Source organism: Phragmites australis, chromosome 3 (assembly GCF_958298935.1).
Source record: "Phragmites australis chromosome 3, lpPhrAust1.1, whole genome shotgun sequence".
NCBI classification, from domain to species: Eukaryota; Viridiplantae; Streptophyta; class Magnoliopsida; order Poales; family Poaceae; genus Phragmites; species Phragmites australis.
Genome location: NC_084923.1, coordinates 510,251 through 576,395, shown reverse-complemented (window position 1 = coordinate 576,395; position 66,145 = coordinate 510,251). Strand labels below are relative to the sequence as shown.

At 44.6% G+C, this 66,145-nt stretch overlaps 6 protein-coding genes across 8 annotated transcripts; 3 read left to right on the top strand and 3 right to left on the bottom strand.

Annotated features, from left to right (window-relative positions):
- The first annotated feature begins 19,611 nt into the window (after positions 1-19,611).
- Positions 19,612-24,692, top strand: LOC133911356 (SKP1-like protein 21). Of its 3 annotated transcripts, none has more exons than XM_062353565.1 (10): positions 19,612-19,866; positions 20,693-20,860; positions 20,971-21,195; positions 21,290-21,481; positions 21,553-21,663; positions 21,762-21,837; positions 22,423-22,538; positions 22,624-22,781; positions 23,190-23,308; positions 24,223-24,692. In XM_062353565.1, the coding sequence occupies exons 2-10, from the start codon at positions 20,825-20,827 to the stop codon at positions 24,237-24,239; spliced, it is 1,050 nt and encodes a 349-aa protein (XP_062209549.1). In that variant the 5' UTR covers positions 19,612-19,866; positions 20,693-20,824; the 3' UTR covers positions 24,240-24,692. The 3 variants fall into 3 exon arrangements, with proteins under 3 accessions (XP_062209549.1, XP_062209550.1, XP_062209551.1); XM_062353566.1 differs by having other exon boundaries at positions 20,651-20,860; XM_062353567.1 differs by having other exon boundaries at positions 19,613-19,866; positions 22,438-22,538.
- A 2,407-nt stretch (positions 24,693-27,099) lies between these two features.
- Positions 27,100-28,029, top strand: LOC133911357 (major pollen allergen Cyn d 1-like). Its single transcript, XM_062353568.1, has one exon. It carries the CDS (start codon positions 27,100-27,102, stop codon positions 27,925-27,927), a length of 828 nt encoding a protein of 275 aa, XP_062209552.1. The 3' UTR covers positions 27,928-28,029.
- A 2,633-nt stretch (positions 28,030-30,662) lies between these two features.
- Positions 30,663-31,046, top strand: LOC133911771 (major pollen allergen Cyn d 1-like). The gene has a single exon (XM_062354172.1). The coding sequence runs from the start codon at positions 30,663-30,665 to the stop codon at positions 31,044-31,046; it is 384 nt and encodes a 127-aa protein (XP_062210156.1).
- Positions 31,047-35,715: 4,669 nt separating this feature from the next.
- On the bottom strand, positions 35,716-36,731 carry LOC133911355 (major pollen allergen Cyn d 1-like). Its single transcript, XM_062353564.1, has one exon. The coding sequence runs from the start codon at positions 36,729-36,731 to the stop codon at positions 35,904-35,906; it is 828 nt and encodes a 275-aa protein (XP_062209548.1). The 3' UTR covers positions 35,716-35,903.
- Positions 36,732-61,052: 24,321 nt separating this feature from the next.
- On the bottom strand, positions 61,053-61,456 carry LOC133911667 (major pollen allergen Cyn d 1-like). Its single transcript, XM_062354007.1, has one exon. The coding sequence runs from the start codon at positions 61,431-61,433 to the stop codon at positions 61,053-61,055; it is 381 nt and encodes a 126-aa protein (XP_062209991.1). The 5' UTR covers positions 61,434-61,456.
- Positions 61,457-63,551: 2,095 nt separating this feature from the next.
- Positions 63,552-64,415, bottom strand: LOC133910850 (major pollen allergen Cyn d 1-like). The gene has a single exon (XM_062353088.1). The coding sequence runs from the start codon at positions 64,413-64,415 to the stop codon at positions 63,588-63,590; it is 828 nt and encodes a 275-aa protein (XP_062209072.1). The 3' UTR covers positions 63,552-63,587.
- Between the last annotated feature and the right edge of the window lie 1,730 nt (positions 64,416-66,145).

The following is a 66,145-nucleotide window of genomic DNA, read 5'->3' as shown; positions in this document are numbered from 1 at the left end:
TCAGGACAACATATTAATAAAACGGGTATAACTCTCCAATACGAAGTCCGTTTTAGGTGAACTTGGATATTCTGGAAATTCTACGACGAGCCCTTTCCAATGGATATGAGCTCGACCAAATATTCCTTATAGTGTAATCAGAGTCGAAGGAATAAGGTGCTGCATCACCGTTTTGAACCTTGTTGGATCTTGTAATCGTGTCGGGGTTGGAGTACAGGTTGTGCACGCCTCTTTCCACGGCTGCAGAACCCTAGGTCGACCTCCTCACGTCCCCCTATAAATATACAGTAGTTGTCATAGTTTATGCTCGGGTTTAGCTTAGATTATTCTGTTTTAGATAGTTTCACCGTTTATCGGTTTGTTGAACACCAACTTGAGCACTTCTTTGGTAATTAGCAATATTCAGATTACATCTACCCATTCTTGCTTGTGTTCTCGATTCACTTGTAGGAAAATCCTTCTTGGCGAGGTCAACCGCGTCTTGACAGTTGATAACCACGGAGTAGTGGTGTAGTGGTTGTGAAGGTTTTTGATCTGTCCTGGTTAGAGCCTTTGGATCATCAACGTTAAAACTCTACCAATCGACTTATCATATTACCTTCGGAAGATCGAGCAAACACGCATCATCAAGTCTGGGTGGATGACAAAGAGGATCCAATGAAAATTGCAGAATATGTCACCATAGAAAATTAGTACTAGAATCGAGTTGCCTATAAAATGAGGACGCCTTGTCATGCAAACACGTACTCATAGTTGTAGGGTAAGAGTATGAATTTCTTGTATTGGTGGTGAAACAGACACTTCAATAAGTATTTCTCGGTGAAGTCTGAATTACTCGTTACAAGTTTCTAGTCCACAAGCCTAGGATCGATAAATCCTACTTTCTTATCTAAGTCTTGTTCATATGCTTGGATCTCCATTCTACGAAAGAGAGAAGTTAGCTATGCAATTTTAAGGTACAAGATCATATAACGTGAATTATATGCATAAGTCACTTACAGAGTCCATGCTCTGACTATAGCTACATCGAGTGTATCTTCCTTATACAGTTCATACAAGTGCAAGAATTCCAACTAGAAGAAGCCGTCTCCGTTGAGGAAATATTCATCCCTGTATCTTACGGGGAACACCTGAATATCCTGCCTGGACTGCTCCAAGTACCACTGATGTAATCGGAGTATTTGAGTTGTAAGGTTTCTTTTTATATCTGGTTTGACCAAAGGTTTGCTTAGCTCAAACGAACATGTAACATCCAACTTTGATATATTCACTCCCACAATAAGCCGTTCTAGTTCCTCTGCTGTTATTCTTGAATCAGCCAGGAAGTCTGTAATGCTTGGAGCATCCTTAATAATTGGGCCTAGTTTGCTCTTAGCCTGTTGCTTGCTGATGCGTTCATAGTCAGTCGGTGACTTACTTGAAGCCGCCTCCGTCTGTTTAACTTTTGCCATTTTCATGAAAAATTTCAAGGCATCTTCAGGCACAACATGCTTTGGTGGAGGTGGCGGAGGATGTAAATGAGACATGACACTAATGTCCACAATCTTTTTGGTTTCCTCATCAGTGAGTGAATAGACATCCTTGGGTTCTGCCAAATTCTTAGATGCCACCGACTTCTTAGATGATGTGGTCTGCTTGAGTATTGCAGAACCTAATCTTGTTTTTCGAGCTGATGGTTAGCTTCTTGATGATGCTGGCTTCTTGAGCGATGGACTTCTTCAAGGTGATGGCTGAGGAGGTAGACTTCTTTTGGGAGATGGGTGAGGAGAGGGAGATCTTCAAGGTGACGGTGGCCTGGGGTGTAGTGGAGAGTAGAGGTTCTAGGGAGTTGTCCCTGGTAGAAATACTATGTAGATATTCTTTCACGCGATGAATATATGCTCGTTTTCTCCTATAGTGTTCGCTCCCTCCTCTGCGGGGTAGTCCACATCAACATGGTGATTTTGGTCAACTGCCTCGTCTACTTCGACCACGGCGTAGCCCTCCAATATCAGATGTTTGTGTAAATGTTTATGGGAGCCGCGGGGATAAGCCACGCCGGAAGCCACCTTGATGGTAATGTGTAGTTCACACCGTATTTGTGCTGTGATGAGGTCCACAACATAAGTGATGGAGTCAGCTCTTGGAACTCCTGTGGACACACAGCTACTCTGACGACCACTGGAGCTGGAGCGTGCAATATTAGAAGACGTTTTCGGCCGTTCCTGTTTGCTCACAATGGCACCCCGTTCACGCATGAGGGCTTGTCGTACTACTTGTGCTATTTTTTCTTTTGTATGTTCCCTCTCCTTTTTTAGTGCTTATTCAAGCATTTACATCATCCTAGCTTGTTCTGCCTCTCGTTCGACGTTTCCCTCTACTTGGGATCTCTTTAGACTCTTGTAACTATCAGTGTCGCCTGGGAATCCATATTTCCAACCCATCACCCCAACATCTCGTGTGTGACCACTATGCTCCTTATTTTTCAGGGCCAAGGTGAGCTCGTCCCTATCCCTATCTGGCTTGAAAGAGCCTTGTGCAGACTTCTCATGGGCTATTGTAAGCTTTTTTGCAAGATCTTGCGTCACTTTCGGGTCTTTGGAGGTCGTAAAGAATAAGCTTCCATCAGACAAGGAAGAAGCACCTCTCCCAAGAAGGAAGTGTGTAGATCATTCGCTCCAGCCCTCCATCTCAGACGTGACACCTCTCTCTCGTAGTTCATCTAGCTATTGTTGCCACTGCCTTTCTTTCCTCATGTACCCACGACTACCGACTTTGTGGGGGTACAGGTTCTTCTTCGAGTGTGCTTTGTTCACCTCACTCAACCTCTGTGCTTCTTCCAACAACTTGTACTCGCAAAGGCTTACCAATGATCTTTTAGTTGTGGTCATTTGTGAAAATCTAGTATTGTACCTTTCTGCACATACATTCTATTCAGTGTCCCTTTCTAGTTCTTAAATGAAAGACCCATGATCATTAGCATCTTACTCTTAACTACTTCCATATCTGTCCCTTTAGGAAAGTCGAACTTCTCTAATATCTTGGGCCTTAAGATATCATTCTTGATCGAATTAGGAACCACGTACACATGATCTTTAATAGCAATCCCACAGACTGACTTGTATGGCCCCAGAACTCTCTCTAGTGCAGTTGGCTCCCCTGCTGGTGAGACCTTCGTGATCACAAATCGTCCCGTAGGCATCTTTGAGGGATCTCGGACACGATGTCGCTCATGGGATTGCTCATTGTTGTGACCCTCCGGAGCATCAAGCATCTACGCACAAGTGAAAAAACTATTGGGAACCTATACAATAATATGTAGAATAAATGCATTCATCTACTTATGAATTACCTCATCGCCTCCACAAGCGTTTGTTTGGTCTAGGTTGAGGTAGTGGCTCAGGCTACCTTCTTTAATGTTTGATGGCAGCACTACATCTCCTTCTAGCACTTGGGCTAAATCGACGGTTGGTGATTCCATCCCTTCTTGGGAGTTCTGCATACGATGATGATGAACAGTTGAGTATTCTACATATAAAGAGCAGATGAAGGAGTGAGATAGAAATAAAGTCAACGAGGGAGGGAGATAGAGATCAACTTTGGTTTTTAAGGTAACATTTTGAGTTAAAATGCTAAATATAGGATTTAACTTGGGGATTTCAACTTACTTGAGCTCAAGAGGCTCCTAGAAGCTTGCTTACTGTTTGGAAAAAAATCCAAGGTTCATTTGCCCAAAAAATGAAGAAAAGGCAAATGAGCAAATGGAGAGGAAAAAAAGAGATTTTGTTTGGATAGCTAGAGAGAGCTCATCTAGACCTTCTTCTTGACCAAAAATAAGCTTTAGTGGTGGGGGGGGGGGGTCAAAGGGGGAGAAGGAATAAAGTGGGTGGTACCATGTGAGAGTTTGTGAGGGAGAGAGAAAGTTCTGATCGAGCTGTCTGTTAGCTCGAGCTTGGAGAAGGTGGGGAAGGGGAGCATCACTGTCAACTCATTTAACCATCCGTCAGTGATGTTATGCTATCACTGTCGGTTGGTGGATTAAACCGACATTGATAAGAGAGAAGGGCATCACCGTCGACTCAATCCATCGACCGATAGTGATGACACTTATCACCGCCGGTTCATAAGCCATGATGGCTGATTCTTCCCGCGTGGCTTATGAACTGGCAATGATACAACATCATTGGCGACCCATTAGAAACCGATAGTGATGGACCGACATATAAGCTTGGTTTTGTAGTAGTGATGGCTGCATGGAAAGGCCCCAAAAGACATAACCCCAGCGTTGTACTCGCACTCAACCAGGAAGAATCGAACAGTTGCAAATGCCTTACAGGAAAACAATTGGATTCACGATCTTAGACATGATCTGAACACACAATTAATCCATGAATTTATGCAGCTTTGGGATAGGGTCAGTGAAGTGTAGTTAAGTCAAGCGGAGGACACAATAACATGGACTCTCATGGCACATGGATCCTACACTGTGCGGTCGGCATACAAAGCCCAATTCATAGACTTGCCGAACAAGGGTTTCATGAAAATAATTTGGAAGGTTTGGGCACCACCAAAATGTAAAGTTTTTGCATGGCTTCTAATTAAAGACCGATTAAGGATAGCCCAACACTTGTAGCTTCATCACTGCAATAACTAATATTTTTGCACAATATGTGTTCGCAACCTGGAGACCGCGATACATCTCTTCATCGACTACCCGTCCGCTAAACACTTTTGGTCGCGCATAGCCAAGTGGCTACATCTACCATCCTTGCATCTAGATTCTTGGATGGAGGGTTGGTGGGCCGAGCACGCCCAACAACCAAGAAGCTTGTAGAAAGGAGTCAAAACATTGATCATCTTGACACTTTGGGATTGGTGGAAAGAAAGAAATGTTAGATCTTTCAAGGTGAGGAGCTCACGAAAGATGCATTGCTGCACAGGATACAAGAGGAGGAGATGACATAGAGTCTGGCGGGTGCTCATGCTCTGATAGCTATGAGAGATAGCCACAAAAATTCATAATTGTCTGCCAATTCTCAGGTGTATATCGCCTTTCTTTCTCATTTCGGCCTTGGGCCTGGCCAATTGTCTTGTAACCTAAAACTTAGGCATCTTTGATGCCTTTCTTTCACTCTTTTTAATATAATCGTCCATAGGGTGGCTCTTTTAAAAAAATGTTAGAACTTGACAAGATAGTTTCTTTAGGTTATTGGACCAATCTGTCTCAAGCATAATCTACTAATCCAGAAGCTAGCATGCTCGACTTTCATGGTAATGTATGTGTTACAGGCTTCCAACATAGGATGCTATACATTTATTCGTCACATATTCTCTTAATAGTTCTAGCATAGTGTGTGTATATATATATTTTTGGAAGGTTTGGGCACCGCCAAAATGCAAATTTTTTGCATGGCTTCTAATCCAGGACTCATTATGGATAGTCCAATGCTTGTAGCTTTGCCACTACAAGAACTAATATTTCTGCACAATATGTATTCGCAACCTGGAGACCATGGGGAAACTGGGGGTGTCCAAGCAGTACTCGGTTACCCAGCCTAGCTCTTCCATCTGCAGGGAGGGGAGAAGGGTCAGCATTGTTTTAAAGAGCTTTTTCAAAGGAAGGGAAGGGTAAAGAGAACTTTTGTAACTTAGTTTTTACAAAAATAATACGTCCATGCCTACGGTCTCATCCTACAGTCAAGTATGGATCTGATACCACCTGAAGCGCCCCGGGTCATCCCCGGTGCTTAAAGTCATTATTATACCAGTCCCTGGATCAGTCACTGGTAAATAAGAGTCTTACAACAGGTATTATCAATACCATACAACACGAGGGATGGTGAGCATAATCCACCATCCTAATAACACGTATAGCACTAAGCCCAAGTGCATTATAAAAAGGGTCCATGACAACAGAGTACACAGCAGAGGCAGCATGACGAACACGCCACTCCATAGGCAACTCGGGTGCGGACGCGACCAAGCCTACTCGTCAGCCTCACCATCTGCCTCGGTGAAGTCCGGGTAGTCCTCTGAAAGCACAAGCAAGGGTGAGTACAAGAGTACTCAACAAGTCTCAACCCTTGCCCTATGGCAAGGGTACGAATACATGCATAAGAGGATGACAAGGATAAGCTGTAAGGTTGAATTTTGCAGAAAGGTCAATTATACACATGCACGGTTCAATTTATGTAAAACAGTTTATGTAAATGAAATCGGTAATAAATATGGTTGTCCAAATTTTATTGTTGCTGGACACCCCGTCCACGGCAACCCATGGCACACGGCCGGACCTATAATTCCAAAACAAGGCATACCTAGCCCACTCACTCACAAGGAGAACTCACGCAATCCATGCTAGTTGCTGCGATCGAACCATAGTTCGTCCATGACCGTAGACACGGCTATTCGAATAGTTTTACATCTGTAGAGTTGTACACTTTACCCACAAGCTAAGCTCGACAACAAACCACCGCCGTGGAAGCGCAACTAAACAAAGCCATTACCCACTACAGCATTATCTCACTAACCGCCTACAGGAGCTAACCAGGGATTCATGACCTTTAGCTAGGCCTCCAACCAGGTCGCCAAGCCTGCACCGCCTGCACCTGCTCCATGGTTCCCTGCTGCACGATTGCCTCCAGACGGTAGTAGACTAGCTGGGGGATTTAGACTAAGTCCTACCCATACAGGGTTGAGTGGTTGTACTGTATAGACTAGGTAGGATGTCACATCAACTCGATCCTTAAACGAACCAAGACAAACACCTCCACATGTAGTCTGCCACACAGACAGCTCTCCTCCCGAAGCCTGTCATACTGACAGCACTCTGACTCCCTAGGTATTCCCGAAGGAACCCAGATTTGCCCTGGCTCTAACCCTAACTCAGGTTTTATCATTATCATCCAACAAGGCTCTTCCCAACCATAATCCACACACCACCAACACCAAGTTTTACACCTTTGAAAAGCTAGATGTGATTAAGCATGAAATAATGGTAAAGGTTATCGTTCCTAAGCATACTGTTACAAGTTGATCACGTAGGCATAAGTGAGGTAGTCATGGTGAGATCCTAGGTTTACCAAGATTAAGCACACATGATAAACACGAACGGCTGGCTAAGCTACATTAGGTCATAGCTAGATCAACAATTTAAAATATGCCAACTAGTAATACTGCATGCATTATATCAAAGTAAAATGGCTGTTACGGGTGGTGTTGATAAAACCGGGTTCAATATGGTCAAAGGGAAATGGATTGAGACTTGCCTTCATTGAAGTCCTCGAGGGGATCCTGCTCAAATTCCTGGGTCCCTGGCACCTGCTCTTCCTCCTCAACGAGCTCTCCGGCTTCTAAACGCGATAAAAAAATAAGCAAACACACAAATAAAATATAATTAAATTTGGAATAATTATAAAAATAGTATGTAAAGGTAGAGCTTGAATTTAGAAGAATTTTGGTGGAAGAATCATCAAAATCGGAGTTGAAACGGAGGATTTACGGGCTCCGGAAGTTTATCGGTGGATTAATTCAGGAAAATGGAAAAAGGGAGAATATTCCACCAGAAATTAGGTTTTCAGAAAAAAAAAAGAGAGAAGACACTGTGCACCGTGGGCCGTATATGGCATTGGGCTTGGCTAGCGGGCCAGCCTTCTGGACCGAAGCAGCCCACGGCAGACTGGCGGGGAAATGACGACCGTTTGACAGCGTTAGTCAGCCGGGTCCACTTGTCGGAATAAGAGAGGGCGACGAGTAACGGGGGAAAACAGCGTCGTGGTCGGTTCGGCTGGGCGAGGTGTAGGCGGTGGCGCGGGGAGCCCGCGGTGGCGGCTCGCTGGAGTTCTTGCCGGAATGGCCAACCGACCACCTCCTTCGACGGCGAGAGTACCGGAAGGAAGAGGGGCGCACGGGGATTCAGTTTTTGAGTATAGCTTGGGCTAGGGGGTAAAATAGTTGGCTAGTGGCTTGCCGCCAGAGCGGTGGCTCGTGGAGCTCGACGAGGAGCTCGGTGAGGGCATGAGAGAGGAAGGGAAGTGAGTGGAAGGGTGGAGGTGCTTGGTGTGGTGCTCGGTGGCCAACAATGGCGGTGTTTGGTAGCTCGGCCGAGGAGATCGCCGGGGAGGTGATCTCGGTGGAGAGAGAGTAACGAGAGTGGGAGAGGATGGGAGAGAGAGGGGGAAGCTTGCCTCGATAGCTTGTGTGGCCGCGGTGAAGAGAGGCAGAGCTCGGGCGAGGCTATATATAGGCGGGGAGGTTCAAGAGCCCGAGTGGCGAGGATGTCGACGAGGACATGCTCGCCGGGCTCGGTACACGCGACTTAAATGTGGCCGAAGGCGAGAGCATGGTGGCTGTGTGAGTCTCTACACGCGCAGGCCAGGTGTGTGAAGGAGAAAAGGGGGGCCGGGGCTCGCAGTCGATAACGCGATGTCCGGCGGCCGGCTTCCCCGGGTTCGATCGTCGTTCATGCAATGGGATGGGACAAGCTGGGGCAGAGAGGGGTAAGTGGACGGCACGACGGGGTGGGCGCGTACCGGCGACAGGGGAGGAGCCATGCGCGCGTACAACGTCCGTACATGCCTACGCGCGTGTACGGTGTTCGTGCGTGCCTACACGCACGTGTGTACGGCGGTGCACGGTGTTGACCCAGGGAAGCAGACGGAGGGGAGGGCGCGCGAGTCGGGCCAATGTGGCGCATGTGGGAGAAGGAAGGGTGAGGAGAGGTGGGCCGGGGAAGGGAAAAGCGGCCCGAGGGAGGAGAAGGGCGGGCTGACCAAGAGGAAGAAGCGGCCCAATCGGGTGAGGAAGAAAAGGAAAAAGGGGTGATGGGCCGGCTGAGGAAGGAAGACAGATTGAGCCTAGAGAGAGATGAAATGGTTTTGAGATTTTTGGAAGGACTTGAAATGGTTTTGAATTGATTTGAAAGGATTTGTTTGAATCAAAATTTGAAACTAATTTGGCCAAAAATTGGGATGTTACAACGTGTTACAGGCTTCCAACATATGACACTATATATTTATTCGTCACATATTCCATTAACTGTTCTAGCATAGTGTATATATATTTTTGGAATGTTTGGGCACTGCCAAAATGCAATTTTTTTTTTGCATGGCTTCTAATCCAAGACTCATTATGGATAGCCCAATGCTTGTAGCTTCGTCACTGGAAGAACAAATATTTCTACACAATATGTATTCGCAACCTGGAGATCGTGATGCTCTCTTTCTCGACTACCCGGCCACTAAATACTTTTGGTCGCGTACAGCCAAGTGGCTACATCTATCATCCTTGCATCCCAATTCTTGGATTAGCACAGACTTGATGGAGGGTTGGTGGGCCAAGCGCGCCCAACAACCGAGAAGCTTGCAGAAAGGAGTCAAAACACTTATCATCTTGGCACTATGGGATTGGTGGAAAGAAAGAAATCGTTAGATCTTTCAAGGTGAGGAGCTCACGGAAGACTCACTGCTATAGAGGATACAAGAGGAGGCTATGACTTGGGTTCTGGTGGGTGCTCATGCTCTGATAGCTATGAGAGATAGCCACAAAAATTCATAATTGTCTGCCAATTCTCAGGTGTATATCGCCTTTCTTTCTCATTTCGGCCTTGGGCCTGGCCAATTGTCTTGTAACCTAAAATTTAGGCATCTTTGATGCCTTTCTTTCACTCTTTTTAATATAATCGTTCATAGGGTGGCTCTTTTAAACAAATGTTAGAACTTGACAAGATAGTTTCTTTAGGTTATTGGACCAATCTGTCGCAAGCATAATCTACTAATCCAGAAGCTAGCATGCTCGACTTTCATGGTAATGTACGTGTTACAGGCTTCCAACATAGGGTGCTATACATTTATTCGTCACATATTCTCTTAATAGTTCTAGCATAGTGTGTGTATATATATATTTTTGGAAGGTTTGGGCACCGCCAAAATGCAAATTTTTTGCATGGCTTCTAATCCAGGACTCATTATGGATAGCCCAATGCTTGTAGCTTTGCCACTACAAGAACTAATATTTCTGCACAATATGTATTCACAACCTGGAGACCATGATCCTCTCTTCGTCGACTACCCAGCCGCTAAATACTTTTTGTCGTGTATAGCCAAGTGGCTACATCTACCATCCTTGCATCTAGATTCTTGCATCAACACAGACTTAATGGAGGGTTGGTGGGCCGAGCGTGCCCAACAACCGAGAAGCTTGTAGAAAGGAGTCAAAACACTGATCATCTTGACACTCTGGGATTGGTGCAAAGAAAGAAATTGTTAGATCTTTCAAGGTGAGGAGCTCATGGAAGATGCATTGTTGCAGAGGATACAAGAGGAGGCGATGACCCGGAGCCTGGCAGGTGCTCATGCTCTAATAGCTATGAGAGATAGCCATGAAAATTTATAATTGTCTGCCCAGTTCTCGGGTGTATGTTGCCTTTCTTTCTCATTTCGGCCTTGGGCCTGGCCAATTGGCTTGTAACCTAAAATGTAGGCATCTTTGATGCCTTTCTTTTACTCTATTAAATATAATCGTCCACATGGTGGATTTTTTTAAAAAAGTTAGAACCTGACAAGATAGTTTCTTTAGGTTATTGGACCAATCTGTCGCAAGCATAATCTAATGATCCAAAAGCTAGCATGCTCGACTTTTATGGTAATGTATGTGTTACAGGCTTCCAACATATGTCACTATATATTTATTCGTCACATATTCTCTTAACTGTTCTAGCATAGTGTATATATATTTTTGGAAGGTTTGGGCACTACCAAAATGCAAATTTTTTGCATGGCTTCTAATCCAGGACTCATTATGGATAGACTAATGCTTGTAGCTTCGTCATGCAAGAACTAATATTTCTGCACAATATGTATTTGCAACCTAGAGACTGTGATGCTCTCTTTCTTGACTACCCGGCCGCTTAACACTTTTGGTCGCGTATAGCCAAGTGGCTACATCTATCATCCTTGCATCCAGATTCTTGGAGCAGCACTGACTCGATGGAGGGTTGGTGGGCCGAGCGCGCCCAACAACAGAGAAGCTTGCAGAAAGGAGTCAAAACACTGGTCATCTTGGCACTCTTGGGATTGGTGGAAAGAAAGAAATCGTTAGATCTTTCAAGGTGAGGAGCTCACGGAAGACTCACTACTACAGAGGATACAAGAGGAGGCGATGACCTAGAGTCTGGCGGATGCTCATGCTCTGATAGCTATGAGAGATAGCCGTGAAAATTCATAATCGTTGCCCAATTCTCGGGTGTATGTCGCCTTTCTTTCTCATTTCAGCCTTGGGCCTGGACAATTGGCTTGTAACCTAAAATGTAGGCATCTTTGATGCCTTTCTTTAACTCTTTTTAATATAATCGTCCACATGGTGGCTTTTAAAAAATGTTAGAACCCGACAAGATAGTTTCTTCAGGTTATTGGACCAACCCTGTCGCAAGCATAATCTACTGATCCAAAAGATAGCATGCTCGACTTTCATGGTAATGTACGCGTTACAGGCTTCCAACATAGGACACTATATATTTATTCGTCACATGTTCTCTTAACTGTTCTAGCATTGTGTGTGTGTGTGTGTATGGAAGGTTTGGGCACTACCAAAATGCAAACTTTTTGATGGCTTCTAATCCAGGACTCATTATGGATAGCCCAATGCTTGTACCTTCATCAGTGCAAGAACTAATATTTCTGCACAATATGTATTCACAACCTGGAGACCGCGATGCTCTCTTCATCAACTACCTGCCCACTAAACACTTTTGCTCGCATATAGCCAAGTGGCTACATCCACCATCCTTGCATCCAAATTCTTGGATCAACATAGACTCGATGGAGGGTTGGTAGGCCGAGCACGCCCAACAACCGAGAAGCTTGCAGAAGGGAGTCAAACATTGATCATCTTGGCACTATGGGATTGGTGGAAAGGAAGAAATCGTTAGATCTTTCAAGGTGATGAGCTCACGGAAGACGCACTGCTGTAGAGGATATAAGAGGAGCCGATGACCTGGAGTCTGGTGGGTGCTCATGCTCTGATAGCTATGAGAGATAGCCATGAAAATTCATAATTGTCTGCCCAATTCTTGGGTGTATGTCACCTTTCTTTATCATTTCGGCCTTGGGCCTAACCAATGGGATTGTAACGTAAAATGTAGGCATCTTTGATGCCTTTCTTTCACTCTTTTAAATATAATCGTCCACATGGTGGCTTTTAAAAAAAATGTTAGAACCCGACAAGATAGTTTCTTCAGGTTATTGGACCAATCTTTCGCAAGCATAATCTAATGATCCAAAAGATAGCATGCTCGACTTTCATGGTAATGTACGTGTTACAGGCTTCCAACATAGGGCGCTATATATTTATTCGTCACATATTCTCTTAACTACTCTAGCATAGTGTGTGTGTGCGTGTGTGTGTGTGTGTGTGTGTGTGTGTGTCTATATATATATATATATATATATATATATATATATATATATATATATATATTTGGAAGGTTTGGACACTGCAAAAATGCAAATTTTTTCCATGGCTTCTAATCCAGGACTCATTATGGATAGCCCAATGCTTGTAGCTTCGTCACTGCAAGAACTAATATTTTTGCACAATATGTATTTGCAAGCTAGAGATCGCGATGCTCTCTTCGTCGATTATGGATAGGGTTGGTGGGCCGAGCGCACCCAATAACCAAGAAGCTTGCAGAAAGGAGTCAAAACACTTATCATCTTGGCACTCTAGGATTGGTGGATGGCATTGGATCACGCTGTAGAGGTCATGTTGGCGTAGGGAGTCGCACAGGTCAGAAGGTTGGCTGTCCTGATGTGGTGGGGTCTCTAAGCACTCCTTGTTGCATGAACTGTCATGCAAACTTCCTATTGTGTCTCGGAGCCCTCAGACTCCGATTTGGTGTCCCATTTCTAGAGCACACTGGGCTCATTTGAGCCGTATCCCATGACGAACACCTTATGGTGACCGGGGCCCTCGGAACTGGACTCAGTGGTTACCGTGAGTCTGGCCATGGGTAACCCAATCTAATCTTCAACACTTACCAAAGCACAGGAATACGTGCCAGGCCCAATCTAATCTTCAACACATATCGAAGCGCAGAAACACGCGTCCTCTACTTAGCGCCAACCACCGAGGGTTAGTTCCTGACAATGATTCCGGGGTGTAACGATCGATGGGCGCATGAACAACGCTTATGGTGTGCATGTATTTGTCATGAATTCAAGAACACAAGGATTATCCTGGTTTAGGCCTCCCTAAGGATAACAACCCTATGTCATGTGTATTTTGTTATCAGAGTTTATGAGCTGGTTGAAGGTGATATGCCCTAGAGGAAATCATAGAGATGATTATATCACACGTCTATGTTCATGTACTACCGAATAATGTGTTATTCCAAGAATGACTATCGTTGCATTGATTGGCAAATATGTGACTTGTTCATGAAACTCTTTGTTTATTTCATGATGTTATTCTTAGTCGATTCCTGTTCGTGTATCATTGTGATGATACATAAGACTAGCACATGTATTGATTGATGATCACGTTTCATGGATCATAGTGTAGAGATACTAGGTCAATAATGTGGATATTTATGTTAGAGAACATGATGTCAGATAGACCCCACCTTGAGATACTGCTGAGATTGTTATTTATGATGTGCCATCAGTTGTTATCTCAAATGATGTACCTGCAGAATTTTTAGACCTGAGATCGTCATTGATTCCTAGTATGTGTAGTGGCATACTTTGAGGCCGCCAAACGCTATTCCGTAACTAGATAGTTATAAAGGTAGTTTTCAGGTTTATCATGAAACATGTCATGGGGTATGAGCATTCAAGATAGAATTTGCCCCTCCTTGATAACGGGAGAGATATCTCTAGGCTCCTCGAGGTAGTTGGATTGAGAAAGTGCATGGCCATACCAATATGATTAAAGAGTTAATCATGATGAATCCACTACTTGATCGAGTGAATGGTCGAGCTATCACAAGGGTGGCATGTATCTCGCCTTGAGCTTGACTGGTATCGTGAGGTGAAGGGATCGGTGCATGTGTATATCAAGGTTCAGTCGATATGATCTTTTATGTATACTCGGGAGTCACTATATCCTGCTTGGGACCGCTATTGATTTCGATTTGGAAAGGGTTTTCGAGTCATAGCCGTTTGTACATGAACCTAACAGATCACACACTTAATGGGTTAGAACAAAATATGCGAATTGGATTCATATATGGGTTTTAATTGGATTGTGATCCATGAGAAGTTAGAGTCCTAAAGGGCTTCCAACGTGGGAGCCAATTGGCGAGCTCTATATAAGGATAGGAGTGGGTAGGGTGTGCTGAGGTTGAGCCACTCTGAAACTCTAGCTGCAACCTTCCACATGATCTTCCAAAACCCTAGCCGTGCGTGCGGTGCTAGCACATCGGCGTCCGGTATTTCTACCCAGTACGCATGGGTAACATAGAGGCGTTGCTACTATTGTGGCGCTGATCTTCTCGGTGAGTTGGTCGAGGAGCACGACCACCTGCTAGGAGTTGGTCAAGGAGCATGACCACCTGCTCAGAGTTGGTCGAGGAGTACGACCACCTGCTTGGAGTTGGTCAAGGAGCACAACCACCTGCTCGGAGTTGGTCGAGGAGCACGACCACCTACCCGGAGTTGGTCAAGGAGCAGGACCACCTGCTCAGAGTTGGTCGAGGAGCACGACCACCTGCTCGGAGTTGGCATAGAAGCACGACCCTATGCTCGGAGTTGGTCAAGGAGCACGACTACCTGCTCGGAGTTGGTCGAGGAGCACGACTACCTGCTCGGAGTTGGTCGAGGAGCACGATCACCTGCGCGGGGTTGGTCGCGGATCTGATCGAGAAGCTGCTCGAGGAGTTTGACGAGCACGACATTAGATCGGTCTACTCCAACTCTTCTTCTGCTGCACTGCGTGTCGAGCAGTAATGATCTATAATCTCCTACTAGCATGATTTCTTGTGTGAATGCAGAAGAATTTTTTTGTTTTAAGCTAGCGTAGCTTGCCCGTTCCCCAACACTGGTTACAGATGAATTTCACCCCCTCTTCAAATCGGGTCCTCCTCTCTTTATATACTAGAGAGAAGGAGAACTTACAAATGGACCTTTTCTACTGACCCATACTTTATCTAAACCTTCCACCTCTAGGCTATTTAAAATGGACGACGCACATGCCCCTTTTGTTCTGATGAAGTAGTCGAGCCCATCCCATCCGCTAGACACCTCCACGCATACGCCACCCTAGTTAGCCGGTATGCCCCATCCCATCACCGGTCTCGCACGCGCGCCTGTGAAGCAGTCTGACATGTCTGTGAGCCTGTCCCGTAATGTTTAATGCTACATGATAGGGCATGGCACCACTGCGCTGGCCACAACCTATCCACTGGGGAGGAGTGCCTAGGGAAGAAAAATACTTGAGTGGAAAGCATTTAATGATAATAGACTGGTCTGATGAGTACATGTCCCATGACCAGCGAAGGCTGGTGTCAGGAATCCCTTATGTGGTAAGAATCCTATCGCGAAGATATAGGCTAGTCACGTGGTGGGACCCTGGTCCGGGAAAGACTCTTCTGCCAATTGGATATTGGCTGGTATGTGCCCTCAGAACATGGGACCCTCATATTCTAGACACCGACAAGGTGTTGCCATTTCATGGTTAAAGATGAGCCATGTGGTCACCTCGTGTCTAAAGTGCGAGTCACGACAGAGATGCTGTGTTGCAGTAAGGTGTTGTCATTTTATGCTAAAAGCTGAGGCGTCTAGTCACTTCATGTCTAAAACACCATGTTCTTGTTTGGAGCCTTTAAAGGTGATGCTTTTTTCCTCAATGATAAATGATATTTACATAAAGTTGAGTATACATCTGATTGCATCTATTTTGCAAAACAATGTAAATAAAGAACTTGTGTTGCCGCATCTGTCCACTACCACCAGGACGTCTTGTATATAAACACAACCCAATCGATTCTCTACGCACATATCTCCTGACCTCGAATTGAATAGAGAAAATGGTGTATCCTCATCCTTTCGATGGCCCCATCGATCCACCACCTCCACACCCTCATTTAGACGTCTATGATAAAGATTTCTACGGGAACCATAATGCTCTTCCTTGCTCGTTTTGGCCACCATGTCGATATGGAGAAGATGTTGTAGTCCAAATTTATAAGCATTTCGGTGACGCAGGACATTGATTCTTCTATTGTCCACATTTCAGAGTAAAAATAATAATACTCACCTTCTTTCCTATTTTCGCAACACCATTTACTCATCTCATAATTTTTTCCAAACAGATGATTGTGGGTTCTAGCACTAGATTTACCCATGCATAAAACCACACATTCAAGAATATATCTGTCACCATCACATCGTAATTGAGGAACTACAGGAACAATTGTGCCAAGAGAGAGCTAGAAACGTAAGAAGAAGCTATATCTTGCCTCGCATGGTGGGTCAGAGGAACAACTGAGAGTAATATCGATGTGATCTTGCGGTAGGCAGAGGATTTAATTTCGTATTTGATGTGTAATGCTTTTCATACCCTAAGACATGTAAGGTGAAGCGCCGGTACACCACAAGGGATATCGTATATGCCATCGTACATTCGGTCGATATGTTTTTCATGCCATTGTTATGAAATGGTCGTTGTACGAGTAGTTTGAATAAAGATATTATGATAATAACAATAATATAGTAGTTTGAAGAAAGATAATTATATAACACCGTGAAAGTATCAATGACATAGCTGCCTATAAGTTACGTCTGCTCTTAGGGACGAGGCCCCTAGTCGCATCCGTCCTTGGGACCCTGCGACTCCTCTCTCTCACCAGGTTAGCTGAGTACATGAGGTGGTCTGGTGGAATGATCGGTCGCGCAGGATGTCCAACCGGCAGTAGAGTGGCATACTCATCATATGAGGGCTGTGTCCCTAGGAGTGGCGCGCTAAGTAGCTGCGATGCACTGAGCTCATCGCCCTGTCCGAAGATGAAGTTGTACTCAGGGACCTGAGTAACGTCCCTGCTAAGTAGCTCCTTGTAGCTACCATGCGCCTCTACGTCTCGGAGATCATCGATCACTGCACATGGAACAACGAAGAAACACATGTTAGCATCGATAAATCATGACATACATAACAATTTGTTATGCATGAAGCGAGGGTTGTACCTAAGCAGGGGATGCGATAACTCAAAGGACCTAGGTCCACAGAGTAAGGGTGCGTCGTCCCGTTGGTGGCGTAGAAGGGGTCACCGCAACTAGTGAAGGCTGGTCTAGATGTTGTGACGTCGTAATGGGGGTCAACAGCGTCGGAGAACAAAATTCGAGACAACATGACACTGTACTGGGGGTGACTTGCCCCGGTGAAGGACCGCCTCATAGTAGTAGGGGTCAAAGAGGAAGCTGAGGTCGAAGACGTTCTTGACGGCTCACCGGCGAAGTTCGGACGTACCGGTGGGTGCGGCGGTTTGGTGAAGGTAGCGTACGGGCGTGACGGGATATGAGCCGACACTCGTGGTTCCGTCGTAACGTTAGAGGAAAAACTGCAACTCATCGATTGAAAGACCTTGGCCATGCTCCGGATAATGAGGCCAAACACTGTGCTCATCTCTGCCCTTGGGACCTCACCGCCACTATCGAGTCACTGCTTCGACTCACATGCCTTGACATTAATCTGGCGCAGTATGTCCCTCTGCAAAGAAAACCTTCAGTTAATTAAACATTTTTTTACCATCTATTGTAGTAAATACGTACCTGCCTAGTGTTATTCGTACCTCAGGAGAACACGCATGATCCTTGTGCGTCGGGTACGTGTCGCACATGTCCGTCACGTGTCGTGGAAGCTCAACCGGTGTGTACGTGACTCGAATCCGCGTCTGAGGCATGAACATGAGAGGTACATTGCATACACCTCCTTAGAGTGTGAGTGATCCTCGCCAACGACGTGCTCAATAACTTGGTCCCATTCGTCAACCCATCGCTACACATCCAACGCAAAACACGTTCGTGGAATGAGCCCCCCTTTGTGTCAACCTGCAAAAACAAATATATGTGAAAATAGGTGTAGAAGAGGGTCATATGAAAATATAATTACAGCGTTACGCACCTGTGTATGTTGATAGGCACCGACCTAGCCAACTGTAGCGGGAACGCCTGTAATTTCCTGAACTGCTGCATCACGCGATGTGGTGAGTACTCTTCAACGTAGATGTCTAAGATGAGGGCGCAAGTTGTGAGCGAATCAAAGAGTGAAAGGAAGCGGGAGGGGGCCCATCGTGCTAAGACGTAGGGCCCTAAAGCCTTACGAAAGGGCAAATAATCTAGGTGCACACAGTAGAGAGCATCTATTGTAACCTGACATTTTTTCATCTCTAAGGCACGTTAGTATTTGTAGCGACACACTGTTAGGTTAATCTTTAGGCGTACCATATATACCAATGTTTGTTGTCGTCATCTATTTATGGTTAGGGTCCTTTCGCGTAGCGAGTGAACCTCATGTCCCTTTAATGTTTATCAGCGTATGTAACATTCGTGCTGAGTTCTATGCTAATAATGTTTTATAATTATAATTATTAAAAAAATAGATTTTTCACTAAAAATTACTTGTAAATTTTTTACATCAAATAAATAAACAAATCTCAATAAATTTACATCGAATCAAATTTTTTCCAAACAATAACCACTGTCGACAACTAATTGCATTACTAACATTTCTCGCTGAGTGAATATACATTATTTTTTGAATTGCCATATACAAAAAAGTTAAACTAAAATAAATTAAGATTCTATATATGCACATATTGCATGTTCAGTGGGAAGTACAACATGTCGCCCGCTGAACGAGCGACATGATGATCTCGCCCATTCGACGAGCGAGTTTAGCGGACGAGATCTTCCTCTCTTCGGTTATTTAATTTGCTAACTACCGAGATCCATAAGATCTCGCCTATTCAACGGGCGATGGTAGGTTAGATCTGCGATTTTTTGAAACAGTCGTGTATTCTTAAAAATATTTAAAAAAAAAAAAATCCATGATCCTATCCGAGAGCGATAAGACAAGAGACCAAACCATCTGGCCCAAAAAGCCAAGGCCCAACAGTCTATTCAGCCCAAAATCACATTGGCCCCAACGATGCCTCCTCGCCTCAGGCTAGCAGTAGCAGCCATGCCAGATTCTACTAACATTTCTCGCTGAGTGAATGTACACTATTTTTTAATTACTATATATAAAAAAGTTAAATTAAAATAAATTAAAATTTTATATATGCACATATTGCCTATACAACATGTCGTCCGCTGAACGAGCGATATAAAGATCTTGTCTATTCGATGAGCGAGTTTAGCGGACGAGATCTTCCTCTCTCCGATTATTTAATTTGCTGACTATCGAGACCCACAAGATCTCGCCTGTTCAACGGGCGACGGGCGACGGTATGTTAGATCTGCGATATTTTGAAAGAGCTGTGTATTCTTAAAAATATTTTAAAAATAAAATATATAAAAAAATTCCGTGATCCTATCGGAGAGCGATAAGACAAGAGACCAAACCATCTGGCCCAAAAAGCCAAGGCCCAACAGTCTATTCAGCCCAAAATCACATTGGGCCCAACGATGCCTCCTCTCCTCAGGCTAGCAGTAGCAGCCATGCCAGATTCTACTAGATAAGGAGGAGGCGGCGGCGGAGTCGCTTCGCCTCGCCGCAGCGGCCGTCTCCTCCAATTCGTTTCATTTCCCAACCAAAACCTGACAGAGAAACCGCAGGCGTGTACTCCCACCAACCAAAAAACCACACCTTTCCTCGCCGCCGGGGGCCTCCTCGACGCCGCCGCCGCCGTAGCTGGTCTCGTCCCCTGCTTCCTGCTCTTCGCGCCCGCCGGAGGTACGCCCCGCGGCCAATCCCTTCCAGCGTTCGTGTGCGGCGGTATCGTAGTTAGGGTTTTGGTCGGCCTCGCCGCGTCTTTGTGGGCTTATTGGATTGGTAGGAAGCGCAATCCGGCCAGGGTTTGCCCCCGCGGCGTCAATCTTTGGTTAGGGTTTATCCACATTTCGCCGCTCCGGGGTTGTGATTGCGTGCGGGTGTGTTTCTCCTCCGAGGGTGTTGTCCAGGGCTCGTCGCTTCTTGTCTTCTTGCTTGGGATGGATGCGGATAGGTACAACAAGCCGTGCCTGTAGGCTTTAAGGGTTCAGGCATCTTGGTTACTCAAACAAATGGGCCCCTTGCAGAGCAATTTGTGGCGATTAGGGGACGCGAATTTTCATATTTGGGATCATCTGTCATGATGCAAAAATTACTTCTTTCCCTTCGTTGGCACTTAACCCATAAGATTACTTCTTTGGATGACTTCAACAACGCCCTTCGCACACAGACAAGTTAGTGATGTTTCACATATTGGCCATTCAAAGTGTGCTGTTGAATGCACGCATTGGGTGCAAAAATTATTTCTTTTGTATCTATATTTTTATTGCCAGCATTGTGTTCGTCTACATCCATACTTGAAATTGGTTATTCTGCAAGTTTGCTTTCTTCTTACATTGCGGTCATGTCATATTTTGTTTCACTGAGATTACTCAGCCTATGTAGTTGGCAAGCAAAATCCCATGTAGGTTAACCAATAATGTGCTTATGTTGAACTGTGTTGATGAAGCAAAAGTTTTATTCACAGATTTTGAAGGCGAAATAAGGGATACCCTGATTTGTTCTGCAGGATAAAGTTTGCTCATTTACTTGCTGGGCAGTGGGGTGCCTGGGTGGTGGTATACCAAGAAAGGAATTTCTTGTACATTTTATGCTGTATTTAACTCTGTTATAATCATTTTTCCTCTGGCGTTTTGCAATAATGTCGGAAAGCGAGTTAGCAGTAATAAAACCAGAGGTACGCCCCCCTGTCCATTTCTTAGCTGCAACAGTTTTATTTTTTAAAAAAATTGAGGGAAAGAGTGGATTATTTGGGCCTAGCCTGAGATTATTGGTGAACCCTAACAGGCGTTGAAGACTTATATTTGGCTTCAGTGCTTTGATGGTTCCATACAGCAAGTGGAGGAGGAGGTTGCCATGTTCTGCCCTATGATATGTCAAGAAATAGTGAAAAACGGCACAGGGCCTTCCAAAAATCATGCTATTCCTCTCCCGGAAAGAGTTAATCCGGCAAGTTTGAGTTTGATTCTTGACTACTGTCGGTTTCATCAGGTCCCTGGACGTTCAAACAAGGTCTGCTGCAATTTATGATTTGCTTGTAGATCTGATTTATTGAGTCTATATTTATTCTCGCATATCTTAGTAGTGTTTTCCTTTTATTTTGCAGGAGAGGAAGTCATTTGATGAAAAATTTGTTAGGATAGACACAGAAAGGCTGTGCGAACTGACTTCTGCAGCAGACAGTCTACAGTTAAAGCCACTGGTTGATCTGACTAGTCGAGCGCTTGCTCGAATCATTGAAGGAAAGACACCTGAGGAAATTCGGGATATTTTTCATTTACCAGATGACTTAACAGAGGTAACAGTACCATTTATAGTTTTAGATATTGACACATTCAATACTTACTATTAAAATTTGCATGCAATCAGGAAGAGAAATTGGAGCCCCTAAAAAATATAAACGATGATCCTAGGATTCGCTTATTGAATCGATTGTATGCAAAGAAACGGAAAGAGCTCCAGGAGCGCCAGAAGCTAAAGGTGACTTTGATTGATTCTACATGTTGTGTTCAATGATATTTTACCACTTCAGCCAGTTCATGTTTTATGTTAGATTCTTAAGTTCACTTTATTTTCAGGATGTTCAAGTACAAGAAGAGCAAAAGGATGAGAGATCTTTGGATGAGATACTTTGTTTTATAAATGGGGATGGAGGTATAATTACAGTGAGTTATATTGACTATATAACTTATGTTATTCTGTTCACCATTTTGACCGTGAAATTCTGCAGTGTTGATGAATACTGACTGGTCATAAATTTATCTACTATGTATGACCTCGATAAGTAGCTACAAATTGGTGCTCAATACAGTAATACAGTGAGGGCATATGATTATGGTTGGGTCCAGAAGAACTGAACAATAATCTCTCATCTCGAGCTTTTGTAGCATCAGGGTTTATCGTGTCCTGCATTTATCTTTTCCATCAAGTTTTGTACCGTTTAATTGGAATACTGTTGGACTTAGATTAGATACTGTCACGAGAAAAGAAGCATTCTGAACTAATACTGCAGGAGCATCTAATTATTTTATGACGTTGCATGATTGCATCTTCCCCCTTTGGTCATGTACAATAGTTCTTTTTTCATTTTTTCACTTCCTAAGATTCCCTTCTGTTGTACTATTCACAAGTTGTTACCTTGGTCAAATTTGGTAACTGTTTCAAGTCAGTTAAACCAATATCCACACAAGAATTTGCTCCATGAGCTCATTATTTTTTATATTAAAAAAATATCCTTAGATGACTTTTTGACAGGTTCCGGAGGTGGAAAAACTGCCAAGAGTAAGAAAAAGAACAAAAGAAGGAAGGATAGTGCTAAGAATCCCCCAAAAGCTTACCCTGAACCTGTAAATAAGGTTGGACTTCCTAACTTTTTTTCCACTGCAGTGTAATTCTTAATAGATTATTGTATTTCTTACATGATCTATCTGGAGGGTCTAGGAGGGAGCTGGCTGTGTGGTTCCATGCAAAGCGGATAATGGTAATATTTCTATACTTCCTTGCCAAAGTTCAGATGTGCCAGATGATGTTGAGTATGCCTTTGAAGATGCTGACCTTGATGATGGACTTGATCCTGCAATGAAAGAAGAGCTTGATAGGTGAGGATATAAGATATGTCATGGGTACACTCATGTAGGCTCTTAGTTTAGTTTTGATTTTTGCTGCGTTGGCACATTCCTTTCTTCCAAAGTGTTACCTGTTGTGTGGCTCTATTTGCGCATACTAGCTTGTTTCTCATTTGTTTTAAAAGCCTGTATTTGTCCCTGAATCTTTAAAGTTTTGAGATGTCTAGAATTTAAGTTTGAGTTTTCGATTGAAAATGAAGACTTGTGCCAGATACTATAATCCATGAAGCTCAACTTCTGCTAGCACTTGGAGTTGCTGCTTGTGCTCATCATTTGCTCCAGGCTGTATTCAGAAGGCTATTAAATCATTTACTGTTGACATGAATGGAATAGTGCCCTGTATTCAGAAGGCTAACGACAAGCTTCATTTTTAACATGCAGAGAAGTGGAGGACTTTGCCAGGAGGTTGAATTCGGTTTGGCCTGAAAGAATGCATTTTGGGCAGGACAACAGAATTGAATCACATATTGGTGGTAATTGTTCGCTGCAGAGATTTTCTGGTAAGTTTTTTCCGAACAGAATCTTTTTGGTGAAGTTTTTTTTCCTGTTAGATTAGTGGAAAACCTTAGGAAGGTAGGAATTTTGTTCGAGGGGATATGGGGCAAGTGTCAAACATTGTATGCAGAAATAGTTATGTTCTGAGATTTGAATGTACCCTGCTCTTTAAAGATTAAAATCGCACCAGTTTTAACTTTTATGAGACTTAGCAGTTAGCTCTGCTAGTTCCTAGTTCAGACTTTTGGGCATGGTTTGGCTTCAGCAGTGCATCCTCTGTATTAAGGATCGTGTTTCACTTGACTAGTCTGTTGGCAGAGGTATCATGTATTCAATAGTCTGTTTCTCATCTAGCTTTTGTTTCGGTACAAAAAAGTTCTCTTACGAAGCAACTTATATTTATTTAATGTTCACTAATAGATTAACAAAATAAAATATTTTGGAGATCTCCATTAAATGTACTTGTAGCATTTTTTGTGTATTTTTGGGGTGCTCTTTACCCTGGGATCACCACGCTCTAGGGTTGTGCTTCGTTAGTGGAGCATGAATGACCATGCTCTAGGATAAACTCATTCCATTAGAGGGTGAAATATGTAGCGCGATGGTGGTTATTTCACAAATCACTAGAGGATCCCATTCAGTCCACAGCATTTGATACATGGCCCATGGAAGAGCCTGTCCTGCAACACAGTATTGTTTACCTTTGATGTCCTAAGACTTCATCTGTGCTATGTCAGCGACATCACTGTTTAAATGATTAGAAGGATAGACTGGTACATCCTTTTCATCCATTCTCCAGTTCACCTGGAAAATAATGAACATTGATTTGGCTGCATAGTTTTCCCTGGGTGCCTATGCTCTTTTTGGGTAAGCCAACTGATTCGTATTTAATGATTTGATCTTGTTTGCATTTGTGCAGGGTTCAATCACAGGTGACTGTTAAGCTGGCAGGATCAACCAGCAAAAGCAGAGGAAATTTGTGCACATACAGCTGCGAAGAGAGCGAAGACAAAACTGGCCACCTGACACTTGAGTGACTGCTTGTCGAAAAGCCTTGATAACTCGGAACCAAGCATCCGTTTCCCTTGACCATTTTCTGGGCAGGGGGTCGCCTCGTTGAGATGAAGTATAGCGAGGTGAAAAAAGGTGAAATCTTCGCTTGCGTTGTTTCTTTGGGAGCTATAGGGATCTGTTGACTCGTTTTTCCTTTTGCTGTGTTGCCAATTTTCCTGAATAGAGTGGTGAGGATGGCAGTTGGAATTCAGATGTGTCTCATATTGGAACAAATTCTGTCGATTAATTGTATCTTGTCTTGCACATAAAGACGTGGTTTCTGTTTGGTTCCTGGAAAATCTGAGTCTGGAATATACCTCTATGCATCAGACTACATCTGCCCATCGATGGAGCCCACATGATTGCATACAACTACGAGAACGTGTCTACGTGTGCCTACATGATCAAACTTGTTTGCTCTGGAAACCGACAGAATTGTAGCCCAACAACTGCACCGAAGAGACAAGGCCCATCGCCAACCCATCTTACAAGTATAAGATTGTTCTAGCTGCGACAAAATTGGCATGCCTAGATTTATTCGGAAGTAGAACTATTGCCTACTATTCAATTTTTGCTTGTGATGAATTTTGACGTATGTGTACTGTGTTATTGCCTACTATTGAATTTGGGTAGCAATTTTTTGCTTGGTAATTCTCGAACCTTCTCCAAATAGAGTCAACATACCTTTCCTTTAATATTGTCCCTTTATAAAAATCAATATTATTTTATTTGTTAATGAACTATAAATAGTGCATGTGAAAATTTTATAAAGGTGGATAGATCAACAAGATCAGCCCTGTGATCCTTGCATTTTCTCTCCTTCAATTCCTTTTCCACACACAAAGGTTATAGTACCTGTAAAGAGACTGCCTTCAATTCTGCAATCTATAAATATGTATTATTCCAAATATTAAAGATTATATATACATATACATGTAGTAGTCTAACATCATTTTTGTGATACACAGAAGTTATATGAAATATGATAGAACTTGTGGTTTAGTGGACTTCTGTGATATAATTTCAGTGATCCATCCACTATGTTGTTTTCTAGGCAAACAATAATCTAATGGTCAATTAAATACCATGGGGTAGAAGAGGACTATCACCCCTAAGAAACTATAAGCATAAATGATGCTAACACTAGAGGGCGCTCATGTACAAGATAGGGTGGATGCAAGCAAGAGGTCGGATCGGAGCCCAAGCTTGCACCCGTCATCCTCCTCCAACAGCAGCGAAAGCGAGCACTCGTGGCACAACCCGAGCCCTGTTCCGTGTAATCGGGAGAGCTGACGTCGGGCAAGTAGCCCCGACTACGATCCCTCCAAAGAGGTATTGAGATGAGTCAATACATTTTATACTTTTTAAATAGAGGAATATTTTTTGTTTATGTTAACTCTTCTTGTTTTCTATGTAGAGGGTGAAAAGATCTCCGCGTCGATCATCTACGCCACAACCTTATGCTCCCAACACATCTTTGACAGCATCCTCTGACACGTCACATGGTTGTGAGGAAGTGCATTCTCCAAGTCAGACAGCTGGTAGTGGTGTACGAGCTCGAAAGCCAAGGACACAAACACAATGGTTGACAGACAAGGTTATCGTCATGGGAATCGATGCAGACGGGATACCTACGAAAAAAAAGGCCTTGAATAGATTCTGGATGGTCGTAAGGCTCATTGCTCGGGAGTGGGTAAAAAAAACGACTAAGTTCGATGACCTCAGTGACAAAGCGAAGATGGACTTGTTCGATAATGACATCAAGGAGTATTTGGAGTACCCTGAAAATATGAGTGAGCGTCAAATGAATGTTGTGGTCAAGGCAGCAACGAAAGCGATCACGAAACTTCATCAAAACTTTAAGAGCAAGCTTGCTAATTGGTACTTGGCTAAAGGGGTGGTGCCCTTCGAGAGCTACAAACACTTGAAAGCCGAAGATTGTGAATCTTTTGTGCAGATGAAGAACTTATAGCAGTTCAAATAGGAGAGTGAGGAGAAGCAGCTTCAGGCTGTGAACAAACACAATTACAGAAACATGGGGGAAAGGGCAAAATGGCAAACAGATGATGAAAAGTTAGTCAAGGAAGGCCGCAAGAATCCTTGGTTGCAATTCTCGGGACAATCACGATCATATTTGCGTGTAAGAGGTGAGCTGTCTGAAAGCAGACAAATCACATTTAGAAATAATGAAACCCAGTCAATTGCAAAATAAGTAAAAGAAAAGGTAGTCAAAACTAGCCGAGATTCTTTCACTAAAGTTAGGAAACATGATATTCTCTCGGTAGCGCTAAACAATCCGAAGCACCCAGGTCCGAGCGCAAAAGTTCCACATATTACAAAAGAAAGTTCCCGTAGTTGGTTGAATGGGTTCCAAATGTTATTGTACAAAAGTTCCAATAGTTGACCGAATAAGTTCCAAAGGTTACATTACAAAAGAAAGTTCCCTTAGCTGGTTAATAACGTAATTGGAGGAGAACTTCCAGTAGTTGGCTGCTACGTCGTGCATGCGGCATCCCTCATCGATGTCCTCTCTTCTCGTCTGCCGCTCGTCCACGAGCAGGAGAGGGTTAGTTACCTCGGATGGCGGTCAGCCGCAGATGCCTGTCCTGAACAAGCTCGTTCGATTGACCGTGCATGCAGGGACGAGCCCTGCGTTGGTCGCTGGGCTGTGTGTATAAATACCAGCCCCGGCGATCGATCATCACCACGAATCCCAGCCTAGCTAGGAAGGAATTGAGTGAAAATGGCCTCCTCCTCCTCCTCCTCCTCCTCCTCCTCGCAGCTGGCGGCGGTGGTGGCACTGGCGCTGCTGGTCGGCGGCGCGTGGTGCGCGCCCAACGTTCCCCCAGGCCCCAACATCACGACCACCATCGACAGCAAGTGGCTGGAAGCCAAGGGGACGTGGTACGGCTCCAATCCCGCGGGCTTTGCCCCTGACGACAAAGGTGGTGCGTGCGGCTACAAGGACGTGGACAAGCCTCCCTTCAGCGGCATGACATCGTGCGGCAACGAGCCCATCTTCAAGGACGGCCTCGGCTGCGGCTCCTGCTTCGAGATCAAGTGTGACAAGCCCGCCGAGTGCTCCGGCGAGCCGGTCGTCGTCTACATCACCGACATGAACTACGAGCACATCGCCAGATACCACTTCGACCTGGCCGGCAAGGCCTTCGGCGCCATGGCCAAGAAGGGCCAGGAGGAGAAGCTGCGCAAGGCGGGAGAGATCGACATGCAGTTCCGCCGCGTCAAGTGCGAGTACCCGGCGGGCACCAAGATCGCCTTCCACGTCGAGAAAGGCTCCAACCCCAACTACCTGGCGCTGCTCGTCAAGAACGTCGCCGGCGATGGCAACATCGTTGAGGTGGACGTCAAGGAGAAGGGCTCCAATGAGTTCCTGCCCATGAAGCACTCGTGGGGCACCATCTGGAGGCTCGACACCCCCAAGCCGCTCAAGGGCCCCTTGTCCATCCGCCTCACCGCCGAGGGAGGCGGCAAGCTCGTTGAGGACGACGTCATCCCCGCCGACTGGAAGGCAGATACCGCCTACAACTCCAAACTCCAGTTCGGGGGCTAAACTGGACGGGCATCGGCCCTATTCTTCCATCCCTTCCGCTCCATACAGATATATAGGCATCTTGCCTACCATTGATTGATTTTGCCTAGCTACTACATCTCCATCTCCGTCTCCAGACAGATATATAGAGAGAGAATAAGTGTCCGAGAGATTTGTAAGGTGTGCATAAATTAAAGGGGAGGACAAATAGTAGCAGAAATATAATGCTGTCGTTTTTGCTCTCCCGCACCCACTGTCCACCGGCTTTTTGATTATGTGTAACCGCTCGAATTGACAAGGTTACATTATAAAAGATCGACTGAAATGAATCTTTTTTCCCCTCTTGAAGTTATATTCTTTCTTCAGCTGCACGTGTATCCTTGATCTTTTGTTAGATCACAAGACCGGTGAAAGTAGCTAATAAAATTCTCTCGATTCTTTGGCATCTTCACAAGAAAATACCAAAGGCAAGCGAGTTATCCGTTTGATGGAATAAAGCGACAGAAATCAAATCGGGGATGAATCGTCCATTCATCAGGCCAGGGAGCTCAACCATGATGAGGTTATCCACAAGAGGCATTAAAATTTCATCGAAATTCCACGAAAAGAATTATAAACCGAAGTTGAAATCCCTGATCCAGAAGGTTCAGTCTATGCAATTTCAATATCCGTATTGCCATGCTACATTTTTTATATAGAAAAAGTGGCATCCAAGTAGGCGAGTTATTGGCTTACTGCACCAACCCCTTCTGCATTCAAGGCATGAATAAAATGGTGAAAACATGAGCGATAAACTTAAGTGACACTAACTTCATAATGGCATTACAATACTGTAATATTTCTTATCAATCCCACGAGCTGTTGTCATTTAGCCTAATCCTTCTCAGACTCTCATACTGTCATACAACATTGGCGATGAACAGCAATCTGGGAGACCAAAATCCTCTTTTCCAGCTTCTCACAACATCTCAATCACTTTAGGTGAAGGCGTGGCAAATCAGATGCAAAACACGCAATGATTTTCATTATGGCCGGGATCGGCATATATAGGATTACACGGTTACAACCGAAGCAAGATATCAGGGATACATGCAAGTCAGTTTTGCTATAGATGGAAAACATCCGATAAGCTTGGACGGGTGATTCCCTGGCATGATTGCATGGCGTTGCAGTGCCTGGGCATGCAAGGCATGCAAGCCGTGATGGATGGCTGCCGTATACGTATAGGACATGCAAGCCGTGACGGATGTGGAGGCAGCACGTAGATGTGTCGTCTAACACCCCCCCCCCCCCCCGCAGTCGGAGCGGAAGCGTCACGGACGCTCAGGCTGGAGCGAAACTCGCCGAAGGTCGCCGCCGGTAACCCCTTTGTGAAGATGTTCGCGAACTGTTGAGTGGTCGGGACATGGAGCACCTTGACGTCGCCTAGTCCGACACGTTCATGCACAAAGTGAAGATCGATCTCGATGTGCTTCGTGCGTTGGTGCTGGACCGAGTTGTTGGAGAGGTACATGGCGGAGACGTTGTCGCAGTAGACGATGGTGGCGCGACGTAGAGGGCGGTGTAACTCATGCAAGAGTTGGCGAAGCCAGCATGGTTCCGCAACAGCATTGGCAACATCTCGGTATTCTGCCTCAGCACTGGAGCGCGACATCGTGTGCTGCCGTTTGGAGGACCAGGAGACGAGGCTGTCGCCGAGGAACACTGCATAGCCAGAAGTAGACTTGTGAGTGTCCGGGCAGCCAGCCCAGTCTGCATCCGAGTAGGACCTGACCGAATTACCGGGCCTTATCCTGGATAACTACTTTTTACCCTACATAGAAGATAAATATCTATTGTGATAACTATTGTGGTGCCTGCCCACTGAGGGGTGAGCTAGTTGCCAATTGCGACCCGACGCTACTCTGTCGGGGGTGTCAGGATAAGCACCACTTGCACCGGTATTAATCGCTCGTCACCTCGCGTCAGGTCAGCTACAGAGGGTATCCTTTCTTCCCTGATATGGCCGGCTACATCTTTAGGCTTCAGAAGGCTGCATGGGCACCGGAGGGGTGGCCTGAAGGGGTCTGCAACCTCCGGAGGCCCGGCCTCCTGCTGGAAGTCCAGAGGCCGAAGGTTCTGGCGGGACTTGCTGTAGCTTCAAATCTTCGGAAGGCCACACGTGCCGAAGGGGTGGTCCGAAGGGGTCCGTAGCCTCCGGGGGCCAGGCTTCCTGTTGGGAGTTCGGAGGCCAAAGGCTCCGGAGAATCCTTTCATAGCGATTGTCAACCAATATCCTCAGACTGATCTATTTTTTTCTTAGAGTACCCCTCATCCGCTAGCTCTGAGATTCTGCATGTATGGTACATATGATGCTTCAACTTGACTTGAGTATAAATTATAGTAACATATACTTAGTTGTCTAATGAGACGTAATTGTAGTTGTCAAGCATCTTCTTAGCACTCGAATAATACATCTATGAATATGTACGACTACTAATTAATTAAAGCATGCATGCATGCAAGTCGATGGACGACTCTAAATTAACTAATTGCAGACATGTCTCCACCATAATAGCAGGACAGGATTAGCTACCTCGGATGGTGGTCAGCCGTAGAGGGGTTGCAATCCTGTCCTGAACAAGCTCGCTCCCTCGACCGTACATGCAGCGATGATGTCGGTGTGCCCTGCTTTGGTCGCTAGGCTGTGTGTATAAATACCAGCTCCGTCGATCGATCACCACCACAATTCCAGACTAGGAAGGAATTGATTGAAAATGGCATCCTCCTCCTCCTTGCAGCTAGCTGTGGCGGTGGCACTGGCACTGCTGGTCGGCGGCGCGTGGTGCGCGACCCCGGGCACCAAGATCGCCTTCCATGTCGAGAACGGCTCCAGCCCCAACAACTTGAAGCTGCTGGTCAAGAACGCCGCCGTCGACATCGTCGAGGTGGATGTCAAGGAGAAGGGCTCCAACGAGTTTCTGCCCATGAAGCAATCGTCGGGCACCATCTGGAGGCTCAACACCCCCAAGCCGCTCAAGGGCCCCTTGTCTATCCGCCTCACAGCGAAGGGAGGCGGCATGCGCGTTCAGGACGACGTCATCCCCGCCAACTGGAAGGCAGGCACCGCCTACAACTCCAAACTCCAGTTCGGAGGCTAAACTGGACGGGACCGGCCCCATTCTTCCATCCCTTCCGCTCCTGCATGCATCCTTCATTCTTGCCTACCATTGTTTGATTTTGCCTAGCTACTGCATATCCACCTCCGTCTCCCTACAGAGAGAGAATAAGTGCCGAGAGATTTGTGAGGCGCGCTTATAAATTAAGAAGGGCAAACAGCAGCAGAAATACAATGCTATCGTTGTTGCTCTCCCGCGCCCATTGTCCACTGGCCATTTTGATTATGTGTAACCGATCGAATTGATCAAGGTTACAATATTTTAAGTGATCAATTTAAATGGATCATTTTGTGTGGATTTTAAATGTTTTCTTCAGACTGGTTTGATCATCTTTTCCTGTGTTGATTCTGCAAAAACAAAACCCTCTAGCATCGATGTGAAGCATTGCTTGATTATGCAGTTTCCAAGCGGTCTGGAAAATTTGAAGTAGAAGGATGAGGCTAGATAATGTAGGGCAGTGTTTGAGGAAAAGTGCATGCATGAAGTAATATGGCCTCTATAGTATTTTTTTGGGGTGTACTAGTAATTAAACAACCAGATGTTGAGAGAAGAGGATGATTACTCCTTCAGTTTTCAGAGCAAAAACAAGTCTACCCTCATGCTACAGGCCATATAACCATGCATCTATACTAGAACGTACGGATGTGTCAATCTCTCTATTATATAACATTTATTTATATCCGATTGCAAGATTTCAAATCTAAGGTATGGCATTGCACAAAAAGCTCGGTTAAGATCGCCACCTTTGTGCTTAATTCCACTAATTTTCACTACGTCAAAAAAGCGCTTTAGTGATAGATGATAATCAGTATTAGTGACTGGTTTAGCACTGTCACTCTGAATACGTCACTGATGAGTCATTATTAGTAACGGGTTAAGACCCATCACTTATGAGGTCATAGGTGACAGATCATAACCACGACATGTCATTTATGATGTCATATGTGACTTATAAGGTTATAGGTGACAAGTTATAACCGTAACCTGTCACTTATGAGGTCATATGCAACTGGTCGTAACGGTGACATGTTACTAATGGCTGAACATAAGTGACAGGTCGTAACATTGACTCATCACTAATAATTAATGAATAAATTCACTCGAGCCATCCCAACATAGGGGCCCGTTGCATATGCCCCGTAAGTCATGCCATTTCTTATATGATTTTTCAGTCTGCGTTTCGTGGGCCTCCAACACACGGTCTTCCCTCGCGCGCGTAGCTCCCTTACCACCTCACTTATCACGTAATTGTGATAGAAACCGGATATTTTATCCTATTTAACCTCTTTACCAAATATCATAAGTGATGGGTTATAACCATGATCCGTCACCTATGACTGATTAGTAACGAGTCGAATCTTGACCCATTACTAATGACTGATTTTGCTTCATCCAAATTTGTACAAATATTTTATAAATTTCATCGAGAGTTATAATTTACATATAAATTTTTTCATCCAAATTTGTATAAATATTTTATGAATGTCTGAATACCTCATGCAAACGATCGCAATATGATAGGTGACCTTCAGTGCCTTCGGTAAAATAGGTAAAACTTTTACATACAGACTCTGATTTAGATATTTTTTTACTCTATGAACATCTATAGAAAAAGTTACATCTGTTTCTCCCTCATTACGTCAGGTTCGAAAAAAAATTTAGGCCAAATTTGGCCTAAAAGATTGAGTTCTTAGCCTCCTGAAATTTCTGCATCGTTTTCAGAACACGCATTTGTGTTTATAGTCGTCACCCCTTATATCAAACTTGAGCAGAAATGTAAAATGATTTCTATTCTAATGCTACTGAGATGAGAAAAATAAGAGAAAAAATAAAAAAAATTGTGAATAGCCTATTTCATTCCATCTATTCTAAAATAAAAAAATTATATAAATCCAACTAGTCTGACTTTGTTTCTTCAGATGTAGGTACTCTTGATTAATCAAAAGGAACAATAATCAATCCAATCCAATCAATTAAAAAGAATAACAACGAATAACTAGTCTGATTTGGTTAGTTACCACAAATTTAGTTGACCATTCAGGATTTTAGGGACTGGATCAGCAGCATGAAGCATCACCCATTTTGCTAACTTATTATTTGAAAGTATGACTAACGTACTAATTATATGTATTTGTATTGAAAGGACAGACGTTATATATGTAGCGAAAATAGCACTATTGGATTATGATTGTGATTTTGGTGATTAATAACAATATAATTATTGTAATTAACATGTTTATTAAGAATATATGATTAGTAGGACTCATGGATGCAATACATAAAAAAGTCATCGAAGCTGGGACAAAATTTGATTGAATTGGAGAAGTCCCGAAAAAATAACTACACTGGATAGTCCGGTGACACCACAAGTGTACAAACCAGAGCATTTTTCAGAAGGATGAAAACTTGAGCTGAAATAAGATTGTACTTAGCGGAAGACCCGGTGATCAGAATCAGTCTTTAACAGAAGCTCTGGAACTATCGAAGACTGAAGATCAATACACCGAAAGGTCCAGTAATAAAAAGACAGTGCACACCGAAGTGTTTTCTAGAACTCAGAGAAGATGAAGCTATACACATCGGAAGGTTCGGTGATCAGAAGATCAATACATCGGACAGTTGAACAATGAAGAAGTTAGCTCGGTCAGGCTCAAGTATACAAATCGGATAGTCCGGTGATAGAGGTGAAGTATACACCGGACAATCTGTTGTTCAAAAATGGTTCCGAGTGGGTTCTAACAGCTAGTTTCTGAGGTTGTACACATCGGATGATTCAGTTCTTATACCATTATTGTCACCGGATCATTCGGTGTTCATAGTAGAATTGAGTCGTTAGAGCAACAACTAGTTGGCGAGTTTGAAGCTATAAATACTTACCCACTCAATCATTTAAAGGGGTTAGAGTCCAGAGAAGTTTATATACACTTGAGAAGACATTCAAGCCATTAAAGTGCTTAAAATGTTCATCCAAGGTAATTGGCACATTATTAGAGAGTGATTAGTGCTTATAGGCCTAAAGAGAAGAGTTGCTAGGTGCTGCAACCTAGAGAGTGGATCAAGGAATGATCCAACTGTGCATCGAGAGGTACACCGACGTTTTGGAGTCTTTGTGACTTGCCGTTAACTTATTGACCCTCTGACTTGGTGTGGAGCGGTGACAAGAAGATTGTGCAGGGATGTGAAGACCCTTGTTTTTATGACTAAAGATCAAAGTGACTAAAAATAAGATTAGTGGTGAGACCTCGCCTTTATGGAATGGTGGCTCATCGTGCTTGAGATATTGTCTTGGTGACTTGGTATCTCAAGATCCGTGACCGGAGGAGACTTCATGACCAAGAGCATATCCTTTGTGAAACTCCAATATGAATTAGGGGTGGTTTGTGTGTCACCGATACCACTAGATAAAAATCCCTTATATCGAGTTTATCTCTCTACCTTATTTATATTTTTGCATTTACATACTTTCAATTTACCTTGCTAGAGTAAGTTGCATCCTCTTGAGCAGTAGAGCGGATACACTAGATAAAACCTAGAGCACATATAGATAGAAATTGAGATAGATTTATCTTGTGAAGTTGTTAGAGCCATTAGTTTCTAAATGTCCTAATTCACTCCCTCTTAGGACATCGCCGTTTCTCACAATATGATAACGAACTTATGGTTGATTGTAAATATTAAGGGAATAAAGCTGATGAAAGAACTTCATTGGACTGGGAGAAAAGAGTAAAAATTGCTCTCAGTGCTGCACGCAGAATGGCTTATCTTCATGCTGAGGGTGCCAGGAAGTTCAATCATAAGTCTTTAGTGATGGGTCGTAACAGTGACCCGTCACCAATAAAATTATTGGCGGTGTACGAGAAAGATGAAATAAAAATATCATCATTAGTGATGGGTCACAACTTGATTCATTACTAATAACTGGCCTAGGATGACCTGTCATTAATGAGTTTATCATTAGGGATATGTCACAACTTGACTCATCACTAATGACTGGCCTTGAATGACCCGTCCCTGATAACGACTTATTAGTGACAGGTCACAACATGATCTGTCATTAATGACTGAGCTAGAATGATCAGTCAATGATGAGTCATCATTAGTGATGGATCACAATTACGATCCGTCACTATTATCATCAGTGACGGGTCATGTTACGATCTGTCACTAATTTTATATCTCCTTCGCCTATTTTTCAAGTAGTGTTTCCAAGGAAAAATTAATAATAATGTTGAAAGCTTGTGTGTGTGTCTATACACATGTGCTATTTAGTAATTCTACACATTGGCTTAGAGCAGCCCAACCTAGTCCGCCTACCCAGCGACGCCAGCAGCCTAGCTTGCAGCCCCGATTTGATTTCTGTCGTTTTATTCCATCAAACGGATAACTCGCTAGCCTTTGGTATTTTCTTGTGAAGATGCCAAAGAATCGAGAGAATTTTATTAGCTACTTTCACCGGTCTTGTGATCTAACAAAAGATCAAGGATACACGTGCAGCTGAAGAAAGAATATAACTTCAAGAGGGGAAAAAAGATTCATTTCAGTCGATCTTTTATAATGTAACCTTGTCAATTCGAGCGGTTACACATAATCAAAAAGCCGGTGGACAGTGGGTGCGGGAGAGCAAAAACGACAGCATTATATTTCTGCTGCTATTTGTCCTCCCCTTTAATTTATGCACACCTTACAAATCTCTCGGACACTTATTCTCTCTCTATATATCTGTCTGGAGACGGAGATGGAGATGTAGTAGCTAGGCAAAATCAATCAATGGTAGGCAAGATGCCTATATATCTGTATGGAGCGGAAGGGATGGAAGAATAGGGCCGATGCCCGTCCAGTTTAGCCCCCGAACTGGAGTTTGGAGTTGTAGGCGGTATCTGCCTTCCAGTCGGCGGGGATGACGTCGTCCTCAACGAGCTTGCCGCCTCCCTCGGCGGTGAGGCGGATGGACAAGGGGCCCTTGAGCGGCTTGGGGGTGTCGAGCCTCCAGATGGTGCCCCACGAGTGCTTCATGGGCAGGAACTCATTGGAGCCCTTCTCCTTGACGTCCACCTCAACGATGTTGCCATCGCCGGCGACGTTCTTGACGAGCAGCGCCAGGTAGTTGGGGTTGGAGCCTTTCTCGACGTGGAAGGCGATCTTGGTGCCCGCCGGGTACTCGCACTTGACGCGGCGGAACTGCATGTCGATCTCTCCCGCCTTGCGCAGCTTCTCCTCCTGGCCCTTCTTGGCCATGGCGCCGAAGGCCTTGCCGGCCAGGTCGAAGTGGTATCTGGCGATGTGCTCGTAGTTCATGTCGGTGATGTAGACGACGACCGGCTCGCCGGAGCACTCGGCGGGCTTGTCACACTTGATCTCGAAGCAGGAGCCGCAGCCGAGGCCGTCCTTGAAGATGGGCTCGTTGCCGCACGATGTCATGCCGCTGAAGGGAGGCTTGTCCACGTCCTTGTAGCCGCACGCACCACCTTTGTCGTCAGGGGCAAAGCCCGCGGGATTGGAGCCGTACCACGTCCCCTTGGCTTCCAGCCACTTGCTGTCGATGGTGGTCGTGATGTTGGGGCCTGGGGGAACGTTGGGCGCGCACCACGCGCCGCCGACCAGCAGCGCCAGTGCCACCACCGCCGCCAGCTGCGAGGAGGAGGAGGAGGAGGAGGAGGAGGAGGCCATTTTCACTCAATTCCTTCCTAGCTAGGCTGGGATTCGTGGTGATGATCGATCGCCGGGGCTGGTATTTATACACACAGCCCAGCGACCAACGCAGGGCTCGTCCCTGCATGCACGGTCAATCGAACGAGCTTGTTCAGGACAGGCATCTGCGGCTGACCGCCATCCGAGGTAACTAACCCTCTCCTGCTCGTGGACGAGCGGCAGACGAGAAGAGAGGACATCGATGAGGGATGCCGCATGCACGACGTAGCAGCCAACTACTGGAAGTTCTCCTCCAATTACGTTATTAACCAGCTAAGGGAACTTTCTTTTGTAATGTAACCTTTGGAACTTATTCGGTCAACTATTGGAACTTTTGTACAATAACATTTGGAACCCATTCAACCAACTACGGGAACTTTCTTTTGTAATATGTGGAACTTTTGCGCTCGGACCTGGGTGCTTCGGATTGTTTAGCGCTACCGAGACAACATCATGTTTCCTAACTTTAGTGAAAGAATCTCGGCTAGTTTTGACTACCTTTTCTTTTACTTATTTTACAATTGACTGGATTTCATTGTTTCTAAATGTGATTTGTCTGCTTTCAGACAGCTCACCTCTTACACGCAAATATGATTGTGATTGTCCCGAGAATTACAACCAAGGATTCTCGCGGCCTTTAACTAATTTTTCATCATCTGTTTGTCATTTTACCCTTTTCCCCATGCACTCGGTTGCGCTGTTTCTGTGATTATGTTTGTTCCAAGCCTGAAGCTGCTTCTCCTCACTCTCCTATTTGAACTGCTATGAGTTCTTCATCTGCACAAAAGATTCACAATCTTCGGCTTTCAAGTGTTTGTAGCTCTCGAAGGACGCCACCCCTTTAGCCAAGTACCAATTAGCAAGCTTGCTCTTAAAGTTTCGATGAAGTTTTGTGATCGCTTTTGTTGCTACTTTGACCACAACATTCATTTGACGCTCACTCATATTTTCAGGGTACTCCAAATACTCCTTGATGTCATTATCGAACAAGTCCATCTTCGCTTTGTCACTAAAGTCATCGAACTTTGTCGTTTTTTTTTACCTCACTCTCCTATTTGTAATATGTGGAACTTTTGCGCTCGGACCTGGGTGCTTCGGATTGTTTAGCGCTACCGAGAGAACATCATGTTTCCTAACTTTAGTGAAAGAATCTCGGCTAGTTTTGACTACCTTTTCTTTTACTTATTTTGCAATTAACTGGGTTTCATTATTTCTAAATGTGATTTGTCTGCTTTCGGACAGCTCACCTCTTACACGCAAATATGATCGTGATTGTCCCGAGAATTGCAACCGAGAAAAACAACATATAGACATTAAACATGATCTTACATGAATGTGTAAATAGTTCAAAAGTAAAAGCACCATCAAGAAGATGTAATAAGAATTGCTCCCAGATGTTTCACAATAGCTGGCCCCAGAACAACAAGGTTCTGCTCCCTAACTAATCACTGGACACATCAAGAACTGGACATGAAACTAAGATCACACATAGATATAGAAGGCTGGCTGTGTTGGCGGTGGCCTACAAGTTCTTCTGGCTACCAGCGGAGGATTGATCGGAGAGAAGCTTGTAAATGATTGGAAAGAAGGGAGCTTCAAATCGTACCTAAAGCAGTTGAGATGTGGTAGGAAGCTGGAAAAAATGAGGATTTTTCGGTCTCCCGAATTATTGTTCATTGCCAGTGTTGTATGACAGTATGACACGATGAAAAGGATTAGGCTAAATGACAACGGTCCGTGGAATTGGTAAGAAATATTACGGTAATGTAATGCCATTATGAAGTTAGTAACTTATGTTTGTCTCTAAAGCCTATGGGATTGACACGATGAAAAGCATTATGGAGTTAGAGTCACTTAAGGACCTTCTAGATTCCACTAGTACGCAACACTAGTTTTCAGAGATGTGTAATTATAGTTTCTTGCACATTGTGACCTCAGTTTTTTTCTAATTGGTGACAGAGATTCGGGTTGCATGATGGCTCATCAAAGAAGATGCCTTCGTTGCCTGTCAGTTCAGCTTCTTGTGTGCCAGAAGAATCTCAGCTGCAACTGGCTAAAATACCAATTAACCCTGTTCAACGGTGGAACCCCTCTCTTCCACACAGTAGATGTAAGTCCTCATGCCCCTATGCTGTGTTTGGTATATGTCCGATTTCATTCACACCAGCATAGTAGGTTTTGAAGAGAAAAGTAGGAGTAGCATTGCAGGGTGGGGGGGGAATTGAGGTGCAATTGGTTTTGAATAGGTTCATACTCTTTGTCTTGTTCACTAAGCTCAGTGTACATCCAACTTTTATTCGCCATCTATAATATAAAAATATTCATTCTTCATTAACAATTACCTTATTTGTGAGATTAACCATGTGATTAAAAATTTCATCTAATTACACTAGATCTGTGACATCTCATGGTAGATCAGGCAAACCTAGTATCAAGTCTAACATCAATACAAATTACTTGTACTAAGATTTTGGATAAAGATACAAAATGATCGATGACAACTCAATGCACAAGAATCTATCAAATAGAGGTTAAAGAAAGAGGAAAGACGGAGATGCAAATCTTAAAAGACATAGCAGCAATTTAAACTTTAAATCAACAAGATATTAAAGAGTCTCTAACAGAACCCAAAAAAATTGCCAGAAGTTGGCGCCAAAGGACTCACTTTGTGACTGTTGGGCGCGCAGTAGCTGGCCAGCTCTAATAACAGAGGAAAGTCATTAGTGACGGGTCATAACATCACTAGTCACTTTTGACTAGCCTAGGGAGACCCGTCACTAATGCCAGATCATAAATGAAGGATCCTAACATTACTCATCACTGATGATGGGCCCAGGAAGACCCATCACTAATGTATTATATAATAGTGATGGGTGTATTTATGACCCGTAACTAATATCATAAGTAACAAGTAACGTTATGACCCGTCACAGATGACATGTCATCAGTGATGGAGCATAGTCCAGTCCCAACCCTAGGCTAAATAAGTGACAGATCGTAGCAAGACCTGTCACTAAAGATTCTTTAGTGACAGGTCCTAGACACCTATCACTTATGTTGTGTCTCTTTTGTTTGTTTTTCATGTAGTGTTATTCTACCAACTATCGAAACTTTTGTTCAATAAAGGAAAACCTACTTGAGATGATGTGACATTGATGTGCATTCTTCAGGTGCTAGTCAAAGTCACGTGGTAGCCTTCGGGAAAAAAGGTTAGGTGATATCGTATAGGACAACCAGGAAGAGAACTAGAAAGAGAGTACACGAAGAAGCCTAACAGAAAACATCATGCCTACGGCCCAAGAGAAATTGGGGACAAAAATGCCATAAGGGTAAGTGCAAGTGGGTTGTTCTGGGTATGAGAAAGGTTGTCTCAGAGGGCTAAGAGGATGAACCCGAGTCATACGGGTAAAGATGTATCCCTGTAGGATGTAAGATCAATTATAATTGCTACACTCTCAGTTATAAGCATGAATATGTCCATCTGCATCAATCATAAAGTTTCCGACGTTGGGTTGTATGGTATGTTGAGAAGTGGTTAGTGATACTTTTTGTCGAGATGACTATGATCAAGTGACAGTTAAGTTTATGGTTATGATCCCATGATATGACGCTACGAATGGTTAAGTTTGTAGATGTTCACACTCTTGAGTCGATAAATGACTTTTGTGTATAAATCTATTTAACCTTGTGGCTGATTCCTTGCTACGCATTCCCAAATGTATGATCCTTAAAGTCGGGTTATTATATATACCCACTATAGAGTAAGTTTTGTGAGTACCTTCATACTCACCTTGTTTGTGTTGCATTTTTGCTGGTGAGGAAGAGGTAGAGTAATGTATGGTTACTTCATGCATGCTGATGTTGGTGACAGGTAGGAGTAGTGGTGGTCTACTCGTGGTGATTCAATGGTGACTTAAGGCAAACAGTGCCACCTCTCTTTTGATGTTTGTAGACATTAATTCGGCTGCTTAGTAACTTTAACATGCTAGGAGATGAACCAGTTGTATTTTGTTCTCCTAGCGTTCATTGATATTAAAACTTTGAACTTGTAATAACCTTAATGCTTCTAATATATTTACCTTACTCTCTCTTTATTATGCCTTGATGTGATGAAGCTTGTTTTAAATGCGTGTGTTTCGATCTTGAGCATAAAATACATGCTGGGACTACCGGGATTGGATTCATTTTATTCGAGGGGGCTTCAATTGTTGTGGTGAGATGTGGGTTAGCATGTGACTCATCGAGAGACAGATGTGTGCTAGCTTTCATCTTATTAAATAATCGCTTAATTGATTAATCCAAATACAATTTGGATGGTTCCTCACATGCACACCCTCCCATGGATGTGCCACCACTAGATCTGCCCTCCCATGGAGGTGCCATCACCAGAGCCGTCCTCCATGGAGGTGTTACTGCCGGAACCACACGTCCACCCATGGAGGTGCCACCGTCGGATCTGCCCTTCATGGAGGCATCGTCTTCGGACCCGTCCTCCCATGTGTGTGGTGAGAAATGAGTAGTATGTGCCACATGCATTGGTGTGTGTGACAGAGAGATAAGGATGGGGCGGTGTGGGAATTAGAATATTTCGATGGTAGGTTGGTTGGTTCATCGTCGATTTCTATAAAAACCAGCGGTGATAAGCACTACCACTATCAATTTTCCCTGGTTGATTATTTGTGCCGGTTTTCATCAAAAACCGGTAGTTATAGGGGAAAGAAAAGGTGTTTTTGTAATAGTGTGTCAGCACCGCTGCCTGATGCTGCTGCCTATCTTCCAATAATAGCGAGCGGCAAGGTGATCACTGATCAGCGTCTAGACAACCGAATATGTGTTGGCATTTGTTAGTTCACATGAGTTGTGTGTGTGGGCCTACAATGTCACGTTGCGCTGGTTAAAAATCCGAGAACAGGCTATAATTGGATCATCGATGACATAAACAGTGAACCGATCCGCCAACGCAACACTCATGAAATTCTTCACTCCGCTCAGGTACTCCGGACAAGTCCTGGTTTCAAGGTACATCCAACTTTTATCCGCCATCTACAATGTAAAAACATTCAGTCTTCATTAACAATTACCTTATTTGAGAGATTAACCATGTGATTAAAAATTCCATATAATTACACTAGATCTGTGGCATCTCACGGTAGATAGGGCAAACCTAGTATCAAATCTAACATCAATCCAAATCACTTGTACTAAGATTTTGGATAAAGATACAAAATGGTCGATTAAAACTCAAAGCATAAAATCTATCAAATAGAGGTTAAAGAAGGAGGAAAGACGGAGATGCAAACTGTAACATCCTGAGTTTAAGCCTGCCAATTAGTGCAAATCTCACTCCAAATTGAAACTTTTTAGGGTAAATTAGGCTGATTAAGGTTAAGAAAATAGGAGTGTGGATGTATATATACAAGTATATGTATACTTTCGTAATTGTGAGTTATGCTAAGTTGCAGCAGTATTCGAAGTGCACTAGGATCAAATTCAAAATATACTTTTAGATTCTATTCAGCGCAAATCCAAAAAATTTAGTTGGATCCTTTGGTTCAAATCATCTTGAAAATCTCGAGATCCAAGTTCAAATATTCAAAATAGAGTTGTTGAATCCAAAGTCAAAACCAAATTCAAATTCTCCAAATTTGAATTATTCCAAAACCTTTTCTTTCTCTCCTTCTTTTTCCTCCTTCCATTTTTCTTTTTCTCCCTGGGCCGGCTTTCCCCTTCCCTCTCCCTTCTTGGCCCAGCTGGCTAGCTCGGCCTCCTCTCTCCCACGCGCTGCGTCCGGCCCAGCTCGCTGCGTCGTATCGGCCCACTCACGCGCGCGCACTCATACACCCTCGGCGGTCCGCTGAGCCACGCGTCGCTGATCCGCCCGCACACGTCCGCGCGCCTCTCCTTCCTTCTCCCCTCCAGCGCGATGACGACATCGCCGGTCGCCGTCTCTCCGGGAAATATCTCGCGCACGCCCGACCACTCTCCGCAGTCCCCGCTCACCCTCCGCTCTCTCTCTCTCTCTCTCTCTCTCTCTCTCTCTCTCTCCTTGCTACCCATGCCTCTGCGCCGTGATTTCCGCGGCCCACGTGCTGGCCGGCGCAGAGTGCCCATGCTCCGGGGAAAATGGTGGGTGCCGGCCGCCACCTCGCCACCGACGTCCCTGTGACGCCACCACGTGAACCGCCTCCCCGTGCCTTCCCTCCCGTCTATAAGTAGAGCAGCCTATGCTTCTCTCTCCCTCCTTTTCTCCACTTCGCCGCGCCACCGTACCACCACCACCGCCATTTCCGCCGCTGCAACCTCGCCGTCACCCCTTCACCGTCCACGTGCCGTCAAGGAGTTTCAGGACACTACCGTCGTCTCTGTGCCGCTGCTTGTTCACCGGAAGCTCGACTGGAGCTCGTCCGTGCCAATAGCCGAGCTGCGCTGCCGCCATCTCTCCGACAAATCGCCGACCGCCACCCCGCCCGTCGTCATTCCTGCGCTCGGTCAGCACCCCAAGCCCTAGCACCCCCCTCCTAGATAGCGTGTAGGTGTCCTCGCACTCTCCCTTAGCTTTTCACCGTGCGCCGCCGTGTTTTGGTTTCCGTCGCCGCAGTTGCGCTCGCCGCCGGCATGATTCTGCCCTGTGCTGTGATCCGGCCATCGTGCCATATGCTCTAGAGGCGTTAGGCCTCTTTTCCTTGCAGGATTGGCCCCTCTCCGTGCAGGGGAGGTGCTGTCCAGTTGCACCACGCCGCCATCTCCTCTCCATCGGTGATCTGGCATCGTTCTCTCCGCCGGTCGCCGTCGAGATGATCCTTGCCGAGTCCGTCATGTCGCTTAGAAGCCCGGCGATAACTCATAGTGGTGAAACTCCGGCGAAAACTCGATCCCGGCGAGCTTTCCAGTGCTGCGCCGCCGTGATTCCTCGCCGCCGGCTTGTTTCCCCTCCGCTCCGCCGCTCGGGCGCGTTCGCGCGCTGGCGCGTTCGCGCAAGCCAACTGGGCCATGTCTCGGCCTGGCCAGCCGGCCTGGCTCGGCCCAGTGGCTGGCTAACCGGCCTGGCCAGCAGGCCGTGCATCGTGGGCCGGCCCAGCTCCTCTGGCCCGTTAGCTAGCCAGCCCAGACCCGAATGGGCCAGTATTGTGTAGTTATTACTGTGCAGTCCAAGCCCGGCCCAGGCCCATCTAGGCCCAAATTCGGCCCAATCTGAGCCCATTAGGCCCACTGGGTACTATTCATGTGGGTCCCACCTATGAATAGTGTCATTTCATAATTTTCCGATTTAATTTTTTATTAAATCTTCCGGGAGCCGTAACTACTCCGTTCTGGCTCCAATTTCGGCGATTCTTTCGCCAAAGTTCATCTAAAATCAAGATCTAGTTATCTGTTGCATTATGATGTTTGTTAAGGCTCATTGGTTTTCCATTTGGTGTGATTGGTTCCTCCCTAGTATAGCTCGTTAATGGTCGTAGTCGCAATTGCAGATCTGCCAGAATTCTGTGAGTGCTGCGCGGGAAGCATTAGAAGCGAAGAAGATCCTGATTACAACCAAGATTTTGAAGAAAACTCCGGAGAAGGCAAGTCCTATTTCCTTGATCATATTGAACCTATGTTTTCGAATAATATATATGATCAACTAAAATCAGACTTATTATCGCATGTGCTATATATTGCATTTCTTTCAAACTACTTGTAGTAGTTAACCCTATCGACACTGCCATGCCATACATGTTATCATCCAGAATACATATCACCCTAGGAATACCTGTTGTTACATATATTAACAATAGACGACACCTTGATATCTAGCATGCTTAGGATTGAATACATCTCCTCGGAGATGTCGCTTTTAAAACACTTCTCTTCGGAGATCAATTTGCTGTTATCAATGATAACTCATATACCATGATTCCTTGATGGTTGTGAATTCCGTGATTGTGGTGAAATCCTTGATGTCGTGTGGGACATGGAAGGTGATGTGTAAAAATGGGTGAAAACTGTTTTGGCGCGGGCAGGTAGAGTAGTCCTCCGGGGAGGATGCTCTTGGGGGCTTGAGTTACATGATGGTATTCATTGCCCGTGAAGATGCCTAGCCCGGCCGCTTAAGGACCGAGTCTTGCGCCGTCATGCTTAGACACCCCGTGTAACCATGCGTCCTGTATGGGCAGGACTTGATTTTCCTTCACTGGACTGAGTTGGGCATCATACCAGGAGGCTGAGAGCAACGAGCAGCCAGGGGTCTATCTGTCCCGCTGTTTGGAGGTTCAGGGACCGGCTTAGGCTTAAAAATGGAGGCTGACCTTCGGAACATGCAGCTCTGGAACTTGGCGTGTCTCGTGGAAAAGCCCAGCAGGAAAGGTGTTTGGAGAGTCTCGGTATGATTCGCTTCTCCGCTTGCAACGGTTGGAGGCTGAGCATATCGTATGGGTAAAGCTGTACAACCTCTGCAGAGTGTAAACCTATTCGAATAGCCGTGTCCACGGTCATGGACATGCAAAGCATTGACCTCACTTGAATAGACTCCTGGTGCGTGTGTCTTGATGAGTGAGTGTGTGGACTAGATGTCCGTGTGATGTGGTTCCTGGCTCGATCCGCCAGAAGCTGTGTGGTACTAGAGTTACACCAGATGTGATAAAAGGGACTGCGGAGTGAGGTATAGCCCCTCCCAGGACTAAAAACCCCCAGATACAACTTGTTACCCTGGTTTTGATTTTAAAACTATTTCGAAAGCTTGGTTACATTTAATTCAAATGGTTAACAGTGGAGAATATAACTAGATACCTGCATAAAACCTGCCTTACGCTTAAAACTATGCCATAAAGCCTTATCCTTCAAATATCCATTATGCATCTATCAACCCCTTTTGAAGTAGTATAGGACTTGTTGAGTACCTTTCGTACTCACTCTTGCTGTCATTCAGATGAAGAAGCCGATGCCGACTTCGCCGGAGGAGAAGCCAGAAATGAAGAATAGTATCTAAAGTCGCGTTCGCACCCTCGTTGCTTGTGGCTTGGGCTTTTGTTCCGCTGTGTGCTTTGATGGCCGCTAGGCCAGATTTGTAATATACAGTATGGGTTGTAACCTTTTGTACTCTAAACCATATTATTTATGCACGAAGTTTGACTGTGATATTATAACTGTTATACTGTGCGTATCAGCTACTTGATCCAGGGACTGATACAGGAGGCACAGGGGATCCCGGGTCCAGGGACCTGACACAAACCTTCAAAGACCTAGCATCAATTTAAACTTCAAATCAATAAGATATTAGAGAGTCTCTAGCAGAACCGAAGAAAATCGCCGAAAGTTAGCGCCAAAGGACTCACTTTGTAATTGTTGGGCGCGCAGTAGCTGGCCAGCTCTAATAACATAGGAGAGTCACCAGTGACGGGTCATAACAGAACCCATCACTTATGCCATGTCATAAGTGATAGGTTATAATATCACTTGTCGCTTATGACTAGCCTAGAGAGACCCTCCACTAATACCAGATCATAAATGAAGGATCCTAACATTACCCGTCACTGATGATGGGCCCAAGGAGACCCATCAGTAATGTGTTATATAATAGTGACGGGTAATGTTATGACCCACCATAGATGACATGTCATTAGTGATGGGTCATAGTCCAGTCCCGACCCTAGGCTAAATAAGTGACAGATCGTAGCAAGTCGAGCGGTGCCATCACCAGAGCCGTCCTCCATGGAGGTGCTACCGTCAGAACAACACGTCCTCCTATGGAGGTGCCACCATCAAATCTGCCTTTCATGGAGGCATCGTCTTCGAACCCGTCCTCCCATGTGTGTGGTGAGAAATGAGGAGTACATGCCACATGCATGGTGTGTTTGAGAGAGATAAGGACAGGGAGGTATGGGAATTAGAATATTTCAGTGGTAGGCTGGTTAGTTTATCGTCGTTTTTTATAAAAACTAGCGGTGATAAACACTACCACTATCAATTTTCCTTAGTTAATTATTTGTGTCGGTTATCATTAAAACCGGCAGTGATACACTTCGCCATCAAGTGGAGCAGGTCGAGAAGCATCCAACGATCTTAGCCATGATGACTAATCTCGACTTCGACACAGCCGTGAAGTCGCATCACGAGTCTCTATTGGAAGCAAGTTAGCCACGGCGAGATACATGATCACCGGGGATCAGCGTATAGGAGTGTGAGCACTCCGGCGCTAACCCTGGTCACAGGTACGCCTTACCCTATGCCGGAGAGATTTCATGGTTCCTCTTCACACATGAGCGCCCTCCTGCAAATGGGTAACCATTTCAAATTGGATTTCCCTTGCTTCGATGGTGACAACCCACAATTTTGGAGGCGCCGATGTGAGGACTACTTCGAAGTATACGCATGCCACCGGAGGTCTGGGTTTCAGACAGGAACAATATTAGGAGTTAATCAGGCAATTGTTCGACATGAAGCAGTTCGGTTCAATGGACGATTACATGGGGAAATTCAGTCCTGTCATGCATTCGATCGATTTTGGCACACAACTCAGCACTGGATTTAGTGTTCTTCACCACCAGGTTTGTTGACGAGCTTAGGGAAGATATCAGGTCTATGATCGTTCTCCACCGTGCCAACTGCCAAGGATGTTGGCTTACTTACAGGAAAGTGTGAGCATGCCCACGAGGATACGGGAGGCCAGAATGGAGATCAATTCTCTGGAGCTCGAGGTAACCTCCGAGCTGCCTAGCTTACCTACTTCATCTGCTCGGGCAGTACTTGAGAGTGCTTCAGTTGATCATCGGGAAGATAGCTCAGAAGAAAATACCCATTAGAAGAACGAGAATAAAGATAGCTAATGGAGGTGTAACACCTTGAGTTTCAGCATTTAGAAAGGAAATAGCCAAAATCCATTTCTGTTTAAAAAATTCTAAATAATTAAACCAATTTAAAATCTAAGAAATATATATGTGTGTATGTATATATTCGTATGTGTATATGTACGTGTGTGTGTGTGTGTGTCTATATATATATATATATATATATATATATATATATATATATATATATATATATATTATTGGACTATAAATTCTAAAATTCACCATAGCTAATTTCTATATTTAAACCCTGCATTAAATTGAGCAATTGCATTTTTGTTTTCTCGGTGTCTTTGTTTCCTTGTGTGGCGATTCAAATTTGAATGGCTCTCAAATTTGAATCAGTTCTAATTCTTTTCGGCTATTTCCTAATCCAAATCATCATCTAAACCAAACCCCAATTGAATCGTTAGATCTTTTCCTTAAACCTAAAGCCAATTCAATCCAAAATTCAATTTATTCAATTGAATATGATACAATACTTAGAGAGGCGTCAACACCACATCTAGTATAATTAACTTGGTTCCACATGTAGCTAATAGTAACAACCGAGTTAATAAAATTTCAGCAAACATGTCGGTAGCTCTATATAATACCGTTGCATATAGTACACCACCTATACCTCCACAAGGCTCCGATATCCCTTATGGTCCATTGCCGAAAGCTTGTTTCAAAGTGCCTCCACAAAGTACTCCATATATGCAGCCCGTTGTGCCGCATTCTCATGATACACCACCACATTCTTTTGGATAGCAGTAACAAATAATGTGATTCCTACTTGGTCCCTAGCTGAGCATCCTATGGGGCATGAAAATATTAGAGAGTAAATGGCTAGTATTTTGAAGGAACACTTTGTGGTAGAACCTGAGGGTAGAGCACGTGTCTATCAAAAATTATACCCTAATTTCTATGATTATATTCAGTAACCTAGAGGGGCGTCAACATCGAATCGCTTGCTTAAGGTGTAAGCAAGGCAGTGAGTCACGCTTTGAGAAGCGTGCAGGTGGTTTCGCAGTTTGGCCTCAAAACCGTGGGAGGGCTGTAAGAGTACGTGGCACCATCGCGAAGCTTGTGTCGAGGCGAAGATAAGTCGTGAAGGCGCCGCGGCCATTCGATGAATAGAGAAGAAAATGGACCAAAATGCTCTCGGTGGTAAGTAGAAGTGTACTACAAAATAGAGGTATTTTGGGGAAAAGCTAGAGAACATAGGGGTCAAATTTTTTAGGCGTATAAATAGAGGGGTATGACTATAGAAAAGTTTTAACCAGCTATTTGAGCCCCTTGTGCTACCCATATGAGAGCCTTATGTTAGGGTTTTAGTAGAGAGGAAGATGAGTGCTTAGCTATTAGGTGAGAGTTTTGTGAGGAAAAATTTTTGTAATCCGTCTAAAATAGGGTTAACCTTTGCTGCAATGAAGTTTATTTTTCTTCATATTATTGTGCTCACATCCTTCTAGTTTCTGTCCATTGGTTCCCTTGCAAGTTTGCAAGTTTTCAGGGTTTCATTGTGATTTTCGTTTTGGTTATTGAGCTGAATTTTCAGCACATTGTGAGTTTGCTCTTCTTGTTGCTAGAGGCATAAAAATTCACATACAAGTGTACACTCATGGGTCTTGAGTACCCTGGCCTCTAGATCATTAACTTGGAGAGGTTCCTTTTCCGGTGATCTTTTCTTTGAGCTGCAGTTTTTCACCTTCGCAGAGTTGTTCTTCTTGATGTTAGTGGCTTAATTACTCACATACTAAAGTATTTGAGCGAGTTTTAGGTCCTCTTGCCACTAGACTATCATCTTGGAGGATAACCTTGTCCGGTGACCATCTTCTCTAGTTTCTTTGAAAGTTGTGAGTTTTTGTGCACAAAGACACATGGAATGGTCTTGAATGGAACCTATAGTTCATATTCTATCCGTGGAGTCATGTTGCCATGAAACTAATCTTCTTGCTTTGTCTCTCTGATTTTTTTGCTTCCGTTTGAGCGTTTTGAGGTGTGTTGGGAGAGAAATAGGAAAAGGTCATCTATTTCGAAAGAAATTTGTTGAGGCGCCTATTCACCCCCCTCTAGTCGCCATTCTCGGTCCTACACTTTCTGATGTTAGCTTGGGTTCACTTATACACTATATCATGGAGCGGTTTGGGTACACAATGATTGGCACAGAAGTAAAGAGAGTTCATGAAGGCATGTATTAGGTTTATATGGAGTTTGATTCAAGTATCAGCAAGTTCTCTGTTTATGGAATACCATTGGATCTGCCCTTTCTTGCTCGAGATAGTGCACTCGTTTATGGACTACGCCATTTGGATAAGATATATGGAGTTGATATCGTAGATGTCAACTATGAAGACAATATGATTCCTCCTATACCGTAGAATCAGAGATGAGTGCATTTGCAATATGTTTAACTTTAAGATGTGAACTGTGATAATATTTATATGTGGATTGATTGATTATGTATGGATGTTGATGAATCATGATTATGTGTGGATGTGGCTTAACTATTTATGATGCATGTGTTTATGTATATATCTTCTTATGATGAATGCCTACGTATATATAAATACAAATTTGAAATCAGATTTTGAATGTTGTATTATTGAATTTGTAATTTATTTGTGTCTACACAAGTATTAGTGTTGGCTTGTCCCACTAGCCGGCACTGATACTCAGACTATCAGTGCCAATTTTTTGTTATGGACCGACACTGATACTCATTATCAGTGTTGATTTTTAGTTCACAAACCAGCACTAGTAGTCATGACTACTAGTGCTGAGTAATCAGTGTCGATTCAAAAACCGTCAATGATGGCATTTTTGAGCCGGCACTGATGACCCTTTCTGTAGAAGTAATGCTTGGTTATATGGCCTGTAGCAAGAGGTAGAATTGTTTTTGCTCTGAAAACTGAAGCAGTAACCATCCAATTCTCTCAACATTTGATTGTTTAATTACTAGTACACCCAAGAAAAATACTATAGAGGCCATATGTCATTATTACTACATGCATGCTCTTTTCCTCAAACACTATCCAACATTATTATCATGGGATAATCTCTACAATGAATTTGGGGTATACCAAACGATAGACGCGTTGATCAATGTTTATTAGGATTAGATTTAATGGACTCAAGAACACAAAGATTTATTCAGGTTCAGAGCTCCTGTAGGATAATAGCCTACGTCATATGTATTTTCTTATGAATTGGATAAACTTGTTACAGAATGTGTCTTTCTATATCCTACAAGCTAGGTCCTCCCTTTTATATAACAACAGAGAAGGTGCACATACAAACAGACCATGCCAAACTCTATGGCATATCTATACCCGATAATGTCAACTACTCTGTTGGAAAGAGCCTCTACCAGAGCTCCAGCCTCCTTCCACCGTGCCCTCCTTGTCGTTCTCCTCCTTCTCTTGCCCCCTCTACTGGTATTGGATTGGCGTGGACGCCGTCGAGCTCCGGACTCGGGATTGATTTTCGTCTACTGGTTGGAAGGCTATGGTGAACGAGTGGATGAGCAATGGAGGTTCCATTGTAGGAGCTGCCCAGCCAGGTGTGGGCGCTGGTCGCTCAATGCAACAAGATCGGTACATGGAATTGATGGATCTTCATCAGGATCTCGTGGACAAGTTGGATTTCTCTCATGGAATTGATTTCCAGCGGGAGATTCTTCGCCTCTTCAATGCATCGGTACACCACCCCTCCTCATCGCCTGTTAGTTCTTTCTTTCTGCTGGTTACGTTTCGACGATACACTTTTCGCCTGACGGAGGATTCAGTGGCTCTGGCCTTGCAATCGTGTTTGGGTGGTTCAGCTCATGGTTTTCATGTCAAATTCTTGAGTGAAAATCACTTTCGTATCTCGGTGTCTTGCAAGTCTGTTGGTTTTCATATCTTTGCTCTCCGCCGTTTTGTTGGCTCCTGCTTTGATATTTATTTCCACCTCTGGAACAATGGGGTTGCATATCGTGAAGCTGATAAACGGCGTTGGGAATTAGAACAAGAGGCTGCGTGGACTACTGTCCAATCTAAAAAGAAACGTTCTAAAGAGAAGAGACTATCATATCAATGGGTCAAGGAACTTCCAAAGAAAAAGGTCAGATTTGCGGATAAGCTTGTGCAGGATTCTCCTGTGAAAAAACACCAACCCCCAGCCATGCCTATTCACATTTACTTTGGTGCTTTTCGGTCCACTTTTGTGCCTCCGATCTCTTCTGTCCCTATCAAGCTTGTTTTTGGCAGAATTCTCTCAGATTTGGATCATGGGTCTGAGCCAGTTTCTCCTCCGTGTTCTTCGCGAGATTTTGCTAGTCAGCCGCCTCTTTGCGCGGAATCTTTGGCACCGCTTCAAAATTCAAATTCGAATGCTTTCTGTGGCCGTTGTCTCTCTTTGGGCCACTGGGCCTCCATCTGCAATTTGGACATTAGATGCCGCTTATGTAGATCCTTTGGCCATATAGCTAGGTTTTGTCCAACCAAGCCTGTTACATCCAAAGTCTCTCGGCCCATCAAGCGATGGAGGGTCAAAACTACTCAGGGCTTTCAGATGGGAGCTGCCCAAGGAGTTCAGATGGATGCTAGACTGAATAATCAGCAAATTGAGGGTTTCGAAGATAGTCAGGATAATCAGCACAATGGTCAACACGGAGGTGAAAATCTCCCTGTTAATCCTGTCCCACAGCACCCTGTTCAACCCCAAGGCACAGTTTCCTTTGATCTGTCTAGTTTCACTGCTCAGTACCCTCGTGCTAACGGTCCAGATTCAGTACCTCGAGATGAGGATGTTTTAGTAGGTAACTATGGATTTTCTGACTTGTCTTCCTCCTCTACTGGAATGGAGGTTCAGAGCTCTCCATGGGTTGCTCTCCAAGTGATTGAGCAGAGGGCTTTTAACATCCTGAAGGCTCGATTGGTACAGCAGCCTATGCTTCATCTCCCTTTGGTGATTCCATCACAATCTGCTTATGAAGTACCACAAGTTCTGGCCATAGTGCCATATCATCCTAGTCTGCATGCAGTCTTGATAAGGATATGGGCTGAATCCCAGATGTTTCAGAACCTTCATGAGCAACAGATGACAGATATTTCTTCGAAAGCAATGACTATTGATAGTGTGGCTGATAGTTCTTCAGCAAGAACACTTGCTCTTCCATCGGTGACCTCAGTTAACAATCCCTTGGCATTCCTGGAAGACTCGAGTTGCCGGCGCAGCACTAGACAAAGTGTCAATAGGGATGGTTTCAGGCATATTCAGCTGGAAGACCACCCCCGTAAGCGACGTTGTACCTGGACTGAGGTCCCAGTCCGTCCCACAGATGCTGCACAACTTCTAAACAATCCACCGCAGCCACATGATGAACTGATTCCGGGGCAGATACCTAATGAAATGTTGAAGAATTGGGGTGTGATATGCAGTGTTCAGCCAGAGGACATCACTGATGATGTTCTGAATCAGGAGCCTTTGGAGATGGTTATAAATGAATAGATCTTGGAATATACTTTGTTGGAACATTCGAGGTATTAATAGTGATAGTAAATGGGAGGCTTTGAGAAATAAAATTGAAGAGAGTGCTTGTTCCATCCTCTGTTTGCAAGAGACTAAGAGGGATATATTTGATTCACAATATTTAAAAAAATTTGCTCCAAGAAGGTTTGATAAATTTGATTTCATCCCCTCAGTGGGTGCTTCTGGTGGTATTTTAGTAGCTTGGGTTAGCTCTGTCTTTGATGGTATGGTTATTGAGAAACAAAGCTATGCTCATTGTCCTTTGTGGCAAGACACAATGGAGAATCCTGGTTTTTGACCTCTGTATATGGACCTTGCTCTGAGCCCACCAGATCTGAATTTATTACATGGCTTAAAAATATGAATATTCTGGATAAAGATAATTGGATCATTATGGGAGACTTTAATTTCTATCGATCTTTGGAGGACAGAAATAGGCCTGGGGGTGATATACATGATACTTTTCGTTTTAATGAAGCTATTGGTCATTTGGGCTTAACAGAAATACCTATTAAGGGTCGTGCCTATACGTGGAGTAATATGCAGCAGAACCCTTTGCTAGAACAGTTGGACTGGTTTTTCACTTCTGTAAATTGGGCGATGACATATCCCAATACCTTGGTGCTACCACTAGCAAAGCCAATCTCAGACCATATACCTTGTACAGTGGTAATTGGCACAAGTATACCACGATCCAATATTTTTAGATTTGAAAATTTTTGGCCTGAGCATCCTGGATTCATAGATACAGTGAGGAACTCTTGGGCTACCCCTATTTCTTATGGGAACACTAGCACCAAGGAAATTTCCAAGAAATTCAAAAATCTTCGGCATGCTCTTAAATTATGGAGCAGGAACTTGTCAAATCTCAGTAAGCTCATCGCTGAATGTAATAAGATTATCCTTTTTTTGGACTCTCTGGAGGAATGTAGACCTTTGTATCTGAATGAGTGGAATTTCAGAGTTATTATCAAGAAACATTTGCTCCAGTTACTCAAGTATAAGAATATATATTGGAGAAAGAGACATACAGTGAACCGGATCAGATTAGGTGATGAGTGCACAAAGTATTTTCATGCAATGGCTACAATTTCATACCGGAAAAATGTTATATCTCAGCTTCAGGATAGCACTGGCAATGTGGTTCATGATCATGAGTCGAAAGCTGCACTAATTTGGTCTGCTTTCAAAAATAGAATGGGAGTTACCTCTGATCCTGTCATGTACTTTGATTTAACTGATTTATTCATACCACAAGATTTAACATCTCTGATCCAGCCATTTACAAAGCTTGAAATAGATTCTGTCATAAAGTCCCTTCCAACAGATAAAGCTCCTGGCCCAGACGGTTTTAATGGTATGTTCATTAAGCAATGCTGGCCTATAATCAAAGAGGATTTCTACAAGCTTTGCAGTGAGTTCTTTGATGAAATCATTGATTTGGAGCCCATCAACAACTCCTTCATAACCCTGGTGCCGAAGGTTAATAATCCAGAAGGAGTAAATGACTACAGGCCAATCTCTCTCCTCAATTGCAGCATTAAACTTCTTACCAAGCTTTTGGCTGAGAGGCTTCAGTTGATCATATTACAACTACTCCACATCAACCAGTATGGTTTCATCAGGACCAGGTCAATACAAGATTGTTTAGCCTGGTGCTTTGAATATATCCATCAGTGTCATCAATCAAAGAGGGAGATAATTATTTTGAAGCTAGACTTCGCTAAAGCCTTTGACACTGTGGAGCATTCTGCTATTTTAGACGTCATGAAAGCAATGGGTTTTCCAAGAAAATGGCTTTCCTGGATGAACATGCTATTCACATCTGGTAACTCTGCTGTTCTTTTAAATGGAGTACCTGGGAAGCAGTTTAAATGTAAAAGAGGGGTTAGGCAAGGGGACCCTCTCTCTCCCCTTCTATTTGTCATTGCGGCTGAATTATTGCAAGCAATTGTGAACAGAGCATTTCATGATGGTCTTTTCAGAGCCCCACTCCCACAGGCTCATACTGATTTTCCCATTGTACAATATGCGGATGACACCTTATTTATAATGGAAGCTGATGCCCCACAGCTAATGTGCCTCAAAGCATTGCTCAATACTTTTGCAGACTCCACAGGACTGAGAGTTAATTATAGTAAATCTCAAATGATACCCATTAAAATCACATCTGACAAGGCCGAATCTTTAGCACTCACTTTTGGTTGTCAATTGGGATCTATGCCGTTTTCATATTTGGGACTACCAATGGGTACAACAAAGCCAAGAATCGAAGATTTCTCACCCATTATTGATAGAGTGGAAAGAAGGCTGTCCTCATGCTCGTCACTGCTAACATTGTCTGGCAGGCTGCAAATGGTTAATTCTATGGTCACACCAATCATCACCTATGCCATGTGCACTATCAAACTGCATAAGGGAGTAATTGAGAATATTGATAGAGCAAGAAAGCAGTGTCTATGGAGAGGGAATGACAGAAGCAAAAAGGGAGGTAACCTTGCAGCATGGCCTTTGCTAATTAAACCTAAAGATAAAGGGGGCTTAGGTATCATAAACCTGAACCTGCAGAATGATACACTTCTTCTTAAGCATCTACACAAATTCTATTCCAGACAGAATATCCCTTGGGTCAATCTGATATGGTCCTCATATTATACTGACAAGATTCCTCATGCCACAAGAGAAGTTGGATCCTTTTGGTGGAAGGATGTGTTCCGATTAAATACTTTATACAGAGGTATAGCTACATGCATCATAGGAAATGGTTCCACTGTTCTTTTCTGGGAGGATGTTTGGTCATCTGAGAGGCTGGCAGATCGGTTTCCCCGGCTATTCTCATTTGCTCGGACTGATCAGACATCAGTTCGGCAAATTATGGAAGCACCTGATATGGAATCTCTTTTTCATTTGCCGCTAACCCAGGAGGCTTTCCATGAGATGTTAAGTTTACAAGAATATCTGCAGGCCATTCCTTATAATGAGTATGAGAATGATCAATGGGTTTTCATTTGGGGAAATAATAGATACACCTCAAGTCGAATGTATAGATATGTTTTCTCTGGTGTGCAGGCACCAATAACTTTCAAATTGCTTTGGAAGGCTAAGAGTATGCCTAGGATAAATTTTTTTGGATGGCTCCTCATTATGGATAGATTAAATACTAAGGATATGCTCCAGCGCCGTAACAGTAATGTTCAGTCTGGGACAAACTGTGTTTTATGCCAAGATGATTTGAGGGAAACAAGGGACCATCTATTCTTTGAATGTGATTTTGCTCAACACTGCTGGGCCCGGATTGGCATTTACTGGCTGGAACATTTGGAGATCCATGGGAAAATTCTTGCAGCGAAGCAGACGTCAACCTCTTCCTTCTTCATGGATGTTTTCCTCATAGCTGCATGGGAGATTTGGAAGCTACGAAATTCTGTTATTTTTGATGGGGTTCAGGCAACTCTCCAGCTATGGATCAGACGCCTTAGGGAGCAATTTTACCTTCAGTCTTTTCGTTTTTCGGAAGACAAACGTTTACTTTTTATTCAGTGGTTAGAGACAGTCTTATAAGTTTTAGTACTCCTCTCTCCCCCTCCCCCTCTCCCCCCAATGCTTGTATATATCCTCTTTATAAATGAAAAATGAAGTGCTGCGGGGAACTCCCCCACAGTTTGCCCTTCAAAAAAAAAAATGTCAACTACTCCTAGCTCATTATGACGACGGATAGGCACACCTGACCTGCACGCCCTGTCCCATCCACCAAACACCATCAAGCTCGCCTGCGAGGCCATCCTATAGCATTAAATGCTACGAGACGGGTCACTACGTCACCACACCTGCCCACAACCATGCTCGCCGAAAAGGAGTGCATGGGGAAGAAAAACACTTGAGTGAGTGATATTAAATATGATTCGACTGGTTATATGAGTACCTGCCCTGTAAGCAGTAGGGGCTACTCTCAAAGTTTTGCTCTGCAACCAAGGGATTGGTCGCAGGAGCCCTACCTTGGTCGCAAGGTGAGCCTGTGGTCTTGAATGTTGGGTCCAACCACTGGATCACGAGCGCGACCACTCTGGGTTCACGACAACGCAAGCAACTAGGCTCCTTGACCACCCGAGCGACCAGAAGGAGCGACCAGTCGTACGTGCTCGACCACGACTAGTATGGCTATCCACCGTGTACGTGCTGCTCTCGATCACACCGATCAACCAGCAACGCCCAGCAACTCCTGAGTCACGTACTACTTAGCAAGAACGAACTCGCGTATCTCGACAAGAAGCAAATAGAACATCAAACAGCAGAAACTTGATGAGAACAATAAAACAAGGCAAAAACTATCTTGAGGAAATTTTAGATTCTATTTAACTTGTGACTTGCACGACTCTGTGTCTTTCTTACAAAAATTAGAGATTACAACTCATATTTATAGCGACCTACTAACTTCGAATCCTAACACGAATCGTGCCATCCTACGAACCGACTCCGACTCGAACTCTATACACATACGAATGACACTATAGCCGTATACGAACTCCTTCCTTCCGTCCTGGCATAAATGAATCCCCGAGGCCTATGACAAGGATTAAGTCCAACATACTTCCCCTAATCTTGTCATGGTCAAGATCAAGAACTCCCAAAAAGATGTCACATGACCACCAGCTTCACCGCCAGCAATGCCTTCGTTAGAGCGTCAACTCGCTGCTCTTTTGTGCAGGTGAAATCTACCTCAATCTGGCCATCTTCAATGCACTCACGAAAGAAATGAAATTTGGTGTCAATATGTTTACTGCGGCCATGAAACACTAGATTCTTCATCAAAGTAATCGCTAATTTGTTATCAAGAAATAATTTGACTGCTTTGGGCTCTTCTCCTGTCAGCTCCCCCAACAGACTTCTAAGCCACAATGCTTGGCATGCTGCCGCCGTTGCCGCCATAAACTCAGCCTCGCAGGAAGACAAAGCAACCGTTTTCTGCTTCTACCAGTTCCATGACGCCAGGCTATCATTAATATAGAAAACCATACCTCCAGTACTTTTTCTGTCATCCATGTCACCAGCCAGATCACTATCTGTGTAGCCGGTGATCACCTCTGTTTCTCCTCCTCTGCTATACACAATACCATAATGCATGGTGCCCTTTAAATACCGAAGAATTTGCTTTACTGTCTTGTAATGCATCACCGTAGGCATTTCCATAAATATGCTTGCCACCCCGACAACAAATGAAAGATCGAGTCTTGTATGGAGTAAATAACTTAGGCAACCGATGATGCGATGATACTCAGTTGCATCAACCAATTGCCCATTTGGATCATTATGCAGCTGCGCCCTCTGTTCCATGGGGAATTTTGTGGGATTGCAATCTAGCATACTGAATTGACCAATAACCTTCTTCGCATATGTTGTTTGCTTGATTGTAATCGCCCATCTTCTTGCGCTACCTCAATCCCGAGATAGTAATTAAGCAATCCGAGATTGGTCATCTCGAACTCACTCATCATCTGCTCCTTGAATCCGATGATTTCTTCTGGACTTTCTCCTGTCACAATAAGATCATCAACATATATTCCAACAATAACTCCATGTCAGCCTGTTCCTCTTATGTATACGGTGTGATCTTGAGCACACTTCACAAATCCAAGTTGCTTTAAGATTCTATCAAGACAGATATTCCAGGCTCGTGGCGCTTGCCGAAGTCCATACAACGCCTTGCTGAGTTTGAGCACAAGATGCTCTTTGTTCTTCACTACAAATCCCTCCAGCTAGGTCATGTATACTTCCTCTTCGAGCTCACCATTTAAGAATGCTGATTTGACATCCAGATGATGAACTTGCCAACCTCGGTTGGCTGTAATAGCAAGGATGACGCGTACGGTGTCCAGCCTAGCCACCGGTGCAAACACTTCTTCGAAATCGATTCCTTGCCACTGCACATAGACCTTCGCGACCAACCTTGCCTTGTGCTTGACCACATCTCCATCTGAGTTCTTTTTCAGTTTGTAAACCCATTTGAGCCCAATTGGCTTGTGACCAGCTGGCAATGCCGTGAGAGTCTATGTCTCATTCTTCTCTATAGACTCGATCTCCTTGGCCATAGTGTCCTCCCAGACCTGCTACCCAGCGGCCTCAAGGTAGCAAGACGGCTCCTCCATCTTCACGAGCATGACCTCTTCTTCCAAGTATTCATCGAGATCCACCCTTGGAGCATCTCTCATGATGTCGTCAATGTGCCTGTAGCACATAGGGCCCTCATCAGTGCTGCTTCTCCCACTTGATAGCGGTGTGGTCCGATCATCCACTGGCAATTCAGGTGCCGGCAGCACCACTAGATTCGTGGGGGGGGAGGGGTTGGAGAGACAGCTGTCGTGCGAGATGCAGCACGTCTCCTGGTTATTGGCCCTTCCGACACTACCTCGTCGACCAACGGAGTAGATGAAGGAACTTGATCATCATGTGCTGCGAGCGTTGGCACACCTGTTGGACCACCCGCGAGTGGCACAGAGCCACCCACCACCGGCTCAGTGCTTATCGCCTCCTCGACATCAAAATCAGATGGCTCCCCGCCGCTTGTACTTGTACACCAGCTCCACTCCATGCTTTGATTGAATTTAACATCACGACTTACATTAATTTTCCCGCACCTTGGATCAAATAGACACAATTGAAAGATGATCAAACCAGTTTTGTTTTTGCAGAATCAACATAGGTAAAGATGATCAAACCAGTCTCAAGAAAGTAATTGAAATCCACACAAAATGATCCATTTAAATTGTCTCTTAAAATATTGTAACCTCGACTGCCTCCCAGACGCCTTGATCTTCCATTATCGCCTGCACGCGAATCACCCAGCTTGTGTAGTTTGTCGCTGTCAACTGCGGGTACATGAACGGCCCACCACCGCTCTCCTGCGGCACCTCACCCTAAGGTACGATTGACATCTTCACGAGTTAGTGCTGCGCACTACCGGCTCTGATACCAGATGTTGGGTTTGACAACTGGATCACGAGCGCGACCACTCCGGGTTCGCGACAACGCAAGCAACCAGGCTCCTCGACCACCCGAGCGACCAAAAGGATAGACCAGTCGTACGTGCTCAACCATGACTAGTCTAGCTATCCGCCATGTACGTGCTGCTCTCGATCACGCCGATCGACCAGCAACGCCCAGCAACTCCTGAGTTGCGTACTACTCGGTGAGAACGAACCCGCGTATCTCGACGAGAAACAAATATAACATCAAACAGCAGAAACTTGATGAGAACAATAAAACAAGACCTGCTAACTCTGAATCCTAACATGAATCATGCCATCCCATGATCCGACTCTGACTCGAACTCTATGCACATACGAACGACACTATAGCCATATACGAACCGTATACGAACTCCTTCCTTCCGCATTGGCGTGAAACGAGTCGCCGAGACCTACGACAAGGATTAAGTCCAACATTGAAAACATCTGTTCGCTGACTGACACTTGGTAGCATGGAGCCTGCCTGGTGGGGCACCCCTTTACGTATTATACTGAAAATTATCTAGCCTCATCGTTCTACTCCAAATTGTCCAGACCGCTTGGAAACTGCATAATCAAGCAATGCTTCACATCGATGCTAGAGGGTTTTGTTTTTGCAGAATCAACACAGGTAAAGATTATCAAACCAGTCTGAAGAAAGCAATTGAAATCCACACAAAATGATCCATTTAAATTGTCTCTTAAAATATTGTATCAATTGGATCCGTTACACATAATCAAAATGGCTGGTGGACAGTGGGCGCGGGAGAGCAACAACGATAGCATTGTATTTCTGCTGCTGTTTGCCCTCCTTAATTTATAAGCGCGCCTCACAAATCTCTCGGCACTTATTCTCTCTCTGTAGGGAGACGGAGGTGGATATGCAGTAGCTAGGCAAAATCAAACAATGGTAGGCAAGAATGAAGGATGCATGCAGGAGCGGAAGGGATGGAAGAATGGGGCCGGTCCCGTCCAGTTTAGCCTCCGAACTGGAGTTTGGAGTTGTAGGCGGTGCCTGCCTTCCAGTCGGCGGGGATGACGTCGTCCTCAACGCGCATGCCGCCTCCCTTCGCTGTGAGGCGGATGGACAAGGGGCCCTTGAGCGGCTTGGGGGTGTCGAGCGTCCAGATGGTGCCCGATGATTGCTTCATGGGCAGGAATTCATTGGAGCCCTTCTCCTTGACGTCCACCTCGACGATGTCGACGGCTGCGTCCTTGACCAGCAGCTTCAAGTTGTTGGGGCTGGAGCCATTCTCGACATGGAAGGCGATCTTGGTGCCCGGGGTCGCGCACCATGCGCCGCCGACCAGCAGCGCCAGTGCCACCGCCACGGCTAGCTGTGAGGAGGAGGAGGCCATTTTCAATCAATACCTTCCTAGGCTGGTGGAATTGTGATGGTGATCGATCAGCAGAGCTGCTATTTATGCACACAGCCCAGCGACCAACGCAGGGCGCACCAACATCGTCGCTGCATGCACGGTCAAGCGAGCGAGCTTGTTCAGGACAGGCATGCAACCCCTCTTTGGCTGACCGCCATCCAAGGTAACTAACCCTGTCCAGCTATTATGGTCGAGACATGTCTGCAATTAGTTAATTTAGAATCGTCCAGCGGCCTGCGTGCATGCATGATTTAATTAATTAATTAATAGTCGTACATATTTATAGATGTATTATTCGGAGTGCTCAACTACAATGAAGTGCTAAAGAAAGAATATTATAACTCCAAGAGGAAAAAGAAGATTCATTTCAGTCGATCATATAGAATGTAATCTTGGTCAATTCGGTCAGTTACACATAATCAAAAAGCCGGTGGACAGTGGGTGCGGGAGAGCAAACATGACATCATTATATTTCTGATGCTATTTGTCCTCCTTTTTAATTTATACACACCTCACAAATCTCTCGAGCACTTATTCTCTCTCTATATATATATATATCTGTATGGAGATGGAGATGGAGATGCAGTAGCTAGGCAAAATCAATCAATGGTAGGCTTAAGGTCCCTCGCTTTCTGCATGATGCGACACTCTCTCCCTGTCGCTTAAGGTCCCTACTCCTAAACTTGACCTTACATTCTCCTCCCTTTCACGTAGTGTTTCCAAGGAAAAATTAATAATAATGTTGAAAGCTTGTGTGTGTGTGTGTATACACATGTGCTATTTAGTAATTCTACACATTGGCTTAGAGCAGCTCAACCTAGTCCGCCTACCCAGCGACGCCAGCAGCCTAGCCTGCAGCCTAGCCTGCAGCCTGTCTAGGCACGCGCATTGTATGCATACGCTAGGTCAGGCCATGGTGGGCGGGATCGCATGGGCCAGGCCGGTTGGAGTTTGTGGCGGCTGGTTTCGATCTATTAAGTTGTGTCGAGTTCGGTCATGATCCAGGTGCAATCCGATGTGACATCTGTCAGAGGGTCCAGGACGTCGACCACGTGCTGCAATCAGTGAGTGCAGCTGGTCGTTGGATATCAGACTAACTTAGCAACCAAACGGTTAGAGATTGGCTATGTGATGACACTTGTAAATGATTGGAGAGAAGGGAGCTTCAAATCATACCTAAAGTGATTGAGATGTTGTGAGAAGCTGGAAAAGAGGATTTTGGTCTCCCAGATTGCTGTTCATCGCCAATGTTGTATGACAGTACGAGAGTCTGAGAAGGATTAGGCTAAATGACAACAGCTCGTGGGATTGATAAGAAATATTACAGTATTGTAATGCCATTATGAAGTTAGTGTCACTTAAGTTTATGCTCATGTTTTCACCATTTTATTCATGCCTTGAATGCAGAAGGGGTTGGTGCAGTAAGCCAATAACTCGCCTACTTGGATGCCACTTTTTCTATATAAAAAATGTAGCATGGCAATACGGATATTGAAATTGCATAGACTGAACCTTCTGGATCAGGGATTTCAACTTCGGTTTATAATTCTTTTCGTGGAATTTCGATGAAATTTTAATGCCTCTTGTGGATAACCTCATCATGGTTGAGCTCCCTGGCCTGATGAATGGACGATTCATCCCCGATTTGATTTCTGTCGCTTTATTCCATCAAACGGATAACTCGCTTGCCTTTGGTATTTTCTTGTGAAGATGCCAAAGAATCGAGAGAATTTTATTAGCTACTTTCACCGGTCTTGTGATCTAACAAAAGATCAAGGATACACGTGCAGCTGAAGAAAGAATATAACTTCAAGAGGGAAAAAAAGATTCATTTCAGTCGATCTTTTATAATGTAACCTTGTCAATTCGAGCGGTTACACATAATCAAAAAGCCGGTGGACAGTGGGTGCGGGAGAGCAAAAACGACAGCATTATATTTCTGCTGCTATTTGTCCTCCCCTTTAATTTATGCACACCTCACAAATCTCTCGGACACTTATTCTCTCTATATATCTGTCTGGAGACGGAGATGGAGATGTAGTAGCTAGGCAAAATCAATCAATGGTAGGCAAGATGCCTATATATCTGTATGGAGCGGAAGGGATGGAAGAATAGGGCCGATGCCCGTCCAGTTTAGCCCCCGAACTGGAGTTTGGAGTTGTAGGCGGTATCTGCCTTCCAGTCGGCGGGGATGACGTCGTCCTCAACGAGCTTGCCGCCTCCCTCGGCGGTGAGGCGGATGGACAAGGGGCCCTTGAGCGGCTTGGGGGTGTCGAGCCTCCAGATGGTGCCCCACGAGTGCTTCATGGGCAGGAACTCATTGGAGCCCTTCTCCTTGACGTCCACCTCAACGATGTTGCCATCGCCGGCGACGTTCTTGACGAGCAGCGCCAGGTAGTTGGGGTTGGAGCCTTTCTCGACGTGGAAGGCGATCTTGGTGCCCGCCGGGTACTCGCACTTGACGCGGCGGAACTGCATGTCGATCTCTCCCGCCTTGCGCAGCTTCTCCTCCTGGCCCTTCTTGGCCATGGCGCCGAAGGCCTTGCCGGCCAGGTCGAAGTGGTATCTGGCGATGTGCTCGTAGTTCATGTCGGTGATGTAGACGACGACCGGCTCGCCGGAGCACTCGGCGGGCTTGTCACACTTGATCTCGAAGCAGGAGCCGCAGCCGAGGCCGTCCTTGAAGATGGGCTCGTTGCCGCACGATGTCATGCCGCTGAAGGGAGGCTTGTCCACGTCCTTGTAGCCGCACGCACCACCTTTGTCGTCAGGGGCAAAGCCCGCGGGATTGGAGCCGTACCACGTCCCCTTGGCTTCCAGCCACTTGCTGTCGATGGTGGTCGTGATGTTGGGGCCTGGGGGAACGTTGGGCGCGCACCACGCGCCGCCGACCAGCAGCGCCAGTGCCACCACCGCCGCCAGCTGCGAGGAGGAGGAGGAGGAGGAGGAGGAGGAGGCCATTTTCACTCAATTCCTTCCTAGCTAGGCTGGGATTCGTGGTGATGATCGATCGCCGGGGCTGGTATTTATACACACAGCCCAGCGACCAACGCAGGGCTCGTCCCTGCATGCACGGTCAATCGAACGAGCTTGTTCAGGACAGGCATCTGCGGCTGACCGCCATCCGAGGTAACTAACCCTCTCCTGCTCGTGGACGAGCGGCAGACGAGAAGAGAGGACATCGATGAGGGATGCCGCATGCACGACGTAGCAGCCAACTACTGGAAGTTCTCCTCCAATTACGTTATTAACCAGCTAAGGGAACTTTCTTTTGTAATGTAACCTTTGGAACTTATTCGGTCAACTATTGGAACTTTTGTACAATAACATTTGGAACCCATTCAACCAACTACGGGAACTTTCTTTTGTAATATGTGGAACTTTTGCGCTCGGACCTGGGTGCTTCGGATTGTTTAGCGCTACCGAGACAACATCATGTTTCCTAACTTTAGTGAAAGAATCTCGGCTAGTTTTGACTACCTTTTCTTTTACTTATTTTGCAATTGACTGGATTTCATTGTTTCTAAATGTGATTTGTCTGCTTTCAGACAGCTCACCTCTTACACGCAAATATGATTGTGATTGTCCCGAGAATTGCAACCAAGGATTCTCGCGGCCTTTAACTAATTTTTCATCATCTGTTTGCCATTTTACCCTTTTCCCCATGCACTCGGTTGCGCTGTTTCTGTGATTATGTTTGTTCCAAGCCTGAAGCTGCTTCTCCTCACTCTCCTATTTGAACTGCTATGAGTTCTTCATCTGCACAAAAGATTCACAATCTTCGGCTTTCAAGTGTTTGTAGCTCTCGAAGGGCGCCACCCCTTTAGCCAAGTACCAATTAGCAAGCTTGCTCTTAAAATTTCGATGAAGTTTCGTGATCGCTTTTGTTGCTACTTTGACCACAACATTCATTTGACGCTCACTCATATTTTCAGGGTACTCCAAATACTCCTTGATGTCATTATCGAACAAGTCCATCTTCGCTTTGTCACTAAAGTCATCGAACTTAGTCGTTTTTTTTTTACCTCACTCTCCTATTTGTAATATGTGGAACTTTTGCGCTCGGACCTGGGTGCTTCGGATTGTTTAGTGCTACCGAGAGAACATCATGTTTCCTAACTTTAGTGAAAGAATCTCGGCTAGTTTTGACTACCTTTTCTTTTACTTATTTTGCAATTAACTGGGTTTCATTATTTCTAAATGTGATTTGTCTGCTTTCGGACAGCTCACCTCTTACACGCAAATATGATCGTGATTGTCCCGAGAATTGCAACCGAGAAAAACAACATATAGACATTAAACATGATCTTACATGAATGTGTAAATAGTTCAAAAGTAAAAGCACCATCAAGAAGATGTAATAAGAATTGCTCCCAGATGTTTCACAATAGCTGGCCCCAGAACAACAAGGTTCTGCTCCCTAACTAATCACTGGACACATCAAGAACTGGACATGAAACTAAGATCACACATAGATATAGAAGGCTGGCTGTGTTGGCGGTGGCCTACAAGTTCTTCTGGCTACCAGCGGAGGATTGATCGGAGAGAAGCTTGCAAATGATTGGAAAGAAGGGAGCTTCAAATCGTACCTAAAGCAGTTGAGATGTGGTAGGAAGCTGGAAAAAATGAGGATTTTTCGGTCTCCCGAATTATTGTTCATTGCCAGTGTTGTATGACAGTATGACACGATG

What these genes read in the sequence shown, in the direction of transcription:
- LOC133911356 (XM_062353565.1), top strand. Translation starts at nt 20,825, where the DNA reads ATGTCGGAAAGCGAGTTAGCAGTAATAAAACCAGAG. An exon ending in AGGAGCGCCAGAAGCTAAAG is followed by an intron (nt 21,664 to 21,761) that starts GTGACTTTGATT and finishes CTTTATTTTCAG; the next exon opens with GATGTTCAAGTACAAGAAGA. An exon ending in ATGAAAGAAGAGCTTGATAG is followed by an intron (nt 22,782 to 23,189) that starts GTGAGGATATAA and finishes TTTAACATGCAG; the next exon opens with AGAAGTGGAGGACTTTGCCA.
- LOC133911357 (XM_062353568.1), top strand. Translation starts at nt 27,100, where the DNA reads ATGGCCTCCTCCTCCTCCTCCTCCTCCTCCTCCTCGCAGCTGGCGGCG.
- LOC133911771 (XM_062354172.1), top strand. Translation starts at nt 30,663, where the DNA reads ATGGCATCCTCCTCCTCCTTGCAGCTAGCTGTGGCGGTGGCACTGGCA.
- LOC133911355 (XM_062353564.1), bottom strand. Translation starts at nt 36,731, where the DNA reads ATGGCCTCCTCCTCCTCCTCCTCCTCCTCCTCCTCGCAGCTGGCGGCG.
- LOC133911667 (XM_062354007.1), bottom strand. Translation starts at nt 61,433, where the DNA reads ATGGCCTCCTCCTCCTCACAGCTAGCCGTGGCGGTGGCACTGGCGCTG.
- LOC133910850 (XM_062353088.1), bottom strand. Translation starts at nt 64,415, where the DNA reads ATGGCCTCCTCCTCCTCCTCCTCCTCCTCCTCCTCGCAGCTGGCGGCG.